The sequence below is a fragment of the Mauremys reevesii genome, linkage group 2, assembly GCF_016161935.1.
Source record: "Mauremys reevesii isolate NIE-2019 linkage group 2, ASM1616193v1, whole genome shotgun sequence".
NCBI lineage: Eukaryota > Metazoa > Chordata > Testudines > Geoemydidae > Mauremys > Mauremys reevesii.
Window position 1 is genome coordinate 188,571,006 of NC_052624.1, and position 72,089 is coordinate 188,643,094.

Consider the following 72,089-nt stretch of genomic DNA (forward strand, 5'->3'; position numbering starts at 1 on the left):
TGTATATGCATGTTAGCCATGGATAGGTGGGGAGATGTCATTCCAAAGCTTAATTACAAAATGCATTCATGTTTTATTAGCCCCTTATCAGTAATTAATCACCCACTTTGATGTAAAGTTCAGGTTTACAAATGCACAGTGGAAATTGTCCCTCAGATGCGTGCCAGGTTTTTAGGGGTGAGCGGGAATGACAGCAAAGATACAAACGTATTGCCCTCAAACTGCTGAAAGTGACTTCTGGCATGTCAGTGTAGTGCCTGTATAATAGCATGTGTGCGCAATAGGCCAAAAATGGGGGGAGGGGAGAAGGAGGAAGGAAAAAGGAACAGCAATTGCAACAGGGAGGGGGAGGGATTGTACTCAGTGGTGTTCTTCAGGTGCACAGTTTGAATAAAAATGCAAAACAGGATGCTCCCATTCAGTAAATATTATCATTTTTATTCACTCATTAATTAAGTTGCTTAATTGCTGCTGTCAAAAGACTCTTGAGTTTGTGACTGAGGTTGTTGCACTGTTTTGATAGTAGCTGAAGAAGAAAAAGGCAATATCGCTCAGCTTGTTCTTTACCTGATAATAAGGAGGCATCAGTGATGGGAGATCATAATGAATCTGCAGAGTTTACACATGGAAAAAAGATACATTTCCAGAAAAGGAAAAAAATAAAAGGTCAGCTTCATGAACCCATCAGATGTTATTTCATTGGTGTGATTGATGCATCATTTCCTGCATATTATCATTTCAGTCATTACTCTGTGAAAATCATTTTTATGCAAAATATTTCCCCCTCTTTTAATCTAACTTTCCCATGGGGGCCTGGAAATGGAAATGGGCTCAAGCCTTGTCAGTCAACGCAATTATAATTTTTTTTTCCTTGATCTATCTCAGAAGGATTTTTTTAAGCTGTTTTAGGAACACATCTTTTCTAGGGCACCAGACTGACAAATAGCCAACACTTATGGAATACTGCACATGTAATTTGAGGCATTATTGTTTGCAATCTATGATGATCATGTCCTGTGAAGCTTGAGACAGTCTCAGAATCCACACCTACGTTATTCCATACATGACACCAACATAGCATGCTGATTAGGTGCTATGACCAGGATTCAGGAAGACAATTGAGAAAATGACTAACTTAAGCAGGTGAGTGGTCCCATTGGCTTGGGACCACTGAGAGTTATTTATTCATCCTACTTCTTATGTGAACCAAACTATTTCTGAATACTAGAAGCTATGTGATGGTTTATGAGTGGGTGCAAATTATATAAAGATAGACATACCGAATATGTCCATTAAGTCTGATCATTACACATATTTTGATGTGGTGGTTTAATTCAATAAGCAGCACAAAGATGTCCTAGACACAGCTCTTCAAGGGCACAGGTAGAGAACACTGCACATATAAACACAAGGTAAAAAGTAATGAGTAAGACAGGGAGTGAATGGGAATACGATTCTGCATTAATAGTACACAGTGCATGGCCACCAAGTTATTCTTGCCTAAAAACAAAAAGGGAAGCATGCAGCCATATTTGCATAGTGAAGACTGCACTTAAGCCCATGGCTCCTCAGAAATGTCTCCTCTCTGCCCACAACTACTCTTTTTTATCCTGTGCTATTGACATTAAGCGGGTTGGCATTCAGGGAGCTTAAGACTTATTTCTGCTCTATAGGAAGAGCTGTGCCTAATGCTTAACCTTACTTGTCCAGAAGCATAGCTTCAGCTCACATGTCCAGTGGAGCATGACTGTGTCTTGATGTCCCCGCTGTGCACCATGCAAGGACTTACAGGATAGAGACTCCTTTTGGGTGGTTCAAGTCACTCATGCTGATGCCTAGAACACTTTCAGACATACTGTGACTGCCCAGAACACCCTGCTTGTTGAGTCTTTCAATTCTATAAGCATCCCACAAAGCTCTATCAACACATCTCAGTTCTGACCTCAGCACCATCAGCTAATCATCTCCTGGCCCTCTGCTGAGCAGAAACTGCCAATTATGCTAAATTATGCAGTGCATTTTGTACTGTGGACAATGATTCTCCAGGGACTCAGATGAGCCTACCAGACTAACATGCATGTCTCATCACCAGAATCTTAACCTAGATCTCCAGAGTTGAAAGATTAGCGGCCCACAACTCCACCTAGTTTCAATTGCCAAGTTATTACAATGTTTTCTAGCGCCTTGGGGAAAAGGCCATATCATTTTATTACACATAGTCATGTACCTCACTCATTTGTTTCTAAATTTGATACAGAGTAAAAACAAAAAGCAAAATGTATATGAAAAACTCCTGTTTTATAAGTTTTCATATATTCAAATCTGAGGGTTATTTTTCAGCTAAAATAGTCACAAAACAAAATCCATCCCTATTGTTACAATTTACCAGTATAATACTGTTTTCAATATTTTTTAAAATCCACAATGCTAGAGAATCTAAAGCACCCATCTAGTAACTTAAAGATGTATTGCCTGTAATCATGTGCCCTTGCAAAAATAAGTAAAGTCATAAGGGATCCATTTATAAGGGATATAAATCCAAAACAACTACTATCCAAAACAACAAAACTGCCCTGTTATGGGGTTTCTTGAACCATCCTCTGACATATCTGACCACTCTTAGCTACAGGATAACTGACTAGATGAACCACTGGTCTCTCCAGTAGAACAATTCTCAAATTCCTTTGTCTGAACTTGGATCCCAGGATATTGTTCTAGTTTAGAAAAGATCTCTGATTGCCTACCCAGAGGCAAGCTAAGATGCCTACCCAGCCCCTTCTGCCACCACACACACATGCTTCCAGAACTACAACAAACTGAACTATGGTTGAGAAATGATATCAGAAGTCTGACTTTCTCCGGGGGGAGGGAGGGAAGAGAAGTAATGGAGAAGGTAGAGCTGAAAAGATAAGTGCTATCCCATTGTTATTCTTTTTTCCAGTAACTCACAGATTAATGCATACTGATATTTATGTACAGTGCTTGGAATAGAATCCATGAGATCTGCTGTGTTCCTATTAGCTGGAAGTACCTGACAACACACAAAAGATGATGTTGTTGCAACTAATGTTCTATCTTAAACCTGTGGAACTTTTAAAGAGCTGTAAAGAATAGCTGCCTTAGGACAGAAGAGAGACTGCAGTACGATTTCTATCTCTCCTTGGTGAATCTTTCTCTGCCTAATAAAATTTAGGCAACACCAGAGTACCCTTTTTCTTTCCTTAAATCAATGTGGAACTCAATGTGGTTCCAGGAAAATTCAGGAAAACCGCAGAAGCAACACAGAGGAGGGTTTTCTCCTCAGACAGCTTCACAGACATCCCTGCAGATACATTCCAGACTTTGAAGAGGGGATATACAAAATCAAAGCCCTTCTCAGTCCTTTTCTGACCTGGTGACAGGCATTCTCCACATGATTTGGTAAGTGTTATAAAAAGGAAAGAGTTCTTCCCAGACAACAGCAGTGCAGCCAACCCCTAACACATCTAAGATGTTGTCCTTGTGAGTTTATCATGGCCTAGAGCAGGATTTCTCAAACTTCATTACACCGCAACCCCCTTCTGACAAAAAAAATTACTACAAGACTCCAGGAAGGGGACAGAAGCCTGGACGCTGCCTCCCACCATGGAGGGTAATGAAGCTTGAGGGCTTCAGCCCTGGGCAGAGGGGCTTGAACTTTGGCGTCAGCCTTGGGCCCCAACAAGTTTAACAACAGCCCTGGTGACCCCATTAAAATGGGTTGGCGACCCACTTTAGGGTCTTGACCCACAGTTTGAGAACCATTGGCCTAGACTTATCCCCTAGCTCATTCAGCTCTATAACTAAGATTTGGTTTGCCCATTTGGTAACTAAGTCACTCCCTAAATAACTCCCTGACATAGCAGTGGTTGTCTGTGGCTAAGGACAGCACTGTAAATTTTGGGAGAAAGTTTCCCTTGAAGAGCAGCCTTAATGGCACATGGAAGGCTCCCTTGGAGAAAAACACAATGCTTCCCTCCAGGCTTCTGTTTCGCCAGCATTTCTCACAACGACTGTCAGCCTAAACAACCCAGATGAGGAATCCACAACCTTTGGATTTTCATATATTTGTGAAGCATCAATAGATGCCATGTAATTTTCTGCCCTAGCAACAGTCTCCAGCACCATGCTGAGGAGATAGTTTTGTCTTAGAACACAGAAAGGTGATATCTAGGCAAAGAAGCTCCATTCCTCAGCCAAGTTTGTCAGAAGATGACTTTTTCCACAGAGAACTTGGACAAGGCCATTGCTGACTACTCCAAACTAAAAGGAAAATCCCTACCTGTCACTTAGAGCCCTCAGAAAGTCTTCTGCAACTTTTCATAAATTTCAGTCTTCTGTTTGCTTCCCAGACACAGGCAATGAGAGATTATGGGTACTCCAGAGGAAACCCATAGAAGAAAGGGAGCTAGTGACAGCACATCAGACTTATGCCTTCCACCAGCTCCACCACAGCTTCCTTATAATTTGAGCTCACAACCCCTGAGATAGGTAGTCTTCTCTCGCTCTTTCCCTGGAAGAATTATATCTCATCACCTCAGACAAATATGTTAATTAAGGCAGCTATGCCCTAAAACACGTGGGACCACTTTCATCCTCAAAATTACAGGGTTTTACTATTTTTCTGACTAAAAGCTCAGCCACATGGATGCCGACTCTGGGGTGAGTACTGTTGGATGGGCTTTCTATGTGAAGAGAGATTAGCAACCAAGAAGAAATGTCCCTTTAGCTGTTATCACAAAATACCTTTGTCACGGCAGGAGTTTGACTCACACAGTAAAGAATCAAACTGTCCAGTAGTGAAACTTACATATGTAACTACAAATGGCATCAGTAGGGGTTAGATTGTGCGTTTGATCTCAGGCTAGAAATGAAGCTAAAGTGGGTTAAGAGGCCTCTTGGCCTGGCTGAGATCTAGTTCACACTTTAATGTGTGCCTGAGTTGAAGAAGGGATCAGGAGGTGAAACAGAGTTCAACCATAAGTTGACTGATAGCTGTGTGTGTACGGGAGGGGGATGTCTAGACCCAGGAAAAGAGTCACTAGAGGTTCATCTTGCCTGAGAGAAATTCCTCTCAGCAGTAGCTATCCCATTGATGAATTGACCCATGGCCCTGTGGACAGGGCTGGCAGTTTGCACTCACTTGTCTTACACAGCTGTGATACAGCTCCTTAACAGATGTGTACTGCCAGGCCCTGGCTTCTCTCCAGACCAGCAGCCACCCATTGTGGTGCACGGACACTCTAGGGCTTGGGGAATAAATTAAATACAAAAAAGATCAGTGGAAAATCACTTGGAGGTGGACAATATTATTTATCTATCTATCTTGCCTAATCCAGTAGGAAAAACAAGTCCATAATTGCATCACTTGCTTTTGCTTTGTGGAATCCATAGTAAACTTTCCTCATTCCTGCCTTGCTTGTTGCTAAGCAAACAGTACGGTCTGAGCTAGAATTTCATACAGAGAGGCTAATAGCACACTAACTAAGAGTCTGATCCTGTGAGGTGCTGGACATTCCTGAGACACGCTGAGCATCCTCAACTCCCACTGGTTTCTATGGTTGCTGAGGGCACTCAAAACCTCACAGGACTGGGCCCCAAATGTCCTATTCACTGTTGTTTTTAATCTGTTCTTTGGCGGGAAAGGACAAAACAAAACATTTGTGACTATTAAAGTTTTACAGAGCATTAATTTTAGCAGCAATAAGGGTTTGCGCTTTAGGGGCCTTCAGGAAAAAAAACCGCTTTGAAATTTAAAAAGATTAGTTTGTTCCATGTTTAAACCAAAAATAAGAAATTAGAGAGATGCATATGGAATGCCTATTTTTCCCTCTAGTAGAGCCATGATGGATCAAAGCAAGAAAGTAGGCATCTCAGAACTGACACATCCCTAAAAATTTCATGATTGTCGCTATTTGATGTGACATGTCACAAGACTGGATGTCAAGCAGAAAAAAAAATCTGACAAAAACACGCAGTATTTTCAGAAACAGGGTTTGTTTAACTGCAGTTTTGAGAGGCATATCTGCATGATTTCAAAACTCTCCTTGTTCCCAGACATTTTAAAAAAAATCACCTCCCCATCTGCTCTAAACATCTACACCCCATTAATTAAAATCAGCACTTAAAAGTAATACAAAAAAATTGACTAGATTAGAAAAGAGTGTTGCTAAATTGAGATGTTACTATCATACACACTTTAATACAATCACCTTTCCTGTAATTAAAGGACAAACAGTAAAAAGTGGAGACCTAGCAATCATTTTGCAAAAGAAGGAAGTATGTTGGCCAGACTCTGTCATCTCTCTCGCTCTTTCTCCCCATCCCGCAATACTCTGAGTAGGTAACAGCTGCAGATGTCATGCACTGGCAATGGCAGAAAAAGGAATGCAAAAAGGGTTCTGTAGTATGGTAAAAAAGGGGGAGAAAGCCAAAGGGCTGAAGACTGTTAAATAATAAGCAATTAATTTTCTGCTACTACAAAAACGATATGGTTTGACTTTATAGTTTTTCTTCCAGATACCATTCTAGAAGCCCTAAGCTTTCCCATATTCTGAAACTTTTTCAAAACTTTGAATGTTTTGCAAAAAACAAACAAAGAAAAAGACATTTTACAAACTAAAAATACTTGTCCTATTTAAGGGAAATCATTCAACATTCAGGGCAGTTATTTTCTTTCCCTAAGAAAGTAGATTTTTTTATTTGCTCATTCAAGGAAATATAGTTAAGAATAACTTCAAATCTAAAAATAATTGCAGCCTTCATGATTGGATGTGCTTCCCTGGAATAGATCCATAAGCAATTCTCTGCCTTTCTCTCTGACTGCTTATGGAATTGTACCTTTCTGCTTTCAAGGTATGTCCCTTTTTTGCTTCGAAGACCTTATCTTTGTTTTCAGCAACTTTCTCTTTTGCTTCCGGACTCTTTCGTTTCTCTTTCTACACTCAGCAGGTCCTCCTTAACTGTCTAGGCAAGTTCTCTCCTGCTCTGTTTTGCTCCCAGCTAGAGTCACTAGATGTCAGATTTTCCTGTGGACAGATTCTTAACTGTGGCAGATACATAAAATGCATTTTATGAAGGAAAGCATTTAAATTCAAATAGTTAAAAGTCCATATACTGCATCTGGCCATTCCTTGATCTTTTTGGCTTTCCTAAAGCACAAAATTATGAACATTTGGTGCCCTATACTTCTGCCCTTGTGCACACACACAAATCCCATTGACTTCAAAGGGAGCTGTGCATGCACAACAGCAACATGGAAAGTCCCCTGAATCCTTTAATCGTCTAAGAATTGAGTTTGTTTATTACTGTCTCCAAAGAAAATGGTTTTTCTTAAAGAAAGTATCTTCTAAGAATATTGGCAAAGTGCTAAAAACACATGCTTAACTTTATGCAAATGAATAGCCTTATTCCTGTCCCATAGAAGAGAATTTTGTTTTTAAGTCAGTGGCACTACTCACTAATTGTATGTATTTAAATACTTTACTGAATCAGGGCCATCAGACAGAACTTCCTCTTTGAAATGCATTTCCTCCAAAAGGCCTATTAATCCTAGCCCTTCCTTCAGATATGGGCTAACTAATCGGATGACAGAAAACACAATTACAGAGAAAACATTCCAAACAAAAATGGTGGAACCTACCACGCCTACGATCAACTACATTGTTGATTTTGTTGCATTACATCCACCTTCCTTCATCTAGGTCTAGATTGTGGCCTGTCCTGCAATGGTTACCCATCCTGTGGATAGTGGTTTGAGGAGAGCACAGCTTCTGCAGGGTCACAGCAACCCTTCCACAAGGCCCAGGAGTAGATAGAAAGAGATACGTCATGGATGGAGCCTGGGCTGTGGCTCTCTCAGTGCAGCAATGTGCTGACCCATATGCTTGTGGCAAAATGACAGTTGATCCACCAGTGTTTTCATATTTAGGGACTGATCATACTCCCATCTGAGTCAATGGCAAAATTTCCATTGACTTCAATAGGAGTAGAACCATGCTCTTTGGTTATAGTCTATTCTGAGCAGGGCCTTGACCTAGATCCCCAAACAGAACTTACACTCAGCATTACACCCTGCCACCCAGTCCAGAGTCAGGTATACAGGCTCCCCATAAAATGTATAAGAACATAAGAACATAAGAAAGGCCGTACCGGGTCAGACCAAAGGTCCATCTAGCCCAGTATCTGTCTACCGACAGTGGCCAATGCCAGGTGCCCCTGAGGGAGTGAACCTAACAGGCAATGATCAAGTGATCTCTCTCCTGCCATCCATCTCCATCCTCTGACGAACAGAGGCTAGGGACACCATTCTTACCCATCCTGGCTAATAGCCATTTATGGACTTAGCCACCATGAATTTATCCAGTCCCCTTTTAAACATTGTTATAGTCCTAGCCTTCACAACCTCCTCAGGTAAGGAGTTCCACAAGTTGACTGTGCACTGCATGAAGAAGAACTTCCTTTTATTTGTTTTAAACCTGCTGCCTATTAATTTCATTTGGTGACCCCTTGTTCTTGTATTATGGGAATAAGTAAATAACTTTTCCTTATCCACTTTCTCAACATCACTCATGATTTTATATACCTCTATCATGTCCCCCCTTAGTCTTCTCTTTTCCAAACTGAAGAGTCCTAGCCTCTTTAATCTTTCCTCATATGGGACCCTCTCTAAACCCCTAATCATTTTAGTTGCTCTTTTCTGAACCTTTTCTAGTGCTAGAATATCTTTTTTGAGGTGAGGAGACCACATCTGTACACAGTATTCGAGATGTGGGCATACCATGGATTTATATAAGGGCAATAATATATTCTCAGTCTTATTCTCTATCCCCTTTTTAATGATTCCTAACATCCTGTTTGCTTTTTTGACCACCTCTGCACACTGCGTGGACATCTTCAGAGAACTATCCACGATAACGCCAAGATCTTTTTCCTGAGTCGTTGTAGCTAAATTAGCCCCCATCATGTTGTATGTATAGTTGGGGTTATTTTTTCCAATGTGCATTACTTTACATTTATCCACATTAAATTTCATTTGCCATTTTGTTGCCCAATCACTTAGTTTTGTGAGATCTTTTTGAAGTTCTTTGGTCTTTGGTCTTAACTATCTGCTTTGGTCTTAACTATCTTGAGCAGTTTAGTATCATCTGCAAACTTTGCCACCTCACTGTTTACCCCTTTCTCCAGATCATTTATGAATAAATTGAATAGGATTGGTCCTAGGACTGACCCTTGGGGAACACCACTAGTTACCCCTCTCCATTCTGAGAATTTACCATTAATTCCTACCCTTTGTTCCCTGTCCTTTAACCAGTTCTCAATCCATGAAAGGACCTTTCCTTTTATCCCATGACAACTTAATTTACGTAAGAGCCTTTGGTGAGGGACCTTGTCAAAGGCTTTCTGGAAATCTAAGTACAGTATGTCCACCGGATCCCCCTTGTCCACATGTTTGTTGACCCCTTCAAAGAACTCTAATAGATTAGTAAGACACGATTTCCCTTTACAGAAACCATGTTGACTATTGCTCAAGAGTTTATGTTTTTCTATGTGTCTGACAATTTTATTCTTTACTATTGTTTCAACTAATTTGCCCGGTACTGACGTTAGACTTACTGGTCTGTAATTGCCGGGATCACCCCTAGAGCCCTTTTTAAATATTGGCGTTACATTAGCTAACTTCCAGTCATTGGGTACCGATGCCGATTTAAAGGACAGGTTACAAACCTTAGTTAATAGTTCCGCAACTTCACATTTGAGTTCTTTCAGAACTCTTGGGTGAATGCCATCTGGTCCCGGTGACTTGTTAATGTTGAGTTTATCAATTAATTCCAAAACCTCCTCTAGTGACACTTCAATCTGTGACAGTTCCTCAGATTTGTCACCTACAAAAGCCAGCTCAGGTTTGGGAATCTCCCTAACATCCTCAGCCGTGAAGACTGAAACAAAGAATCCATTTAGTTTCTCCGCAATGACTTTATCATCTTTAAGCGCTCCTTTTGTATTTTCATCATCAAGGGGCCCCATTGGTTGTTTAGCAGGCTTCCTGCTTCTGATGTACTTAAAAAACATTTTGTTATTACCTTTGGAGTTTTTGGCTAGCCGTTCTTCAAACTCCTCTTTGGCTTTTCTTATTACACTCTTGCACTTAAGTTGGCAGTGTTTGTGCTCCTTTCTATTTGCCTCACTAGGATTTGACTTCCACTTTTTAAAGGAAGTCTTTTTATCTCTCACTGCTTCTTTTACATGGTTGTTAAGCCACGGTGGCTCTTTTTTAGTTCTTTTACTGTTTTTCTTAATTTGGGGTATACATTGAAGTTGGGCCTCTATTATGGTGTCTTTAAAAAGGGCCCATGCAACTTGCAGGGATTTCACTTTAGTCACTGTACCTTTTAACTTTTGTCTAACTAACCCCCTCATTTTTGTATAGTTCCCCCTTTTGAAATTAAAGGCCACAGTGTTGGGCAGTTGAGATGTTCTTCCCACCACAGGGATGTTGAATGCTATTGTATTATGGTCACTATTTCCAAGTGGTCCTGCTGTAGTTACCTCTTGGACCAGCTCCTGCGCTCCATTCAGGATTAAATCTAGAGTCGCCTCTCCCCTTGTGGGTTCCCGTACCAGCTGCTCCATGAAGCAGTCATTTAAAGTATCGAGAAATTTTATCTCTGCATTTCGTCCTGAAGTGAAATGTTCCCAGTCAATATGGGGATAATTGAAATCCCCCACTATTATTGGGTTCTTAATTTTGATAGCCTCTCTAATTTCCCTTAGCATTTCATCATCACTATTACTGTCCTGGTCAGGTGGTCGATAATAGATCCCTACTGTTATATTTTTACTAGAGCATGAAATTTCTATCCATAGAGACTCTATGGAACCTGTGGATTCACTTAAGATTTTTACTTCATTTGAATCTACACTTTCTTTAACATATAGTGCCACTCCTCCCCCTGCACGGCCTGTTCTGTCCTTCCGATATATTTTGTACCCCGGAATGATTGTGTCCCATTGATTGGTCTCAGTCCACCAGGTTTCTGTGATGCCTATTATATCTATATCCTCCTTTATCACAAGGCACTCCAGTTCACCCATCTTATTATTTAGACTTCTGGCATTTGTGTACAAGCACTTTAAAAACTTGTCCCTGTTTATTAGCCTGCCTTTTTTGATGTGCCAGATTCTTTTTTATGTGACTGTTTATCATCTGATCCGGCCCTTACATTATACTTCTCATTCCTCTGCTCCTGACTATAACCTGGAGATTCTCTGTCATCAGACTCTCCCCTAAGAGAAGTCTGTGTCCGATCCACACGCTCCTCTGCAGCAGTCGGCTTTCCCCCATCTCCTAGTTTAAAAACTGCTCTACAACCTTTTTAATGTTTAGTGCCAGCAGTCTGGTTCCACTTTGGTTTAGGTGGAGCCCATCTCTCCTGTATAGGCTCCTCCCATCCCAGAAGTTTCCCCAGTTCCTAATGAACATGAACCCCTCCTCTCTACACCATCGTCTCATGCACGCATTGAGACTCTGAAGCTCTGCCTGCCTACCTGGCCCTGCGCGTGGAACTGGGAGCATTTCTGAAAATGCCACCATAGAGGTCCTGGATTTCAGTCTCTTCCCTAGCAGCCTAAATTTGGCTTCCAGGACATCTCTCCTACCCTTCCCTATGTCATTGGTACCTACATGTACCACGACCACCGGCTCCTCCCCAGCACTACATATAAGTCTATCTAGATGCCTCGAGAGATCCGCAACCTTCGCACCAGGCAGGCAAGTCACCATACGGTTCTCCCGGTCATCACAGACCCAGCTATCTACATTTCTAATAATCGAATCTCCCATTACTAACACCTGCCTTTTCCTACAAACTGGAGTTCCCTCCCCCAGAGAGGCAACCTCAGTGCGAGAGGCAACCCCAGCACCATCTGGAAGGAGGGTCCCAACTACGGGAAGGTTTCCCTCTGCTCCCATCGACTGCTCTACTTCCCTGGGCCCTTCTTCCTCCTCAACAGCACAGGAGCTGTCTAAGCAGAGGTGGGACAATTCTACAGTGTCCCGGAAAGCCTCATCAACATACCTCTCTGCCTCTCTCAGCTCCTCCAGTTCCGCCACCCTGGCCTCCAAAGTCCGTACATGGTCTCTGAGGGCCAGGAGCTCCTTGCACCGACCGCACACATACGCCACCTGCCCACACGGCAGGTAATCATACATGCGACAGTCAGTGCAATAAACTGGATAGCCCCCACTCTGCTGCTGGGCTTCTGCCTGCATTGTCTCCTAGTTAGTGAAAGGGTGGTTTACGGAAAGTAGTTTTGGAATGTGGTTCGGTTTATAGGTTTTAGGGGGGGGCCACGGGGAAGGGGTTAGGGCTGGCGAGGGGCTCCCACTCCCTTCCCATTCCCCTTCTAAACTCCCTTGCGAAACTCCCTGTTAGCAGCCCCTGGTCGCTTGTGCGCGGCTTTATAAAGCCCTGGCCTGAGTGAATGCCCCGCCCAATGATTAAGGCTCAGCCAATTACCAGAGGCTTCGAGCTTTCAAACCTGCCTCCAACTGCCAGCCAGAGCACACGGTCCCTCAAACAACCAAACAAACAAACAGACTGACAAACACAAGCTCAGCACACAGCAAGTAACCCCCAAACACAAACAAACACACACTACAGACAGTCACTTACCCCTCAGATGCTGTATTAGCTCCTCCTTCACCTGGAGAACCATGGGAAAGGTAGAGATCTAAGAATGGGATCACAAAAGCCAGCATGCTGAGCAGGGAACCACCTAAATTAACCAAGAGGAAATGCGTAGGAGCGGGGCCTAAATCCCACCCTGGAGGGGGAGCTAAGCACCTAACTCTGGGGCAGAAGGAGATGCCTCCCTCTGCTCAGGATTCACATCTGTGAACCCTCTCCTGGAGTTTGGTGACTAAGCCAGGTCTGCCCTTTCTGACAATAAACTACAGAGGAGCAGGCCACACACACACACCCATGGCCCAGTGGTTAGAGCACTCACTCAGGATATGGGAGACCCGAGTCCAAATCTCCACTTTTGTATAAATATGTAAACAGTCATTGGAACAGGAGCTTCAACTTGGGTCTCCAATATCCCAGGTGTGCCCTCTAACCTCAGGGCGGTAGAGTCATTCACATGCTCTCTGGCCCAAGGACTATTTCAGTATTTCATACAAAGAGGGACAGCTTCAACAGGAGAGACAGAGGGAGGCATTATCCAGTGGTTAGGGCACTCACCTGGGGTACAGGAGACCTGGATTCAAAGTCCCTACTTTGAATCAGGCAGAGTGAGGATTTGAATAAGGGCTCCCATGTCCTGTGTGAGTGCTCTAATCACTGGCGTGTAAGCAGCAATGCTGTTTTGTGCAAGGCCTGATCTGGTAGGCAGCTTCTGAGCATGCCTATTGGATCTAACCCTGCAAGCAAGGTAAGTGGGGAAATGCCTAATCTGAGGATCTCACTGGTGCTTAGGCATGAAGTATATGGCGAATGTCAGGACCTATATGGTTTTGCTCATGTGCAGAGGCAGTAATTTAGGCATCTAGAGGACTTTAGCAGGGAAACTTGGGTGCCATAGTAATTTAGGCACCTAGAGGGTAAGGCAAAAGCTGAGCAGTGGTTTGGAGAATCTAAATTGGGCCTAGATGACTAAAGTGGCAGTTAGGTACCTAAATCCCTTTCTGGAGCTAACGCCTTTCCTTCATATCTATTTGCAAAGCACCTTGCATTCTGTTGTCATCTTAGTGCCCCTACAGCAGGTGGCGAATCATGTCTACCCTGAATCACAGTGCAGATTCAGGGCTGGAAGATCAACTACAGACGTGATATTTTCTCTGCATCAACTCCAAGAAAAGTGCAGAGAGCAAAACCAACCACATCACCTTTGTGGACCTAACCAAAGCATTCGACACAATCAGTAGAGCAGGTCTATTTGCAATACTAGAAAAGATAGGATGTCCACCAACCCTGTTAAGTCCTACACATTCATTCCACAACAACATGAGAGCAACTGTCCAGTTTGACGGGTCCTCTTTGGACAGCTTACAGAGGAAAAGTGGAATGAAGCAAGGACGTGTTCTTGCCCCTACACTCTTTGGAATCTTCTCAGTACTTTTGAACTGTGTGTTTAAGGACATGAAACATGGAGTGTATCTCCACATAAGATCAGATGGGAAACTCTTCAACCTGTCCCAACTTAAATCAAAGACCAAAGTCAAAAAGGTACTAATCAGGAAACTTCTATTCATTGATGATGATGCCCTCATAGCCCACAATGAAGATTACAAGAACTCATCGACTGCCTTTTAAGTACCTGTCAGGCATTTGCACTCACCATCAGCATCAAGAAAACGGTTGTATTAGGCGGGGGGGTTCACAAGATCCTTCAATTACCTTAAATGCAAATCAGCTAGAAGTAGTCCAAAAGTTCAGCTATTTAGGTGACTGCCAACCTCTGACTGGATGAAGAACTCAATGTTCACATTGGAAAGGCTGCCACCACCTTTAGCAGGCTAACTAAAAGAGCATGGAACAACTCACAGTTTATCATCAAGACCAAAATGCTGGAGTACGAAGCTTGCCTCCTCAGCACTCTCATGTATGGTGGGGAAACATGGACAATGCAGAGATCCTTCAAAGGGCAAATTTACCAAGAGTGACAGCCCTGCTCAAGCAAAGATGACTGCGCTGGCTAGGCCATCTGAGTAGGTTGGAAGACAGATGCATACCCAAAGACATGCTATACGGGGAGCTATCAGGGGGAACAAGAACAACAGGACATCCCAAGCTTTGCTATAAAGATACATGCAAGCGAGATATGAAGGAATTTGGAATTGATCCTGACCAATGGGAAATCTTGGCAAGTGATCCTAACAAGTGCCGCCATCATCTCCATCAAGGTATCAAAGTCCATGACAGAAGCTGGCTCCTACTACAGCTTGAGGAGAAAAAAAAACAGTAGGAAGCAAGCAGCTCCCAACCACGATACATACATTTGCAATAACTGCCAAAGATCATGCAAATCTCAGATTGGCCTATTCAGTCACATGAGACATTGCAAACCATCTACATCATAGGCTGCAATTCCCACCGTCTCTCACAATAACAGTAATAGACCTGTTATAGGGCTGGGCGTTCCACACGGGCAGGGAGTGCAGACTTTGTAACAGATACTCATACTCAAGTGAGAAGAGGAGATTCTCTGGCTGCAATCTCGGAACCTAGGAGTTTTACCATTGACTTCAATGAAAGAAGGATTCCACTCCAGAATTTGGACGCAGTGAAGAATCCAGACAGAAATAAACAGTGCTTCTCATTTCAATTATTGCAGGATGGTGAAATTCAACCACCACAGAGAAAATGACTAGCACAAAACCTATGCAATGAGTTAACTCCCATGTATTATATTATTAATTATATTACATTATATTATATTATATTATATTAATACATGTACAGTGACTTGTGGTTTGGAAAATAGAATTTCAATTAAAAAAACTATATACAGATGCTTCCAAGAAGTCATCCCCTTCCTCCGTGCTGCTCCTATTCCCATAATATTGTTGCATATTTGTTATTTTTCCATAATATATGGTTTCTATTTCATACATTTTTCTTTAATTTCCATATTCCAAAAAAGTCATTTTACTATTTATGTGGTCAAATCCCTACCAATGTGATTTGATGGCACATAAATAGTAATATGATTTTTATGCTGTTTACTGCTTATGTAGAGGAGTTTTCAGAAACCCTATATTATAGCCTAGTGTTAAATCCTGATAATTTTCAGGGGTCATCACTGTAATATATGGATAGAAGACTGCTACTGTGATGCTATTGTCAGCCAAAAACCTTGCTTTCAAATGTGTGTCCAAACCATGGTATAACATAAATCAAAATATGTGTCAGCACAGTCATATATCCTTTTTGTGACTTTAAATATTTTTATAATCACTGGTGCAGGATGAGACACTGGGGACTCTTTATAACTAGCATTAGAAAAAGCTGAACATCAAAAGAAAATCTGCACATTAGACTCCTGAAGCAGAAAATGAACTTCTCACTACTTTTAACATGCACATAGATTTTGATGTTAAACCTTATACAACTTAATATTTATTTCTACACTGGAAGCTATCCACCAACCCTTTGGACCTAGCATTCTGTAGTCCCTCATTCCCCAACACACACTTACACAAAAAAATATCTGCATTTTTTCGATAAACTGCTCCCAGGAATGACACCCACTGGGGTGTACAAGCTGTACTAAACAGAGATGGGCCCAAGCACACGAATTGGGATCCAGATTTCAAATGGCCCAAAGTTCAGAGGTGTTCATACCCAGAGTTACAGTTTGCAAACCATCTCTCGTTACAAAGGATTGACACATAGTTAAATACCACAGCTAACCATTGGCCTGTGTAGTTCTGAAGGCCAATGCATTCTAGTGGTAGTTTTTAAATTATGCAAAACTTCTTTCTTGCTTTCATATTCCTGCAGCTCCTATAACTTTGGTACCTAAGCACCAATCAATTCTCACTGTATCTTGAAGTGGGTGTAAGTTTTATTTTACATCACTTTCTACCAGGAAACTTTATGTACCTCATAGCATTGCAGTTACACACTTGTTGAAAGGCAGCATAAAGTGTGTGTGGGGGGGGAAATGCAAATACTGCTGCTATAATGACCAAACAGGCTGCATTCAAACCTCTTTCATAAACAAAACCTTCCAGACCAAGGTTCTTGTCTGCTCTGTCTGCACAATGAAGATGCCATGGCACTTTTCATACAAGATGGGATTTGACTCAGTGTCTGTTACCAAAATGTCCCCTCCCCTCACTATAGCAGAGCATGCTGGTCACAGAGGTAACTGTATTTTAATAGAGCTGTATCTATCTATGTCCAATCTTGCAAAGCTTTATAAATGTCAGCAGCCCTTACTCAGACCAGTGACTTTGATATGGCTAATTGCATGAGTTAGCACTTCAAATACAGGATCAGGATCATAAACTGTGAAGTGCTTTGAGATCCTTGGAGAGGAAAGGTTCTACCTAATCATAAAACAGTATTATTACTAATAATTAGAGCTGTCAAGTGATTACAAAAATTAATTGCAATCTATCGTGCAATTAATCGCACTGTTAATAATAGAATACCATTTAAATATTTTTGGATGTTTTCTACATTTTCAAATATATTGATTTCTATTACAACACAGAATACAAAGTGTACCGTGCTCACTTAATATTTATTTTGATTACAAGAATATGCACTGTAAAAAAAGAAAAAAGAAAAAAGAAATAGTATTTTTCAGTTCACCTAATACAAGTACTGTAGTTCAATCTCTTTATCATGAAAATTGAACTTACAAATGTACAATTATGCACAAAAAAAACTGCATTCAAAAATAAAATAAAGTCCACTCAGTCCTACTTCTTGTTCAGCCAATCACTCAGACAAACAAGTTTGTTTACATTTGCAAGAGATAATGCTTCCCACTTCAATTTAACCTGAAAGTGAGAGTACGCATACTCATGGGACTGTTGTAGCCAATGTTGCAAGATATTTACCTGCCAGATGTGTTAAAGATTGATATGTCCTTTCATGCTTCAACCACCATTCCAGGGGACATGTGTCCATGCTGATGACGCGTTAAGCTCAATAACAATCCAAAGCAGTGTGGACCAACACATGTTCGTTCATTTTTGTTATCTTAGATGCTACCAGCAGAAGGTTGATTTTCTTTTTTGGTGGTTCAGTTTCTGTAGTTTCCTCATCGGAGTGTTGCTCTTTTAAGACTTCTGAAAGCATGCCCCACACCTTGTCCCTCTCAGTTTTTGGAAGGCACTTCAGATTCTTAAACCTTGGATGGAGTGCTGGAGCTATCTTTAGAAATCTCACATTGGTACCTTCTTTGTGTTTTGTACCATGCAAATGCCTATTCTCACTTTCTGGTGACATTGTAAATAAGAATTGGGCAGCATTATCTCCTGTAAATGTAAACAAACTTGTTTGTCTGAGCAATTGGCTGAAAAAGAAGTAGGACTGAGTGGACTTGTAGGCTCTGAAGTTTTACATTGTTTTGTTTTTGAGTGCAGTTACGTAACAAAAAAAATCTACATTTCTAAGTTGCATTTTCATGACAAAGAGATTCCACAAGTATTTGTATGAGCTGAATTGAAAAATTCTATTTCTTTTGTTTATCATTTTACAGTGCAAATATTTGTAACAAAATATAATATACACCTTGATTTCAATTACAACACAGAATACAATATATATGAAAATGAAGAAAAACATCCAAAATATTTAATAAATTTCAATTGTTTAATGAATTATACTATTGTTTAACAGTGCGATTAATTTTTAATTTTGATTAATTTTTTGAGTTAACTGCTATTAATCAATAGTACTACTAATAATAAACACATTCATTTTCTACCCACTTCAAAAAAATGTTTCTCTTCTTAGCACATGGTGTTCTTATGTTGGAACCCCACTAGCACTCCTTTGGCTGATTTGATCCCCTTTTTAAAGGTGAACCTTTTGTTTGCTCACAGACAGGCTCCTAAGGGAAACGTGTGGTTAACAAATTGCAAAACCAGGTAATTTGCTGTAATAAACTGCTGGAAAATTCCACGTAAATGTGGTTCTATAAACTAGGACCTTAATTTCTTTGGCCTCTGCAACTTATCAGTACCTTTCAACAAGGCTAATGTCAGGTACTGTACAGTATTCCTGATTTTCAAAAAGCGGTTTCCTAAGGTCCAGATGATGTTATAAGTAGTATAACATGACTCAAAGTAGTTTTGCCAGATGTGATATCCCCTGTTGTAACCTCAAATAGACTGAGAATGAGGAATGCATGCTCCATTAATTTCCATTGGAGTGAAGAATATGTTACTCCTTTGCCATTCCCATCAGTATTTTCTAAAAAATCTTCACATAGTCATGGCTTTATTTTCTTTATTCAGGAAGCCATGTATTACAGCCCTCTATAGTGTTTGCTCTTTAAGGATATTCACTTATTTTCCTTTCGCACTTCTGCAACACACATGCACACACCCGTCTGCACACGCAGACACAAATTATGTCCTTAGGGGAGTAACTAAAATGACCTGTTACTGTGGGTATTTCATTGCTGTTTTTCTCCTTCCAGTGATTAAAACCACAATTTTAGTTAATGTACAGAGCAGGTTTCGTGCATAAATCTCCTCCCCGCCCCCTGGCCCCCCATAATTGCTTTTAAAATGCTGGAACCAATCTTGGATGCTGTCATCCATTTCTTTTGTGTCTTCAGTAAATCAAAATTTACATGACTATTTCCCACCAGATATTTTTGCAAGATAGATCTGTTTTCTGTGTGGTCTTTTTTGGCAGATATTCTGGCAGATTATATATATCGAGAGAGAGAATGCGCGCGAGAGAGAGCGCGCGCAGAATATATGTATGAAAAAAATGACCAGAATAATCTTAAAGCATAGTGACTGCTAAGTAGTCTCCCACATGTTAGCAAAGAGGTAAAACTGTCTCATGACCCATGTCTCAGGATTGGTATACTGGTCATTACAGATTGTTCATCTCACACTATCATTCTGAAGTGTTACAAAATTATTAAAAGCATCAGTAACTTTGTCTTTTCTGAATCAACTGCTCCTCACCTCTAAATGTTGAGAAAAAGAGATAATATCTTTGTAGATCAGAGGTAGGCTAACTATGGCCTGTGGGCCACATCCAGCCTGCGGAATCGCCCTGCCCGGCCCCTGAGCTCCTGGCCCAGCAGGCTAGCCCCCAGCCCCTTCCCCGCTGCAGGGGAATTCGGGGTGGTGGTCATGGGGCGGGGGTGTGAATGGGGGCAGGGGTCCAGGGGGGACAGTCAGGAAGGAGGTGGGATTGGATGGGGTGTCAGGGGGCAGTCAGGGAACAGGGAGAAGGGGTGGTTGGATGGGGCAGGGGCCCCAGGGTGGTAGTCAGGAATGAGAGGAGGGGTTGGATGGGGCGGCAATCAGGGGTGGGGTCCGGAGGCAGTCAGGGGACAGGAGCGGGTTGTGTGGATGGGGCAGGAGTCCTGGAGGGGAGAAGATAGGAGGTGGGGGCCAGGCCATGACCCTCTCCCCTAACCAGCCCTCCATACAATTTATGAAACCTGATGCAGCCCTCAGGCCAAAAAGTTTGTCCGCCCCTGTTTTAGCTAGTCCCAGTGCCAAATTCCTAATCCAAAAACTGCACAATTCGCATACAGAAAATGACTGCTATTCCATTCTTAGGAAAGATTTAATGGCCGAGATGGTGCTGTAACAAGTCTCATGTTCCTACAACTTCCTTATATTTATAAAATCTATTATAGAACATTTGCTAGTATTCTACGTAATATTGGCATGTGTTAGTAAAGACAAATTTTACACACAAAATAAATGAAAAAAGTACATTCCAGGAAGCATTATCCTCATTTTTAAAAATGTTTTTTTGCTTACCAATTCACAAAATTCAGTAATACTACCAATGGATGTTCTAATCACTGGTGCACATATAACAATGTTCTAATTGTATTTACATAGGGTTTTACTGAAGACAATTGTTTTCTTTTAACAACTTTATTTACATTCACCACTCTGTGGCTGAACCTATTTGCTTAACTAGCTGAAATATTTCTAAAACCAATAGAAGATAGAGGATGGCTAGATGGCTTATCTCTAAATCCACCTCCATAGGTGGATTCCCACCACCTTCCACAAAAAATACTATCAGAAAGCTGGAAATTTGGGGCAGATCCTCCAATGGAGCTATCTAGCAGGGGATCCGTCATGATTCATCACTGCTTTAAAAATAATCTTGAGTCACAAATGCAAGTAATATTACAAAACACTTTTCCTCATGCAACAAGCCTCTTTGCAAGCATAATCCATACTAAATCTAAGATGCTAGATCCAATATTAAACCAATAACTTATTATTAAACTAACTTCATGGCACTGAGACGGTGAGAATGGGTAAAACATTCTTGGAAGATATGAATAAGAAAGATAAAATGGGGAGACCCTTAAAATGTTTTTTTTTAAATAATGTAGCTCTGATGCTGATCTCAGTTACACATGTGGAAAGCTAGTGATTTACAAAGTCACTGGAGTTCAACTGGATTTGCACCAGAGTGAGGTCAGAGCCCGAGTGTGGATCATTCTCAGTTCAGTCCTAAGATCCTTCAAGAGGGACAGGCTGTTAGACAATAGTTTTCAGCAGCCAAGTAATATTTCAAGTTGGGTGAGCCCAGATCATTTCACCAATACCAGTCCCATCATTATAAGGCAACAATTTATTGGGCCACAATTTGAGATTTCCTGGCCTGTCCAATTCATTTAAAAATAATAAGCAGCATCACTTCTCAAACCAAAGCTGAAATTAAAAAGGCAGCTTTTGATGAGGATACTTGTAACTCAGACCATGCACAGACAAGAGAGGGGAAGCTCACAAGTCAAACTAAATTGATCTCTCCTTTTGAACCACTCATTGTCCTCCTCTGCTCTCCTGCAACCACAGAGTCTCAGTGGTTTCTCTCTCCTTCTTTCTTTTCTTGTTAATCTGATTGGTCTCTTCTTCTCTGATTTCCTCCTAACTAGGAACTCCATTATGTATGTGGATGGAACCACTGAACCCCAGTTTCCTATCCATCCTTGACTCCCTTAGTATCTTGGTTTGTCACCCCTCAAGCATGTGCCCATGTCTCTCCTCTTCAATCACATCAGCGTCAACACTCCTTTCCTCTTTTCCTATTCCATTCATGATCTCAACTAGTGATATTCAAAATTGCCCTCCTTCATGGGTTTACCAGCCTATCTGATGGTCATTCCTCCCTTACTCCTTGTTCTGGCCTCCTCTCCCTCATTTGCACAACATCACCACTGTTTGCACAAGTGTCTTCTCTGCATGCAAAACAGCCTTCCTGTAGCAATGCACATCATTGACTATCCATCTTATTTTAAAGCTCACTTGATAACAGAGAGGAAAGAAGATCTAAGTGATTAGGGGTGCCGGCTTGGGGCATGAGGGATTGGGGTTCAGTTCCCTGCTCTTCCACCAATCCCTGTGTGGCCTTAGGAAAGTCACTTAACACTTGTCTACATTTGCAGCCTTAGGAAAGTAACTTAGAACTTGTCTACGTTTGCGGCAGCACATAGGGTCCATGGAGCTACACGCTGCCATGAAAGGCTGTGTCTACGCTGTGCTGCGTAGCTACATGTGACAGTGAAAGGCTCCAATGCGGGGAAGGCTGCAGGGAGCTGCCAGAGAGTTTCAGGGCAGTGGGGAAAGACTCAGGGCACTAAAAATAGCAGGGGAAGCACTTCTTGGGTATGGAGAGAGCTGCGTAGGATACATACTCCAAGGTTCAGGCACGTAGGGCACTATACTTGCCTCAGGGTCTGCACTGTTATCTATGCTCATGCTACTTGGATGTGCCGTTTATGTACTATACACACCTCCACAAATGTAGACCTCCCTTTCATCTCTCCTGCCTCCGTTCCCCATCTGTAAAATAGGGATGCTAATAAACCCCACCTCCCGAGATGCTGTGCAGATAAATACATTAAAGATTGTGAGGTGCTGCTCAGATACAATAGTAATAAGAGTTATATTAGTACCTTAGACAGATGTCTTCTTTGTCACTATCTCATAATTCTTAAGTCCATCTTCTATTATTTGCTATTTGACATTGCAGTCATATTAAATGCAGCAGAGATGAGTGAATAGACTGATTTTACCTCTTTCTGCTCATAGAACGATTTCCTCGCATTTATTCACTACTTGTATTTATCTGACAAATACCTATTCAAAAGTTTTTACTCTATGGCTTGATCATGAATATGCAAAATTTGAGCAGAGTTATTTAGTTGATGCTGCTCATGTAAGTGACATATTATTTCTTTCCCCTGATTGGATGAACTCACAAGCACTTCCAGTGCATCTATTTACACGCACAATTTTAAAAAAATCTACTTTAAGCTATTAAAATTCCAGTGCCCTTGCACATTTGACTTAAGTTTTTTTTAAATTATTTCAAAATATATATTTTTATAATAAATAACAGAGGTAGCTAGAGTGCCATCAATCTGGGTACTCTAAAAATACTGCAAAGTGTGAGGGTTTCTGCCTTCTCTTTGAATGATTTCTAATGTGGTAGTATAATCCTTCCTTCTCCATTTATTATCCTATTTATAATCTTCTACTAACCTTTATGTTACCATTTGTTCCTAGTGCTTACTCAAATAGGGAACCTGAACTTAAAACCTTCCCTGGGGCCTGGCAAAGATTTAGGTGGCACTGACTGCAGCTCTGCCCTTCCTCGCATGGCAGACCAAAAAGTATGTGGATTTATTCTTGCCCACAAAGATCCCTTCCCGTTCAAAGGTATTCAAAGTGCCACCGGCACATAAAAGGTATTCCTTTGGCTATATGGGCCCATAAACACTTCACTGAGAGAAGAACCTTGTTTCCTCAATGGACCTATGAGGATAAAATTTAATACTATGGAGGGAAGCAAAATCATATTATAAAAATGTACCCACCTATCACATCATGGTAGAGTATGTGCCCGATTCTAATCTCGTTTTACACCACTGTGAATCTGCAGTAAATCCATTAAAGATATTAGACTTTGGATTTACCCCTGCATAGCTGACCACAGAATTTCATTGTATGCATCAAAGTCTTATTATACTAATACACATGTAAGCCTAAGGCAGAATTGATCTGCTTTTCAGGTCCCAATTAGGTATGCAACTTTTGAACACACAAACATCTAACTTCATGCAAATGTGTAAATCCTAATATGATTAGCACATCTACGTTAGCTCAGTTTATCCACAAGTATTGATGCATGCACATTGGCTAGTGTCTCTTTCATAGTTACACCATACTTCAGGATATAGTCCGGTAGCCAAATGCAAGTTTTTGGCAGCACCTTCCTTTAGGACTTTTTTGTGGATTCTGACCCTCTAATTCAAAGAAACTGCCTGATGACACTTGGTCACTGTTAAACACTTTGAAATGAGTACTTGTTAACATTTAATTTCAATTATTTTTAGTGAAATCTTCACACTAATATTTTGTAACAAAATATAATTAGCTAAGAGATATATGTTATATCTGTATTAGTAATATACCTTGCTAGTACATCCCCTCCTCCCCTCCAAATTAAGACATGATGATATATGTAAGAACAGAGAGAGGAGGAGATTGGCTACTGCATCCAGAAGCCATGAAACTCATGCTGCCTTACTTCTTTGCAGCTGGACATGCCACAGTAAGCGTTGTATCACCTGCGATCCATAGAATCCATGCCAGGTAACATCTTAGAGTGGTTCATAAAGAGTATGCATGTCATGAACCATGTTCCAGGCATATGGAATAGTGTATGGAGTTACATGTATATTTAAACCACCTTCATTAGGTTTGGCCACAGTCATGGAATCATTCTGAAACCAAAGACATTCAAGATTTGGACTCTTAGCCTCCACATATGCAGCTGGCTAGTGAAGATATTTTCAAACCAATGATGTAAAAATACAAGAGATCCACAATGAAGCAATGAAGTCAAGGATTGCTGCAGATACCATGCAGAGAGAAGCCATTAGTAAGAAGCCAGAGCCGTACATTGATTCCTTCAAACCCACTTGGCACCCAGAGGCACAATTAAACATTGTCAGTGGTAGAGAGTCACCACCATCAGTCAATGTAGATGACACATGTACAACTAGAATTTGCCAAATGCAAGAATTTGAACACTGCTTACCCAGGGGTTCTGTGCACAATACAGTAACTCCTCACTTAATGTTGTAGTTATGTTCCTGAAAGATGTGACTTTTAGCAAAACGATGTTAAGCAAAACCAATTTCCCCATAAGAATTAATGTAAGAGGGGGTGGGGGAGGTTAGGTTCCAGGGACATTTTTTTCACCAGACAAAAAACTATATATTATATAGATATACACACAGCATAAGTTTTATACAAACAATTTAATACTGTTCACAACTATGATGATTTTGAAGATTGGTTGAGGTGGTGAAGTTAGAGGCTGGAAGAGGGAGGGATATTCCCAGGGAATGCCTTGCTGCTAAATGATGAACTAGCACTTGGTTGAGCCCTCAACGGTTAACATATTGTTGTTAATGTAGCCTCTCATCAAGGCAGCACGAACAGGAGGGAGGGGAGACAGCATAGCAGACAGAGACAGACACACACCTTGTGTGTGTGAGAGAGAGAGAAATGCACACTGCCCCTTTAAGTAAGCTGACCCCCTCTTAAGTGCATTGTCTTTTTAAGTGGATCAGGAAGTTGAGACAGCAGCTGCTGCCCCAGGCTCTCTCTGTCTCTCTCCATCCATGTTCCCTCCCTGCTCTATATGGAGAAGGGGTAAGCAGGGTGCAGGAGCAGGGGGCAAGGGGAAACCCTGACATTAGTCCCCCTTTTCCCTCCCTGGGAGCAGCTCCAAGGCAGAGGGCAGGGGCAGCACATGGCAGTGGGGAGAGGGACAGCTGAATTGCTGGCAATTGATAGTCTGCTGGGCTGCTGCAGCACAGGGAACTTAGGGGAGCAGGGAGCTGATGGGGGGCTGCCGGTCCACTCTGGTTCCAAGCCCCCACCAGCTAGCCGCAACGAGCTGCTCTTCCTGCAAGCAGTGGACAAAGCAGATGACTGCCAAACGACGTTAGAAGGGAGCATTGCACAACTTTAAATGAGCATGTTCCCTAATTGATCAGCAATGTAACAATGAAACAACGTTAACCAGGATGACTTTAAGTGAGGAGTTATTGTACCAAAGATAGAAGAGACACAGGCAATGACAAATAACATGCACCAAAGTTTGGCCCAGCAAAGATATTTGACATTAAATTTATCTATTGAAGAGTGATAGGCCTACCAGCAAGAGGTTGACATCAAGAATATTTTGTCATGACTGCGCCCTTGTACCAACATGAATGTTCATTGACTGGTGACATGAGGATTGCCCAGGCTAAGTCTACCCTAAAGAGGCAGCTGCAGACACATGTGTCAACTAGACATACTTCACAAGAAGTCACCTGCACAGTCACTGACAGTACCACAGTTCTTTGGATAGTACCCTGGCCAGCAAATGGTATAGTCAAAGTACTGTGACCCATTTCAAAGTCTCTACTGTACACAAGCTAACAGTAGGTGATGTATATCTCATCTTTGACAGGTACCAAGACTTCAGCACAAAGTATCACAAGATCTAGCAGAGCTACAGAAGCAACCACAGTGCATCAGCTGAGTACAATTATACAGCTCCCTCCACAGAAAGTTGTCTTGACGGCAACTTAAAATAAGAAACCATCATTTGTACAGAATTCACTCAAGACAAGTCACTAATGACACACACTAAAGCACAACCTAGTCAGCACAGGCAGAGACAACACCATAGCTGAACTAAACCATGGAGGAGTGGTGATCAACAGAGAAGACATGGTCACCTTGCATAAGAAAGCCGACAACATCCTTGCACAACAAATGGTAATGTCTTCAAAAGGGAAACCAGTGGGGATATCAGTATTATCAGATGACACTGACATATTTGTCTTATTCTTACCCCATTACCTTAAACAGGGCCTAGCATCTTTACTGATTATGGAACCCTGAGTCTAAGAGAGAGTTGTAATAGACACCTATTCTATGGCAAAGCAGCACCAGAACACTGTACAGGATTGTTAACGGCCTTTGCTCTCTCAGGCTGTATCACAGTAGTTTCCTACCTTGGCCTCAAAGGCATTGTGTTGAAGATTCTGCAATCTGGATACTCCCTCTCTTTGCTGGGTGACATCATTGCAGCAATGCCTGATGTCATTGAACTGGAAACCAAATTCATGGCTTCATGTTACAGGCAATCAAATTGTGCCACTGTCTTGGAAGCACAGCAGAAATCATGGGCAGGGAAAATTGGCAAAGGTAGCACATCAACACTAAAGTTCAGCTCCTCATCACCAACAACTAGAGCAATATAGATAACGTAAGACAACCATATCTTCAGGCAGGTTTGTGGAAAAGCACTTTGGATCCAGGCAGAGCTCCACTTGAAGTACTGCAGTATGGATGGATACGCAATGACACTTCCATTTGTTTTCAAAACTGTACCAGGCCATGTTACGCTTCCTCCTCCAGATTAATCAAGTGCTCTTGTGAGAGTGATGCACTTTGTAGATCCATGAGATGTGTATGTAACACTGCCAAACTGCCACATACCATATTCTGTGCATGCCAAGGAGGTATAGTGTGTTGCATTGCAATGACCTGACAAAATTAGCTTTAGCATTTGCAGATAAAAATAGTGAGGACAAGTAGTGACATGTATTACTCTTATTAGGTCACTCAACTGTAGTTTGAATGAGATGGAACACTGGTAATCATTTATAATGATTCCAGAATGAAGTATTTGGTTAAATTATCATTGTCATCATTTTGTTACATATATTTATAATTTGTGGAATATTTTACTCGCTAAAAAGAGTGGTCACTAAACTAAATGAAAATTGAGATTTTCTGCTATAACCACAACCACCATCCTCATATACCCCAATTATTAAAATATGTATTGTTATTGATTTATATCGCAACTGTTAAATACATATATTTAGTGCATTCGAACACATCAGACATGATTTTTTTATGCCCCAAATCACTGCAAACTCTTAGCAATTGTAGTAGTAGTGATGAAATGTCAATGTTTCAAAATGTTCAATAGAGACAGTGTGTCATCAGGCAGATTCTTGGTCTTGAGAAATAGAATCCACAAAAAATCCTTGTATGGACTCTAGAGCAAGGTTAACCAGAGTGGTTGCCAGAGAAATAATACAATGTTCATTATTTCAACAGTGATCTAAAACAGGCTGCAATGTACTTCATTCACATATGATCTGGTACAATGGAGTTACCTGAAACAGGTATTTAGACTGTATAAATGGAACTATGAAAACTTGAAAAAGATTAGTCTGGAGAAAAAAGTTCTTCCTCTCTCTATTGCTTCGAGAATACGTCCAAGTCTATGTAGAGCTTCAGTTAAAGTTTCTGCTGCTCCCGTACTTTAAAATATGTCTGCGATATGATTGCAAATTTGCTCACTGCACTGTGTCAAAACCAGATATATTATGAAGTGACAGGTCTAAAAAATTATTGTTCTCCTTTTGTCCTCTTTCCCATGCTGCAGACTATCTTGATCCCAGCTTTGAGCCTCAATAAACGCACACCCTGAACATATAATATGGATTTCCCCTTGTCCTTCAGCTGCAACTTCCCACCCCTTGTTCCCCCCTCTAGAGCCATAACTAACACGGCACTAATTCTTAAAACAACAGCCTCCTTGCCCTCTGCCCTCACAGCTGCAGATTCCGCCCCTCTACTGTTTCCAGCCCTGCTTTGCTCACATACGTCACAGAGAAGTGAAAGTTGTGCCAGGGCTTCCCCCCACCTCCACATTTTTTTTTTTGTATTTTAGGCCCTGTTTATGCTAGAAAAACAATCCACTGACGATGATGGGTGCTGGGTTAGCTGCAAACATAGATAAGGGCAAACTATATATAGCACTGCTTCGGTAGCCATAGTTCAAATGAAAGGGTGATGCACGTGGTTTGTCCTTGTGTATACTTGCAACTAAATCTATGGCAAACCTATACCAAACCACCATGGTCAGCAACACAGAGTTTATTTTGAGGACCTAAGTCATTGTCTGTATCTAACTGGAACAATTAAATAAATGGCTGAAGTCTATCAGGTGGATGGTACAGCATTTGAGTATGCCCAGAGCAGCAAGAACTAACGTAAGCTTGAACAGTGTCTGACAGGTGTAAACGGAGCAGCGTAAGACAAGGAAGAATTTTTATTGGTGGGGTGAAGACCTAGAAGGACATATACCCAGAATGTGAAGCTCTGGCGAACAGCTCTGCAATTTATCATCCCGCCCTACTTGTAACTGTAACCTAACAGTGTGTCATCTTTACTTTTCATGTTATTTATTTACAAGTGCATTTTTAGTACCAACCCTTTCATTCATTAATCCTAATGTGGCCTTTTTCAATGTCTACTTACCATTTTAAATACTTACTATAATTTACAGGGCTTTCTTGAACACATCCAAGGTATATTATATGGGGTTAGCTTAATGGAAAGTCTTATACACCCAAAGCAGGAAAAAAAACACATTTTAATTTATAGTGGCTTTGAATTTTGATCATAATTTATTCCTAGAGAACTATTCAAAGCCACACCAGTAAGAATTTTCAGTGGCAATAGAGGGGAAAACAAACAATAAATGCTGATCTTATTATTCATTTTTATTTTGAAAGCTTTCCCATATTGCATTCTGGGATTATGCAAATTAGTTATAACTGCTGAATACTTAGCAATGTAATTTTAGCACCTCACTATGAAAGAAATCCTATGCAATGGCATAGGAGCCTTAATAGAGTCGGTTTCAGGTGTGGTCCTAAGATCCATTTCCAAAAAATCCATGAAACAGAACAGTAAAAACTCAAAAATAAGAACCTGTCTAATACAGGAGAAATACATAAGATCCATTTCTGCTGTCATTGGAAGGCTCTCAGGACTGAAAAAGGGCTTGATGGTTTGAATGTTGAGTGTGATCACAAAACTAAGCAAGTTTCATGCGCTTTTGTATTTTGCTGTGAACATTTCACACAACTCTAATATTCATCCTTTCCTCCTTTTTTAAACTTTTGCAAAAGTTAAGTAATTATTGTTTGTAAGGTGCTTTGAGATTTTAATATGAAAGTTTCTGTAGAACAGAAAATAATTATGATTGTTATTTCTTGTTAATTAAAATAACAACATACATTAAAATAATGGCTGGGCTTGCTTTCTTTTTTTCTTTTCTTTCAAACAGCCAACAGTTTGCAACCACAATTTTGTGTCTGCAATTAATTGTGGCTTCAGATTATATCATTTAGAGTCTGACTCCTTGATTGTTCCTGCAGAAATGGAGGCCCTTGTAAACATGCAGCCATGTATCATTAAATGAAGTTAAACAATGTCAAGAACTCAAAGGGATGCATTAAATAGACTAGAAGATAAACATCATTTCCAGTATTCATACTTCATCAAAAGTCATCTCTGTGGGCTTAGCTGTGGCTTCGCCACAAGCCCTGACCAATGGGTAATGTGCAGCATGTTGCCCCTGGAACAGACAAGGAACCACTGCGATTTAGACAGTCATACTCTCGTCTCTGCTTCCCCTTCTACACCCTCTAACTAGTGCAGGTGACATCCCTGGTGTGCTTGCTCAGATGTGCTGGCCAGCACTTTGGGGAAGTGAAAGGGGGTACAGAACCAAGATTCTGTCTATTCCCCTCCCCTCCTCATCCATATGCTCATGAGCAGGGCACCTTTCACACTGTAATCTCCAAACCAGTAGCTTGTGCCTTACTCCTTCGCATGGCTCCATATAGCAGCTCATAACTGAGCTCTTTGAAAAGTGAATTGTCAGTCCTCTCTACCTGAGAGAAAATTGTGAAATCTCAGCGTTAAGACACAGGACTTGTGAGGGAGGTGGAGCAGGAGGCCAGGAGACCTGGGCTTAAGTCTGCCATTAACCTCTGTGCGCCCCATTTTCTCCAATTGTAAAATGAGGCTAGTATTTCTGTGTTGTGAGGTTTCATCAATTAATGTCTGTGAAGCACTTTCAGAGTGTGATATTTAAGGTCAATGCATGAAACCTATCATTAAACACTGGCAAAAAGGGCTTCATAGAGAGAGAGCAGAAGAAGATGGGCAGGACTAAAGTCCAGCTAGACCTGCCCTCTGCACTTGCAGTAGATCTGTGATTTTACAGTCTGTTAGGGACTAGTGGTACACAGGTTATAAGAAAACCAGCTGTGGCATCTAGAAATCATGAGAGTCATGGCAGCAGATAGCTCCATACATCATGACACTGTATACAAACTGTCAGTAAGTAATAATCAGGTATCAACTCACACAGTGTTGGATATACACCAAGGAACCAGATTCTGCCCTCATTTACACCAATGCAAACCCTCTGTTTTAAAGAACTAACATCCCCCCATGTCTACGCAACAAATATCTCAGAATTACTCCAGGTGCTTGCCAGAAGTTCCCTCCTATTTTGTTTCTACCAGAGGTTCTCAAACTGTGGTCCACGAGCTCCATTCATGTGGTCTGCGGATAGTTCCCTCTAAGATGCATGCCTGGATGTCCACACACAGGAGAATGAAGGGCCACCCACCTAATTAGTAGAGCCATGCAGGTGTATCTCCACTAATTAGGTGCCTGGACCCTGGAGAAGATGCACATGTAAGGTGAAGTGGTGGCCTTGTGGGGAAATAAGGGGTAGGTGAGAGCGGGCAGTGGGGTAAGAAGAGGGGATGGGGGGAATTTGGGACATTCAGGGCTACGGTGGCCAGAGAAAGAGGCAACTTTCCCCAGCTCCAGGGCTGCTGCGATGGGGGAGAGAGGGCACATCCATCATGTTAGAAAGGGTAAGACTACGGAAATTAAAATATGAGTTTTGTGCTTTTATTTGTAGAACAAAAAACATTAATTATTATTAAGGGTTTTTTTAAATATAGCGCTTCACAATAGGTAGCTAACGGTACAAGCAACAGTTGGAAAGATCATTAAAGTGATCCTCTGAGACCCTTAGCAATTTTCAAGTGGTCCGTGAAAAAAAACATTTCAGAGCCACCGGTCTTTACCTTCCAGAAGTTCATGATGATACAAAGTGTTTGGATTCAGCTACCTCTACATGCATAAATGACACTTTAGAATGACAAATCTCATTCTGCTATGATATGATTTTTCGAGGAGTCTTGGATATGAAATCAAATCAGCCTGCAGACACGGATTGCCTCAATGCTGTTTCTTGTTGGCTCTAGAACATAAAATCATCCTGCTGCTATAGAAAATTTTTGGGGACCTCTTGCTAGAAAACTAGGCAGACTTTTCTGGCAATTACTTCACAATAGATTCTACTAAATCATACATCTTCAAAGAGAACCTGGAAGATTTCTGTGATAAATGAACCAAAACCTGGCAACAGTGCACTGGAAATACAAAGAAAGAAGTATTAGACTCCAACTGCAATACTAGCTAGATTGAAGGGAACTGACTAACAAAACCTATGGGGAAAAGAACTGTCTACTTTTTGACTTAGGGTGTGCATAAGAGATTCATAAATTTGTTTTCTTTAACTGGTGTAACACAGTTTATATTGATCTAGTGAAAAACCATCCAAAAATAAAGTTTAAAAATGTTTAGCACAGCTCAGTTGTCAATCCAAAAATTTTACTAGACATGTATTTGTCCTCAAATTCAAAGGTAATATATTTTGATAATAGAAAATGATAGATCATGAAGTCATGCCTTTAGGCATGGATATGACATCTTTCCCCTCAAGAATAGTTTAAGAATGTAAGGATTTGGCCATCCATACTATCAACTTTGTTGGAAAGATAGGTTCTACACACCTTTTCTTGTGGGAATGGAGACGGGAATTCGCCTTTGTGAATAATTTGTGCACATTCCTGTTTGGAATACACATACTTTCATGTCAGTATTCCATATTCATGCACAAGTCCTAAGAATGGTTGTTTGGGACTGGTTATGGTTTTATCAGCCATAATGGGATGCACACACAACCACCCAGGAGATTTACCTACTGCAGCAAGAATAAGAACTCATGAAGTAATAATAATACTATGCATTTAATACCATGTAGGGATGAAATAGGACTTAAGTGACGTATACATCTTGTGTTGGTCAACTGCACATGCATAAATATCACACTCATATCAGAATACGAAGGTCTCGAATACATACACATGTACCAATTTCCTGAATCTAGTTCATATGCTGCTTTGCCTTGACTCAGAAGTGGTACACAGTACAGGGTCTAACACAACTGTTAGCATTAGTATTTACAAATGAGCTACAGCTAGCACTAACTTAACTCATCTCATCCTTTAATACACAATTTAAACACACATAATCATTTCATTAGATCAAATGTGGCTGTGCATTTGCTGGCAGGGCAGGGCAGGGCAGGGCTGAGCTGTAAGGCACATCCAAGCAGAATGCCTCAGTGGAAGAGAGGCGACTAGCACGTTTAACACCTGCTTGAGAGAGGAGCATAGAACATTCCCACTTTACATGCTGTCAGTCACTGGTAGCTGTGTAAAGAGAGACAGTGTGAGCATGCTCCCTGCTAGCTGCACACACCCCCTTGGAGCTACAGAGGTTGCAGGCAGGCAGGTTTGCCCCTTGCTCTATAGCACTCTAGAGAGCATTAGGTCTGTACTGTGCTCTTATGTAGGGAAACATCGCTCTGGGGGTCAGAAACCACATCGGCTGGTGGCCCCCAACCTGTTCAGAGATTAGAAATTATAGCTTGAGATTATATTTCCCTACAGGTTCCATATTTATAAGTGCTTGGTTCAGTCTTCATTTACTATCGTGGTAGGCCTTCCACTACTTCCCTTGAAAGACTAGACTCATAGGCCAGAAGGGACCATCACGATCATCTAGTCTGACCTTCTGCACACAGGCCACAGAACCTATTTCAGTCCAAAAAATCTCATGACTAAGAAATGTTTCCTGATATCTTGCCTAACTGTTTTAAGTACCTCATCATCCCATCATACTCAGTGGAATCACCCTAAACTATTCCATTCCTTCCTTGATGTGTATATCCTTCAGTTACTTACAGACATTTAATATATAGCCCTAATCATCAATTGCCCAAGAAACAATTAATTTAATTTTTCTTTATAAATCAATCCCTCCAGACTCTTAATCATTTGCATTACTTTTTTCTGGATTCCCTCCAGTTCCCTGGCATCTTTCTGAGATTGACGTGCTCAGAACTGTATTTTTGATGCAGTCTGAACAGTGCCATATGTAAAGAGACTATCACTACCACTGGTCAGAGAAACTTCAGCAGAACCACATTCTGATGGAGTGTGCAATTTCAACAAAATGGAAACACTTTGCAAAACCAGATCCTCAGCCCCAAGCACTCTGATTTTCTCAGCGTCAGTGGCACAAAAGACCACAAACCCAAACCAGGTCGCCAGTTCAATGTTCTCTCATATGGGAATCCCCATGTGTTATAGGACCACTCTAGTGGCTCCAATGTAGCCCAACTCCAGCCACCAGGGGGCATAGTCAGTGTCTGGCATGCCCTTGCACACTGACAGTCCCCTGGCTGTGGGACTACAGGCAGCCATTGAAATGCAGAACACTCCGAGGATTGCTCCACTTTAGGCTGGGGCTGGAGCCAGTACAGATTGGCCCCTTGATCAGACAGCCACAAAGGAGAATGAAAAATCATCTTTCCATCTCCCTTCTTCTCAGCTATGTAAAGCACTTCTCCAGCACGGCTGAGGAACTGGCACTGTTGTTTTCCAAAGATTTTACCTCCTGTTGGATAGCTGTATTTCAGATTATTTGGCCCCAGATATATTAGCTTTCATTTTCCCAGATTAAATCACTGGGCTATACTGTGCAATCCTTGCTCATATTGGGGAACACTAACCTATAGGAGCAGTCACGCTGATTTCACTGGGGGTCCTCATTTGTAAGCGCTCACAGCCTGAGCATGTGCTGCACAAGCTACTGCTTTCCTGCTCATATTTCTAACTTCTCATGGTCTCTTTGCATTATTCTGGTGTCTTCATTTATGCTCATGCCATTTCTCAATCTATTGTTCCCTAAGAGTATAAATTGTTTGTTATTATCTCCATTTATAGGCGTTTCTTGGGTGATCACCAGGCACAAATCCAGTCACCTATTTCCCCACTCTTCCAGATCATCATCAAAAACATTCAATAAAAAAGGCCTAACACAGATCATTGTATAGCACCACCATGGGCAGCCCCCAGCAACTCATCACGCTCCATCACATATATCATTGCCCTGGGTTTATGGTCCTTCAGTCAATTTTTAGTTGATTTTTAGTTTAGTGGCAATGCTGACATCCACATCAATTTCAATTAATATTTCAAGTAAGATTTGGTGAGGGCCCTGTGACCTGATGCTTTACTAGAGTCCAGATACATTACAACTCCTCTATTCCTTTTGTCCACTACCATAAATTGATCTAAAAAGCTATTAGGTTTCTCTGGCATGATTTATTCTGAGCAAACCTGTGCTGTTAATTGTGCTTATGATTCCATTTCTCTCTTAATATACATTCCATCACTTTACCGGGGCTTGGAATTGGACCACTGAATGGTTTTGGCCAGAGTTGCTTTTTTTCCCTCCCTCCCTTTTTCCAGTGCAGTATTTCATTTGCTTTTTTCCCCCAACACTCTGATACTTTCCCAGTGCTCTGTAACTTTTCGTAAATAATTGCCAGTGTTTCTGTAACTTCATTAGTTAATTCCCTTAACACTCTGAAATGCATCCACACCTGCGGATCTGTATCTATGTTCAGTTGTTTTAAGTATTCTCCTACCTGCTTTTCATCATTAGCTTTGACAAAGTCATCGTTGCTTCTTAAATTATCCATTCTTCTTTCCCTCATTTTTTCTTACATTTTACAGATTTTATAAAGCAGCTCAGTAGTTTACCCACTTAGAACTATAACTGATTTCATCTTCTTCCTCATTTATTAATGGGTCTACTTTCGCTCTAGTATTTTTTTGCTTAATCAATTTCATAAGTTTTTCTTAACCCCTTTGGCTAGCATTAACTCATTCTTCTTGCTGCACTGAGAAGCCTTAAATTGACTCTGTATTTTGGTTCACTTCTCTCTTTCTCTCTCTCTCTCCCCCTTGCCAATACAGGGCTTTTTTTATCCTTCCAATCAATCAATCACTAGGCAATTTGTAAGCATTCGTTGTCTGGCACTGGTGAGGCTGGTGACTACCTATAACTATTGACACCACTGTGACTGCCAGCTGATGAAACCACATTTGTCTCTACAATTAGCTTGTCCTTCCAAAGCCTGCTGCCTCATTTGTCTATTTGTTTAATCCTAGAGAGTGGACTGTTTTTGTCTGTTTGTACAACATGTAGTACAATGGATATTCAATCTTTCCTTCAGATCTTTAGGCATAACAGCAATTGAAGTAATAAACAATCAAAATAATAATAAATAGTTCTGAATATTTGCAAAGTCCCTCAAGAAACCCTAGGGAATCTCATCTTGTTCCTTGCATTTTTCTTTTGCATTGGTATTGTAGGTCAGTCAAAGGGAGTTGTGTGTCTTCTTCCACACTGATGGGGCCCTATTCTGCCACTACAGCATACAAGCTGCTCCATCTGAAGGTAGTGGGAGTCATATCCCATGGTAAGAGAATGGGGCACATAGATTTTATCCCTCTATTGGAATACTGAAGACTTACTGGTGGGTGTCCCAACATTCCAGTGATCAGAGATACTTACAGTTTGATACTTGCACTTGGTCTATTTTTAATAAATATCACACAAACAATCACATTAAACAAGTATTAAGGTTGCAAAGTTAAGCACTGAAAAGCTAGGAAATGCCAGAATTAAGGTTGCCTGGGTAGCCTAAATTTGACCCCCTCTTGTGTGGATGCATCATGAGACAGTCTTTAAATTACATGATCACATACAATATTTTCCACAGGACCCCTGGCAAAATTATCAGTAACTGAAAACAGGGTCTTATAAAAGGCAAGTTATGGGCAACCTTAATGCTAAGCAGTGCTACCAACCCCACATATAATTTAACAAAGCAAGAAAACAAATTGGTTATACAAAACATCTTGTCTCACTAAAAACCATCTTTCCAAAAATCTAAAATTATAGTAAGATATAGTCTTAACTGGTACGTTATATATTCTCCTGGCTGGCCTCATCAGTTCACAAAAATGCATTAGGGCAAACATTTCCAACATCCTACTTATGAGCTAGATGCCCCATTGTAAAGCCAAGAGCTGCTAACAGCATAAAGAATGAGGTTCCGACATAGCTAACAGTAGAGAAAGATGACGTGGGTTCTAGCCCACGAAAGCTTATGCCCAAATACATTTGTAGGTCTCTAAGGCCTGGTCTACACTAGGCGTTTAAACCGGTTTTAGGAGCGTAAAACCGATTTAATGCCACACCCGTCCACACTGAGAGGCCCTTTATATCGGTATAAAGGGCTCTTTAAACCGGTTTCTGTACTCCTCCCTAACGAGAGGAGTAGCGCTAGTATCGGAATTACCATATCGGATTAGGGTTAGTGTGGCCGCAGATCAACAGTATTGGCCTCCGGGCGGTATCCCACAGTGCACTACTGACCGCTCTGGACAGCAATCTGAACTCGGATGCAGTGGCCAGGTAGACAGGAAAAGCCCCGCGAACTTTTGAATATTTCCTGTTTGCCTAGCGTGGAGCTCAGATCAGCACGTGTGGCGATGCAGTTAAAAATCAAAATAAAGAAAGAGCTCCCGCATGGACTATGCGGATGTGATCGCTGTAAGGGCAGGCAAATCTGTTCTATCAGCGCTCCGTTACAGAAGACGAAATTCAAAATCATTTTTAAAATATCTCCAGACAGATGCCATAGCAGGGGCTCAGCGCACTGCTGCGTGACAAACGTAATGGAAAGCCCAAGAATCAAATGGACGCTCATGGACTGGAGGACTCAAGCTATCCCACAGTTCCTGCAGTCTCCGAAAAGTATTTGCATTCTTGGCTGAGCTCCAAATGCTTCTAGGGTCAAACACAGTGTCCGCGGTGGGTCAGGGCATAGCTCGGCAATTTATGCACCCCCCTCACCCACCCCCAGAAGTGAAAGGGAAAACAATCCTCTCTTGACTCTTTAACATGTCACCCTATCTTTACTCAATGCTGCATATAGACCCGATGCTGCAGCACTCAACACCAACATCCTTGCTCCCCCCCGCCATGGGTGGCTGATGGTGCAATACGACTGGTATCCGTCCTCGTCATCAGCCTATTGGCACATGGGGCAGTGCAAAAGGACTGGTAACCATGCTGACTAGCATCGGTGAGGTCTATCAAGGGTGCCTGGCCCTAATTTTTCATGGTAGATGGTACAGTATGGCTGATAACCATCATCGTCATAGCAACAGGGGGCTGAGCTCTGTCAGCCCCCACCCTTCATGTGTAAAAAAAAGATTCAATTGCCCCTGGACTAGCAGAGGGATGCTGGGCTCCTCTGCTCCACACTCCTTACTGTCCTGTCTGGACTATCATAGCAGCTGGAGGCTGCCTTCCACTCATTTCTCACTAACAAGTCAGTGTGTCTTATTCCTGCATTCTTTATTACTTCATCACACAAGTGGGGGGACAATGCTACAGTAGCCCAGGAAGGCTGGGGGAAGAACGGAATCAACAGGTGGGGTTGTTGCATGCGCACCCCCTGTGAATAGCATACAGCTCATAATTTCTGCAGGATCTGACACAGAGCAGCTGTGCTCTCTGATACAGTGGTTCTCTAGTACACTTGCCCATATTCTAGGCAGGACTGATTCTATTTTTAGATACCAAAAAGGAGGGATTGACTCTGGGAGTCATTCCCAATTTTGGCTTTTGCGCCCCTGGCTAAGAGCAGCCAGGGGCACTTATGACAGCAGCAAATGGTGCAAAATGACTGGTAGCCATGCTAATCTTTTTACCAATTTATGGATTGGTAGATGGTACAGTATGGCTGGTAACCATCTCTGCTGTCATGCAAAAGTAAAAGCATGCTGCTGTGTAGCATGCTGCTCTGTCAGCGGCATCTAGTACACATACGGTGACAGTCGCAAGAGGCAAAACAGGCTCCATGATTGCCATGCTATGGCATCTGCCAGGGCAATCCAGGGAAAAAAGACGCGGAATGCTTGTCTGCCGTTGCTTTCCCAGAGGAAGGAGTGACTGACGACATTTACCCAGAACCACCCGCGACAATGATTTTTGCCCCATCAGGCACTGGGATCTCAACTCGGAAATTCCAAGGGGCAGGGGAGGCTGCGGGAACTATGGGATAGCTACGGAATAGCTACCCACAGTGCAACGCTCCAGAAGTCGATGCTAGCCTCGGACCGTGGACGCACACCACCGATTTAATGTGTTTAGTGTGGCCGCGCGCACTCGATTTTATACAAATTTGGAATAGTCCCGTAGTGTAGACATACCCTAAGATACCACAAGGACTCCTCGTTTTTTTTGCTGATACAGACTAACATGGCTACCACTGAAACCTATAGAGAAAGATATCAGAGGGGTAGCCGTGTTAGTCTGGATCTGTAAAAGTAGCAAAGTGTCCTGTGGCACCTTATAGACTAACAGAAGTTTTGGAGCATGAGCTTTCATGGGTGAATACCCACTTCATCGGATGCATGTGACGAACTGGGTATTCACCCACGTAAGCTCATGCTCCAAAACTTCTGTTAGTTTATGAGGTGCCACAGGACTCTTTGCTGCTTTTATAGAGAAAGAGTTTAGTTTATACTATGCTGAGTGATTACAGAGACCTTCCACCGTCCACGCACAGTATTTTATTTTCAGTTTGGTTACTGCTAACTATTCTGTGTTAGTTGCAAGCCAAGTGTAGAGAGTTTATTTTACATCATCTATATTCCCTTTTCCTTAATGGCACTTAATGAGTTGAAGGTGTTGGAAAGTTGTCCTCAGCCAAGCCAATATCCCATGAGTTATAAATGATATTTCATCCTCATATGCAAATTTTCTGTGCCTAAGTGAATTATTTACAAGGTACAGCTTGTGGGCTCCAAAAATCAGCTGCCAGAGATTTACACCTACACTGAGTCTCTGCCTTCCTACTAGGAGAATATGAAGTTTTCCACTGTCCTTTAAGATCTGAAGATTTAACAGAGACTAGTTCATCCTGAAGCTGGCACTGCCTTTCCTGGGATGGTAGCTGACTAGACTTTGCTGAGGGAGAGAGAATAATGGTGATCTGAGAAACACCAAGAATAACTGCTTCAGTATCTTAAAATAGTTTCTTTTTCTTCCTCTGCACGCAGCTGTAAATCAAATCCATTATGGATCATTTAAATACTATACTTCCAGCTTTGCATGTGTAATACCAAAAGTAGTTCTGCCATTGCTTTTTTTCTTAATAAGAAAAAAATTTGCTGCTGCTATTACCTGGAAAGTAAGGAGGAGGCAGATGAGAAAAATAAGGAAATTGTAGTCTCCTCACTAATACCTCCTTTAAAGTTTGCAAGTACAATTGCGCCGTATTTTAAGACAAATTATTTTAAGTGCATTGAGTGATATTTTGAAATGGCATTTGCACTTACTGTGGCGCTGCATTCATAACACTATCTCACGGAGCAGAGTATGGTACAGAGTGGTTGTTGTTACAAGAGCAATTATAACATGATTCAGCATAGTTAGGAGCTAAGTTACACTAGTGTGAGTGAGTGTAGGCACAGAGGTCAGTGTGATTTCTTCTAAATATCAGAAAGCTGTTTCTCTTTTGTAATCTGTAGTTTTTCCACCAGCTTTCAACCCTATGGTAAAGTTTGTTAGACCAATAGTTTTTACACATGATGGTACTGCTAAAAAAACAACAACAGTGTGCTACAGAATAGTCTCCCAAGAGAACCAGTAGGACCTCAATCACTTAGTACATCTAAAATAGACCAGACAAAAACACTAGTAGGTGTTCAGTTGGGAACAACCCCGTCCTGGGAAGGAGATGGACTAGATGACTTTATAGGTTTTCCCCCCAGTTCTAATTTGTAATTCTGAAGGACTCCAGTCTGTATTGTACTTCTTTCCCTTTCAGTTGAAACCCCACTGAAAAAAGGTAAGTTGCTAATTCTTTCCGTTTCCCCTTTTCTAGTTTATTTGATATTATAATGTTGGAAATTGTGTAATTGTTGAATATTTAAATGCTCTTTAAATGACTGGCTAAGTGCATTATAGAGGAAAGGTGTCTTCTTTTGGCTGAACTATCACGTTTCTGTCACTTTCAGAGGTAAGATATTGGAACTAGACAAACCTATGGTTGACAGAGATCTTGTATAAAGTGCTACAGCTTCATTTGGGCACTGAAAATTCATCATCTTTTTTGTTTTTTTTAGTATGGCATTTTCCAATCTTTACGGCTGCTGTGCTTCTGGGACCTGGCCCAGCAACCCATCCCTATTCAGTAAAGCACTTACACACACGCTCAATTTTAGGCTCATACTTAAAATCTCATTGAACATAAAAGTTAAGCAAGTGCTTGAGGATTTTGCTGAATTTGGGCCACACTCTATATTTGGTACTGTCTGTTAATATCTGGCTGCATCCTCTTCTGTCTCAATGAGCCCCTGGATTTGCTAATTTTCTTCACTCCCAGAACAGGATGTGGAAAATGTTGCTGGGATTATTGTTTTGCAAGGTATGTTGCATTTTTTTCAATCTTTTGTCAGGAACTCAGAATGGCTGTAAAGCACTTTAAGAGATTAATCTCTATGTATAAGATTATTTCTTAGTGAGGTTAGCAGAGCCTTCTCTTAAGAACAGATGAAAAAAAGTTAAATATCATATTGTCTCTAATAGGGTGGGCATTTTTGCTCTGTCTCACTCATCCTGGGAGTAAATACATGTGATTTTTTTCACCTTTAAACCAGAGAACAGTAAAATGGTAATTAATGTGGACCATTTAAAATATACAATTACCTGGTAATAGAAAGAACATAAAAGTAGTATTTTGTAAAATCCATTTCATTACTACCCTGTAGATATAAGTTCTTTATTATACAATGCACAATACTATTCCTTACCATTTTCACATTACAATGACTTGCTTCTTTTTCCCCACAGACCATCAGCACACAGTCACATTACAGTACAATGGGCAACTACATTAGCTGCTCAGACTTTCACTTCTTTATATTCTCAAAGTTATTATGCTCTACACCCTTAGCAACTCCAAAGCCCAAAATACCTTGAGAATCTAAATTTAAAAAAAAAAAACGTGTTTTGGATACATGTGTAAAGTTTTGATGTGATTACATTTACTTTGAAAGACAGGTTGCATTTTTTTATTCTCAGAGATAAACTTTCACAAATAAATTGAGCAAGTTACAAAATATGGATAAACATCAGTACTATTGTCCTGCTAATTTCCATCACATCCTGTGGTCCAACACTTTCTTTTAAATCTGACACGTACATAATTTTTTTATATTTTATTTTTTTTGCATATATCACATTCCAAGATGCACACTTTTTTTTTTTTTACTATAAAGTGGTTACTTCATGCAAAAAGATAAATAGAACTGTATGAAATGTGGATGCTTGTTTGGCATGAGTTTTTCATCTGTTTCACTCCAACATATCAGCGTCATGATGTCTCCCAGCTCTGTGAAACTGCCCTGGTAGTGATCAAGAGACTGAGCTGGAATAAAGAACTTCTTCATTAGGACATCAAAACTGTAGGAATATTTTCAATTGCTGGCATAACTTTTCCTTGCAAGTGCTTTCACTTATTTCAAGACCTCCTAAGGCTCTATAAGGTACACAGCAACACAGTTTCAGACATCTCTGTGATGTTCTGTACATCATATAGTTGCTAACAACCTGTCAAAGTCATCCTGACACCAAACTGAGAAGCTGATGGCTTGGTAACATATTAGCAGAGATGAAAAAAGATGGTCCTCATTACTGTAATAAAACCAGCAGAGACACACTGAGAATCAATTACTGATTTGTGACCTCTTGAACTAACCCTCAGTCAAGTAGGGAACTGCACAGAGCTTCTTACATTATCAAATGATTTAGGATGGAACACTGTCTGAAGACTTGCAACAAGTCAAGGCAAATACGTTTCCTTAAATTGTAGCTTACTTAATTACCTTGTTCCTGAGCACAAAGATCAAATTGAGCAACTTAAGGTGCTAAAGCACTGTGCCAGCTGGACATGAAAAGGAAATAATTAACACACACACAAAGAGCTAAGTGTAAGGATGAGATACCTGCTGACAAAAGCAAGGAGATCCAAAGTTAAGGCAGACACTGTGTCCTTGACTAGATCCACGTACCTAGGAGTTGCAGCACATATTGGTTGGGTACATAATGTCACATGCTGCAGACATTTCAAATAACCAGATGAGATTTTAGGGAATTCCATTTAGGGAAGACAGAATTTCTCCAAGGCTGTGCAGCTGTCTGGACAATTACCTCTTGTCTTGTTGTTGGCAGGTGGTGCCCTTAGTCTACCTCTTGCCTCCACATTGAATGATTATGACTGGAGAAATTTCCATACATAGAGGGTGCAGTACAAACACAGAACAAGAGACAGGCCCTGCCCCAAAGTGGTGATCAGTGAAACAAGATGAGTAAGAATAATACTTGGCATCTAAAAAAAATTGAAATAGTACCTAACAGTAACTAATCAGCCCTCACAACATCTGTCTCATGGGTGGGGAAGCTGAGAATCACTGACTTTTGAAAATCCCAGTAGGTGCCTGTCTGTATCTTTAGGCACCTAAAGACTTTTGAAAATCTGGCCATAAGGCAATATCTAGCATCTTTCATAGTCCAAACATCTCCCAAATGTAGCACAGTCACTGTGTAAGCAAATTCAGCTTCAACGCAATTGCTCACATGCACCCTTACACATTAACTGAGGAACTGAAATTTAATCCAGGACAACAACTTTAAACCCTTAACAGACACTTGCTACCTGTTTTTAATAGGGCCTTCAATGCCTACCTGAACAGAAACAGGCGAGCAGAAAAGGCACCTCATTTGAACATCTCACCTTGAAGGGTGCATTCTTTTGTGTATGGCCCACGACATACTTGTTAGGAGCAGAGAGGCCAGATGTCACTAGCTGAGCAGCTTGATGCAGTGCCACTGCTCTGTGTTGCTGTTCTAGCTGCTGCCATGCCCTTATGGCGGCTGCTATGATTCATTGGATGTAATATCATCCTAACTGCCACTCCAGGGAATCTCACAAAGCATGATTTTCTAACACAGCATGTGCCATTAAAAACCTCGCCAACAGTCTTGCGCTTTATAAAAGGGCATCTTCATTAGCTCTCATTGTTGGGAGCCAGAAAGTTCCAGTCACTGCAGTAGTCACAAGATAATTCATAGTTATCAGAAACATTCCATTTTACTCCTTTATTCCTGCAGAGCAGGAGTCCACTGGTTACTAAAGACAAACTCCGCCTTTTAAATCATAGGAATTAGACAGGAAAAAGGCCTATTAGATTATTTTGTCAATCCCTCTTTGAAGGCAAAACTGGAAAATACACACCCTTTTCCACTAAGGAATTGAGTGCCACAAACACTCTGTCGCTATGTTACAGGCCAGTACACTTTGACTAGTGGTTACCAACATTTGGCCTTTCTCCTGTGACAATGATTTCCTGGACATGACACATTGCTCCTCTCTTGATGAGGATCTAAGGCCTGGTCCAATTTACTTCAACAAGCTTTGGATCAGGGTTTAGGATGGCTGTCTACTCAGGCATGCTCGCTTTGCTCTCCCAAATATAAGGATATATAGGTGCGGGTCTTACTTGCATTGATAGATGGATGGATTACACCAATGCATGATAGATTACTTTCCTTTGCATCTACCTCATCATTTTATAGGTCTCAGATGGAAAACACCTCCCTTTCCCGGAACTAAACCAAAGTGTCCACATCACTTAAGACAAAACACCATTTTGAATTAAAATCCTAGTTAGGGCAACGGTCCCTTTGTCCGAATCAATAAACTTCATCCCTTTTTTTAAAAACCCACTTTCTATCTACCTAAGGATTTTGTACTGCTCACCATCATCAGAGTACCTGAGCACCTTCCATGTTAAACAAGCAATAACAGAATCCCTAATGGACTTCAAGGATTCTCTGGCTCTTTTCCCATTTGGGATTATAAAAACTCAGATTAAGGAGATATTTTTCAGAGGGTTGGAGAGGGAGGTGGTGGTGGTTGTGAATGTCTCCTGGTGATGGTAGCAAATCTTTATCATGGAAGGAAAGCTTTACTGGATTTCCTGAAGATGGTCAGACTGGATTTGTCTATTCTCCTCTGGAAATTTGTTCCCTGGCTGAATCCTCTGAATCCATTTACGCATGGTGGCCTAAACCACAGAGAAGGCAGTGTCTTTGCACTTCAACAGAGCAAAGACTCCACTACCCACACTTGCGGTTGTATACAGTAGCAGTTAATATCAACAAGCAACAACAAATACAATATCACAATCCATCTCAAGTTCTCTTCGGTTCCGGACTGAATTCCAGTGCAATCCCGCACAAAGCTGCAAAGACAGGCTCTGGGCTAGGTTGCAGCTTCTGAATGGTAGCCAAGAATGAGTTCTAATTCTGTGGTAAGTTTATCAAATAGGGAGCAACCCTTTTTATTATGTATTACCTCCCCAGTCATTATGAAATCATTTGGTATTCATTGGGATAACACCACTCATTAATGCATTCATTTGACTTTCATGACTGTCTTATGCACTTCCATAGGAATTCCTTTGTAATTAAGCATTAGTTAATGTTAATAGTAATGGGCATTTAAAGTAAAGTGTTACCAAATAGGGTCATTGGCAGCAGACAATTAATGTATTCAAGTACTGGAGACAAGAAATAGCACCTGTTGCATCAGAAAGCTTCTAAAAGGACACTGAAAGCTAAGTAGTAAATATAGCACTTATTTCAGGGTTCTGTAATTGCAAGAGGACATTTTACAAGCATCTTACCTGAAAAATTTAACCAGCATTTTCCCCACTCTTGCTGCATCACCAGAATGTAGATGTTTCTATTTATGGGTCAAATGAGCAAGTAATATCATTGCTAGTTTTCTCTTTACACCATGGACAGAAAGACAGAGACATTGCATCAAATATGTCATCAGGACATCAAATAAAGACACTCATAATATTGTACAATTGATGGACTATGAATTATTTTATATACCTTAAATGAAAAAAAGAAAGCATTAGAAATGTGAACAAGCTTCAAGTTACACTAATTTTATTGCCTACACCACAGTAGAACCTGGATACACCACAATGAACTGTGAGAGAACGGAATCTGGCAATACCTTGTTTCCTGCCATATTTGTGTTCCTGAAGATGTTTTAGAGTTGAAATTCCCTGACCTTTGTACAACTGCCACAGATCTAGCTTTCTGGTAAAAAGCCACAAATTACCATCAAGTGGAGCTGGGAGAACAATTTCTTACAAAAAGCAAAAGTAGCAAAACTTGATGTTTTGCCAGTTTTTCAAAAGGCCAACAATTTTCACTCTTCAGCCAGGGGAGTTTTGTGAATTATTGTCATCAGCAAGAACTGCCTTTTGCCAAGTATAATAGAAAGTGGTGCTTTTTTCACTGTCATAATGTATCCTGGCCAGAGCTCCTGTAAACAATAACAAGCCGTGATTTCACTCAACAAGAACCCAGTCAAAATGTCTTAACAAAACTGGAATATCATTGGCCACCACCTTGTTAATATAATTCCACCTACTTCAGCAGTCATTAACCCCATTGCACAGCATCCATCTAGAACACTTGCAAAAAATCAAGAGTCTCCAAAATTTGTTGGAAAAATAAGCCAAATTGTGTATGCAGTTGTTCAACTGCTACTTCACTTTTGTTATTGTGTTTCAGTTTATAATTAACTAACAGAATGATTCCTTTTTTTCTTGCTTTTGGGAAGGCAGAAAGAAGAATGGTGAGCAAATTCTGGATGTGAGAGGCGCAAAAGGCTAGCTCTGTGCAAACCTTTCATGATAAAATCTGAAATCATGCAAAATTCAGCTAGTTTTGGCTTAATGCATGAAACAAAAGCCAGCTTAGCTTGAAAGCTTTTTTTTAAAAATAAATAAATAAATAAACCCTCAAACTTCTTGGTATTCCTGGATAGTCCCAAACTTTTCAAGACTTAATTTTGTGATTTTATTTTAGTTTCTTAATGAAAAATGTTAACAGTTCATTTCAAGGTACTTCTTGGTTGGAAGAATTTTGGGATACTCTACCAAAAAAAAAAATCACATTGCAATTCATAGAGCTTAACAATACTTTCCAGCCTCACCTTTGTCTTTTTGCATTTGAATGAAACTCAGCTAGTTCAAAACCATGTGAACAGAAACTAGTTCAAAGATTTGACAAACCTCCTGGCAAGCAAAGCTAGCATGTTTGAATAGACTAGTGAAGAGAGGTTATACAAATTAAAAAACTCTCCAGGATTATCTCTGGTAAAGGAAAAGAGAATGAATGAAACATAGAACAAGGTGAAATATGGAAAAAAGCAATCTCTCTCCCAACCAGAAATGTATCTTACCCACCACTTTCTATCCAGAGAAATGCTACAGACGCATTACAACAGCGGTACAAATTATCTGGCATGGTCCTCAAAAGGCTTTAGGAGATAGTATACAATCTTTCTATACAATTCTGCTGACCTGGTATCAGATAATAGAAAAAGGTCCCTTTGTCATTCTCTGTATTCAAGTGTACAGAGAATAGACTTCTACCTGGGCAATATCTCCCATTATACACTGTTTTGCAATTGGTATAGGCTACAAAGGAATGGAAGAATGTGGTCAGGTATTATGGTGATGGATGCCAGTAAAATAAACTAGATAGATAGAAGTGACAATATAATTTGGTTTATACTATATTATAGGTTTTCTTCTTTGCCTGTTGCCCATTTCTTGCCAGAGGCATTTGTGTGAATGCCTGTGCCTCCCTACTCTCCCTATAACATCAGGCAGGGCTACTTCCAGATGTGTTCTCAAGGCTTGTTATCTGAAGCCCCCCCGCACCCAATGACCCATATTCTCACAGGACTTGGGTATCTATCTTCTGTACTGTAACCTTCTATATCATAAACATACAATTAGCATACAATGTGATGGAGACTGAGAAAATGTCCAGTTGGGCAACAAAAAAATGCATGAGGAAAAATTCCACATTTCCCATATTTGCCATTAAAGATTTTCTTCGCTTCACTATCTTAGCTTATCTATAAAAGCCATACAGGAGAAATCTTTAATTACTCAGAAAGGTCAGGCTTCAAAACTGTATATTTAATCTGGATTTAAATGAGCATTTTCTGCACAGATGTGCTGGTGTGCAAACACCTGCTGCTCACTTTTTCCTGATATTAAGAGCATGCACATTTTCTTTTGCTTGTAATCCTCCCTGTTCAATATGTTAATTTAGGTCCTTTTATTGATGAGCAGTGTTTTAAAGTTTCAAATACTTATCTGGAATGGATTTTTTAAATTAAGCCTCGTGGATGATTGGGAGATTTTTGGTTTTGTTTTGAGGGTTTTTGGGACAGAGAATAGGTCACTTTTTTGAGTATTGTGGTTATTTATGACGCTAATTAGGAACGTAGAACTGGGAGGGATCTCCTGGGTCTGCACGTCCAGTCCCCTACTAGTGCAGGCCACCATGTCACACAATCCTGTTCATAAACTTATCAAACTCCATCTTGAAACTAGTTAGTTTGTTTGCACCCACTATTTCTACTGGATGACTAATTGCTCCTAAATGTGGTGACACTGTTCAGCTGCATCCCATCAGTATCCTGATCTCAGTTACACCCAGGTTAATCAGAAGTATCACCACCAACTTCAGTACAATAATGCCAATGTAACTGCAATCAGCATATGACTCTCTGTATATGCTGTGGCAAAATGGCCGATGTTATTGTGGTTGTTCCCATGCTTTTCCTTGGTCTGGTGGGTCAGGGTGCTACTCCCACCCCTATTCTTGGGGTCCGCTACTGCCCTGGAGAGGGAGAGAAGGGGAGCAGGAGGAGAAAGATCCAGGTTCACCCCCTCCTCCAATCCCAGTCCCTTCAGATTTGCAGGCTCTTACCCTCTTTCCCCTTGGGCCAGCTTTCTCTCAGACCTCTGTGTTGGAGGAGTCCCTCTAGCCTGCTTGGGCAGGGTCCCCCTATCCCTGGTTCTCTAATCGTCTGGTCAACACCAGTACTCCTCTAAACTACAGTCAGCTCTCCTTCCCCTCTCCTGTCTGACTGAAGCATGGGTTATTATTAGGTCTCAGGCAGGGCCTTAATTGGCATCAGGTGCTGTAATTACCCTGTAGTAACCTCTCCTTAGTCTACAGGGAATAAGGCTCTGATCATCCTAGGGTTTATATGCCTCTCATCTATCACTCTTCTGCTGCCCTCAGGTCCTGCTGTATCACAATGCCAATACAGTAGAACCACACAGAAGACTAGTGTACACTACCAAGTTAAGTCAATGTAAATCACATTGTGTCAACCTAGTTGTGCATTTATCTACACTGGACTAAAAGGTGGATAGAAAGCTGGCTAGGTCATCGGGCTCAACGGGTAGTGATCAATGGCTCCATGTCTACTTGGCAGCCGATATCAAGCAGAGTGCCCCAAGGGTCCTGGGGCTGGTTATGTTCAATATGTTCATTAACGATCTGGAGGATGGTGTGGACTGCACCCTCAGCAAGTTTGCAGATGACACTAAACTGGGGGGAGTAGTAGATACGCTGGAGGGTAAGGATAGGATACAGAGGGACCTAGACAAATTAGAGGATTGGGCCAAAATAAATCTGATGAAGTTCAACAAGGACAATTGCAGAGTCCTGCACTTAGGACGGAAGAATCCCATGTACTGCTACAGACTAGGGACCGAGTGGCTAGGCAGCAGTTCTGCAGAAAAGGACCTACGGGTTACAGAGGACGAGAAGCTGGATATGAGTCAACAGTGTGCCCTTCTTGCCAAGAAGGCTAACAGCATTTTGGGCTGTATTAGTAGGAGCATTGCCAGCAGATCAAGGGACGTGAACATTCCCCTCTATTCAGCATTGGTGAGGCCTCATCTGGAGTACTGTGTCCAGTTGTGGGCTACACTACAAGAAGGATGTGGAAAAATTGGAGAGAGTCCAGCGGAGGGCAACAAAAATGATTAGGGGGCTGGAGCACGTGACTTATGAGGAGAAGCTGAGGGAACTGGGATTATTTAGTCTGCAGAAGAGAAGAATGAGGGGGTATTTGATAGTTGCTTTCAACTACCTGAAAGGGGGTTCCAAAGAGGATGGATCTAGACTGTTCTCAGTGGTACCAGATGACAGAACAAGGAATAATGGTCTCAAGTTGCAGTGGTGGAGGTTTAGGTTGGATATTAGGAAAAACTTTTTCACTAAGAGGGTGGTGAAGCACTGGAATAGGTTACCTAGGGAGGTGGTGGAATCTCCTTCCCTAGAGGGTTGTAAGGTCAGGCTTGACAAAGCCCTTACTGGGATGATTACTTGGGGATTGGTCCTGCTTTGAGCAGGGGGTTGGACAAGATGACCTCCTGAGGTCCCTTCCAACCCTGATATTCTATGATTCTATGGTACTTAAATGCATTTCCCACTGCTGGAAGACCTCCATTAGGCCAAATTAGTATCATCATCTCCTCAAGCAGCATTGAGCCATGGTTGATGGTCATTGAGCCGAGGTCAATGCAGCACAAATGTAGACAGTGCGTTATCAATGTCACCCCTAACAGTCCTCCAACAGCTGTCCCACACTGCCTGACACTGACCGCTCCGATCACAGTTGTTAACTCCACTGCCCAAGGGTCATGGAGACCAGAACCCTCACCCCCACTTTAAAACACTGAATTTTTGAAATGTCTTTTCTTGATTGTCCAGCTTGGTGAGCACACCTAGCAGCTCTCCACTGTTGTCTGCAACTGCCCAGCTGACCATGCTGGCTACACGCTCTAGATGTGCTCCAGCCTACAGTAGACAGGAGATATTTGATCTCCTGGGCCTGTGGAGATAAGAGCTACGGACCAGCCCTCTAAACATGGACAGCTACGATTGGATTGCCTGAGGGATGCAGGAGAAGGGATATGACAGGGATCAGCAGCAGTGTCACCCAGAAGTGAAGGAACTGCAGCAAGCGTATCAGAAGGCCAGGATAGCCAACAGCTAATCTGGGGCTGAGCAACATACCTGCTGCTTTTACAAAGAGCTGCACGTCATATCTGGGGGACAGCCCACCACCACCCAGCCCCACCTCCCAGGATACTTCCAAGGAGCCCAAGACTCACTCTCCTGCCCTGAACAGTGAGGATGAGGGACATGTGACCCGGGGTTACCTGCTTTTCATTCCCCTGTAGAGTTAGGCAGGTGGGAGGGGCTGTGGAGAAGTTTGTTTATGTGCATACGGATGTCCCTTGAATCCTCCTGAGAGATCTCTGTGAAACCTTCATGAGGGTACTCTGCAATCCTCTCCTGGAGGTTCCTAGGGATGGCAGCCTTATTTCTTCTTCAGCAGCAGGATACTTTCCTACGTCATTCGGGATAACTTTGGCAGGCACTATTGCAGTAAACAGGCTACCAGCATACAGGCCCAGGTGACCAGCAGCAGCTGCACTCTCTGTGCCTTTGTTACCCAAAGAAGTGAGATACCAGCTAAAATCACCATTGCCACTATTCAGTGCCATTGCCCTATAATCATCATAGTTTCATGCAACTGAGAAATTCCTTCCTCATTTCCTTCATGCCTGGCAGGCCCTACTCCTCATAGCTGTTGCTATGAGTGATGCTATGAAAAAGCATGCCCAAGCAGAAGTGTCAATAGGCATATCTTGTTTAAAACATTAGGGGAGCAAGGAAGGGCATTCTGCATTGTAACTTTCGCTTTCCATTGTGAGTATACTGACAATGGTATCTCTGTGTTTTATCTGTAGCTGCCATTGCAGCCTTGAAGGGTTCCCCCTTCCATGGACTGCCTGAGTCAGATAAGGAGGAGAAAGAGGGGGCTTCGAGATGACATGTTTGCCAAGATCCTGTAAGCCAGTGCTGCATCAGATTATGAACAGAAGGTCTGGAGGATGAATACTGAAGACGCTTTTGAGAAGGAAAGAGGAAGGCCCAGGATTCCCAGCAGGAAAAGGAGAAGGAGCTGCACTAGGACATAGTGGGGCTTTTCCAGCAGCAAACACAGATGTTGGAGAGCTATGGACTTACAGGTTCAACAATGCTGGGCTTGCCTCCCTCTGGAGAACTCTAGTATAGCACCTCCCTACAGTCCTCCTCCTACATTCCACATGGTGTCTGGGGCTGTATCTATACCCCTTCCACTCCACACCAGGGGACATTAAGGACAACCACAGCTTCACCTACACTAACCTGTGAGTGACACGGTTGATGTATGTGTAGTTAAAATGGACACAAATGTTTCTTCTCCAAGCTCAGTTCCATAAATTTATTAAGTTTATAATGTATTTGCTTTCAACTTGCACTGAATTTTGAAGTGTTTTCATTACTCAATAAAACTCTATTGTTTAGAAAATAATTCATCTTTATTAGTTCCCAACATATGTTGTAGAATGCCTTGTGGTAGCGAAAGCACCCACTTACATGTTATTGTACACTGTGACAACTCATAGGATCAGTGACAAAGATAGTGTAATAATCATAAATGTACAGCAAGCACTGAAAAATTAATAGTTGCATTGTCAGTGATACCAACCAGCACATAATTCCTAACAGGCCCCAAACTCCGGGGTCAGTTAGAGCACAGTACACCACACCACACCACAGGACAGTGGCTCACTGTTAAACTGCTCTTTCAAAGCCTCCCCGAGCAGCATAGCTCCACATCTGTCCTTGTGTCTGACAGTTCAAACTCAGCAGACAGCTACTCTACTCCACCCCAGTGGCAACTTTTCCTCCTTTGTTTCACAGATATCATGCAGGACACCGCAGGCAGTTATAACCATTGGGATATTTTTCTTGTGAATAAATAATGCAAGCGCTCTATCAATCTACTAAAAGTACATTCAACTGTCATTCTGCAACTGCTGAGCCAGTAGCTGAATCTTTCCTTGGTGCTCTTGAGATGGCAGGTGTATGGCTTCGTGAGCCAGGACAGTAAGGGGTAGTCTGGGTCTTCCAGTATCACTACTGGTATTTCCAACATTGCCAGCGGTAATCTGCTGATTGGGAAAGTAAGTCCCTGCTTGTTGCTTTCTGAACAGTCCTGTGCTCTTAAAGACACAAGTGTCATGCACTTTCCCTGACCAGCCTACCTTGATGTCAGTGAAGTGTTCTCAGTGATCCACCAGTGCTTGCATTACCATAGAACATGGGTTCCCAAACTTGGTTTGCAGCTTGTTCAGGGTAAGCCCCTGGCAGGCCGCGAGATGCTTTGTTTACCTGAGCGTCTGCAGGTATGACCGCTCGCAGCTCTCAGTGGCCACGGTTCACCGTTTCCCGCCAATGAGAGCTGCAGGAAGCAGCGTGGGCCGGGCCATCATTTCCCGCAGCTCCCATTGGCCAGAAACGGCAACCCATGGCCACTGGGAGCTGTGAGCGGCCTTACCGGCGGACGCTCAGGTAAACAAAGTGTCTCGCGGCCTGCCAGGGGCTTACTCTGAACAAGCCATGAACCAGGTTTGGGAACCCTTGCCATAGAAAAATAGACTTTCCTGTTGAGGTACTATGTGGCAAGGTGGTCTGGTGCCAAAATATGGATATGCATGCTATCACTCCACTGCAGCTCTAGAACCTCATGGATGGCTTAGCAGCAATTTTGTCCTGTACATTGCTGAGAGTCACAGTCCTGCATAGCAGGAGGCTGTTAAAGGCCCTGTGCACTTGTGTGACGACAGCTCCACAGTGGATTTTACAACTCCAAAATGATTTCCCACTGAGGGGGTGCAATCCAGCATTGCAAGTTTCCACAGAGCAATCACTACTCGCATCTCTACTGTCAGCGCAGTGCTGATTTTGGTGTCCCTGCACTGAGGGGACTGGGGTGAGCTCCACACACAGATTCAGGAATGTAGCCTTCTGCATTTGAAAGTTCTGCAGCCAGTGCTCATAGTCCCAAGCCTGCATTATGATGCAATCCCACCAGCTGATTTCTTGGGCAGAGAAGCAGCACTCCACACTTGGCAGCTGCTTTGTGAATGTCACCCACAACTCTGAATTGGTTCTCGCTATGTCCCACAGTTCTTCAGGAAATTATGTTCTCCGCGGCTCTCCTTGAGGCTCTGCAAATACCAGAGGATCATGCATCCTCTGCTTGCAATGTTCATGACAACAGTTGCAGAGCTGTTCAGACTCCAGGCTTGTCAGAGACGATGGACAGCAACAAGTCCCAGGCTGGTTCGTGGGATTTTAAAAATAGGCACTAAAATTATGGGATAGAGGACATGATGGTGTGGAGAAATTGCATGATGGACACTTGACCCACAGTCCCAGTCACTCCTGCACAATTCATTTCTGCCCCACCATACATTGCCCAAACTTCCCAAAATGCTGTGTGCAAACAGTGGTGAGTTGCACATTGGATGTCTACCCAATGTGCACTGCACATCAATACAAGCATTCCTGGTGAGTCTGTGCAGTGCTGAGAGAAGCACCCAAGTATGCACATGCACAAGTGATATACACTTCTACCCCTATATAACGTGACCAGATATAACACAAATTTGGATATAATGCAGTAAAGCATTGCCCTTGAGGGGGGTGAGGCTGTGCACTTGGGTGGATCAAAGCAAGTTTGATATAATTCGGAAAGATTTTTTGGCTCCTGAGGACAGCGTTATATTAAGGTAGAGGTATATTAACTGTGATGGCTTTATACAGATGTACTTGCAGCAGCAAGAGTGTGTGTATGTATATATATATATATAGAGAGAGAGAGAGAGAGAGATACCTATCTCATAGAGCAGGAAGGCACCCTGAAAGGTCATTGAGTCCTTCCTTCACTAGCAGGACCAAGTACTGATTTTTGCCCAGGATCCCTAAATGGCCCTCTTAAGGATTGAACTCACCATCCTTGGTTTAGCAGACCAATGCCCAAACCACTGAGCTATCCCTCCCCACGAGTAATACAGACACCCTGTAAATCTTATTTCACTAATTGGCAAAACTGGGATGACGGAGGTAACTTTCCCCATTTGTCAACTAGGAGTTCATAGCAGATTGCTGAAGTGCAGTCTCCTGATAGTAAGGCATCATTTCTTTTACAAAATACACTATAATACTTGTATACTGTAATGTATTACCATAAATAACCTCCAGCTGCAATAACATTTGTAGACTGGCTTCTAAGGGCAAGAGGGAGAGCTGGAGATCAGACAGCACCATCCCAAAAAATAGCTGGTGTGTATACACGGGCTCTGATTTTCCATATGAGAATATCCCCCAATTTTGAAAAGATGGACCCATCGGTAGCTTCAGGCACCAGTGCTCCAAGCACGTGCCTGGGCGGCAAGCCGTGGTGGGGCCCTGCCTGTCCCTGCGAGGGCGGCAGTCAGGCAGCCTTCGGCAGCTTGCCTGCGGGAGGTCCGCTGGTCCTGCAGATTCAGCGGCAATACGGCAGCGGGTACACCGAAGCCACGGGACCAGCAGACCTCCTGCAAGCAAGCCGCCGAAGGCAGCCTGCTTGCCATGCTTTGGGCAGCAAAAAAGCTAGAGCCGCCCCAGTTCTTCTGAGAAACATACACCTACAAAGTTAAAAAGAAAGTGCGAATAATAGTTTGCCTGCAAATCTTGATGTGAGATGCAGTGAAAACAGTGCTTCTAACAATGACATTTCTACTTTTCTTTATTATGAATCATGAGTAAACATGACATTTCTTCAAAGAGATCTAGACATGTGATCAAAGATTAAAATTGAGCCATTTTAATATTTTAATTATTCTGTTAGTGTCAGGCTACAGACTCTGTTATACCAACACCTAGAGCAGAGCAAATAAATTTGTAACAAAGAATTTGATTAATTTTAGCTTCTATTTTTCTTCTATGAGAACTGTCTGTGTGCAGTTCATTATTTTCTCAGATTTGCTCATTATTCAAAATGATCTACAATGAATAATTTCTGCTAATAATTCTTGTTCTGAAGCTTCTACACAAGCAGTTTGGGTTACTTTTGACTGGACACATGAATCACATGCTATTGTTTCTGCTCCTTGATTGGTTAAGCCTATCTCTTAGACTCAGGTTGCTGGTAATGATACTCACTTTTATGAGTTTAAAATTTGTTTTCTGAAAACATTCCCCAGTAGTTGCTTAAAATATGCTGTCTCCATGGCCATTCCTACAAGTCAACTCATTCACAAGACCATTCACGGAAAAATAAACAGAAAAGGAGCAAAAACGCAGACAAAACAAATTCAAAGTTTTAGTAAAATAATTATTTGCAGACATTTTTTGAGTTATTCACCCCATTATAATGCCACCTTTGGCCAATACATCTTCAAGGATCTACTATAAGATGGGCACGGAACTGGTTGGAAAACCATTCCCAGAGAGTAGCTATCACAGTCAAGTGGTTCATAGTCAAGGTGGACAGGCATATCCAGTTGGGTCCTGCAGGGATCAGTCCTGGGTCCAGTTCTGTTCAGTATTTTCATCAATGATTTAGATAGTGGCACAGAGAGTACACTTACAAAGTTTGCCGACAATACCAAGCTGGAAGTGGTTGCAAGTGCTTTGTAGGATAGGATTAAAATTCAAAATGATCTGGACAAATTGGAAAAATGATCTGAAGTAGATAAGATGAAATTCAATAAGGAAAAATGCAAAGTACTCCACTTAGGAAGAAACAATCAATCGCACACATGCAAAACGGGAAATGACTGCCTAGGAAGGAGTACTGGGGAAAGGGATCTGGGGGCCATGGTGAATCAAAAGATAAATATGAGTCAACAGTATAACACTTTTGTAAAAAACAAAAAACAAACAAACAAACAAAAACGCACAACACACCACACAACATCATTCTGGGATGTATTAGCAGGAGTGCTGTAAGCAAGACATGATAAGTAATTCTTTTGCACAGATGTGGCCTCAGCTGGAGTATTCTGTCCAGTTCTGGGCATCATATTTCACCAAGTCCAGGGGAGAGCAGCAAAAATGCTTAAAGATCTAGAAAACGTGACCTATGAGGGAAGATTGAAAACACTGGGTTTTTTTAATCTGGAGAAGAGAAGACCAAGGTGGGGACATGATAGTTTTCCAATACATAAAAGGTTGTTACAAGAAGGAGGAACTTCTGAGTACAGGACAAGAATCAAGGAGCTTAATTGCAGCAAGGGAGATTCAGGATGGACATTAGGGAAAACTTGCTAACTGTCAGGGTGGTTAAGCACTGGAATAAATTGCCTAGGGAGGTTGTGGAATCTCAGTCATTGGAGAGTTTTAAGAGTAAGTTAGACAAACACTTGTCAGGGATGGTCAGAGCCGGCTTCAGGCACCAGCAAAGGAAGCAGGCGCCTGGGGCGGCCAATAGAAAGCGTGTCCATTGTCGGGGCAGCACGTCAGGATCGGCGGCGGCGGCACTTTCGCAGCAGCTCAATCGGCCTGCTCCGGATTGGCGGGTACGTCTTTACTCATCTAAGCAGTGCCTCGCCCTCAACACTGCTCCTCATACCTGTGCTAGGGGCATGTGCAGTGTACATGCACGATACACCACCCTAAGGAGTGTGCATTATAGTAATCCATCCCAGTGAATACTGGGCTAGGGCTTCAGGAATGCTGGGTGGCTACTCATATAGTGCAACTCGATCAATAAACCCTAGATTTATGTATCTCAGTATCAAGTCGTAGTGTCTTGATTTAAGGAGCTACTAGTCACCAACCATTTTGCCTTCCTCCTCCTTTTTCTGTGTTTTCCTCCAACGGGGAAAGTTCCTGGGGGTTTCTTGAGCCTGTTCCTATGCTGCTGCCCATAAAAGGACAGAGTGGAAAACAGCAAGAGGGAGATTTTCTGAAGTTCAGGACAGCAGCAGAGACAAGAGCAACTTGTCCTTCAATCTCCTGGAGATAGGAAGGCAGAGTCACTTTTATGGGGGTGAAGGCTTTCTCTCAGTGTCTTCCTAAGCCCTGCTGGAGCAAAGTACCACTCAAGCACAACTTATAAATTGTGCAGCATGGAAAAGCAATAGTCATTGCACAGGTCCAAAACACCACAAGAATATGCAGCATGAGACTTCTGAAATTTAGCCACCTCCACTTGTAATCCTCTTTGTGATCTACTCATGCCTATCCCCAGCTGGCCCTACAAACCAAAATGCCTCCTTTCTTGCACTGCACCTGAGACTCACGGGAGTGTTATTCCTCAGATAGGATGCAAGTAAACATAATACATTCATTGTAGGTTTTCACTTTGTGATTTCATTTTTAAAATGATTTAATCAAAACTGATGGTTATTGAGTGATTTCATAACCAATTAACATTGCTGCATAATTCCTTAATTTGCCATAGTAGCAATATTCTACTGTGCATCTCTGTGCCCTAAAATGGAAGTGGGTATGTGCAGCGCTTGCCACTTCATTTGGGTCTTACATGCCACATAGTACACAGGGCTTTGATGATGAGACTATGCTGTTTAAGAGATACTATTATTCCCTGTAAGCCAGGGAGGATGAGTCATGCACACGGACTCAGGATCAGAAAACCTTCCATTCTGCAAATGGTAAGTGATGACGACAGTTAAGCAAGAGAGTCCACTGTGACTCTCCTATTCCAAGATGTGTCATTATAAAGCTGATGGAACACCTGCAAAGAAAATACTGTGTTCCATCTGGTTCGTTAGTTGTCCTCTCTTAGATGAAAGGAACATTCATATACATTTTAAGTTTCACCTTCACATTCTTTTACGTTTTCATCCTCAGAGTGAGGGGGTTCTGTTAAATGAGTGCAATGCAGCTATACCTGTCCATCCATCTCTGCTTTATCCCAGTGAGAGCCAATAGCAGCTGCTTTACCATGCCCTAAAATGGTACCTCCAGGAACAAGAAAAGAATATTTAACTTATTTAAAAGATATGCTTTCATTTGTCTCCCTCCATAAATAATCAGGTTTCTGATACTGAGTACCTCCAAAATTTGCCCACATATTATTACAACCATAAAGCACATATGAGCTAATGTAGACATTACCTACAATATACCATGCTTTGAAACAGAGAGGAAGGTCTCTCAATCGAACTCATTAACACATAGTAAATGCTATATATGTATAACAGCAAAATATATTAAAAGAACATTGAAGTTGCCACATCAAGCACTCAAAAGTTAGTAAATGCCTTGTGCACATGCGTTATGATTAAGGTTATGGTTTAGTCACGGGTATTTTTAGTAAAAGTCATGGACAGGTTACAGGCTGTAAGCAAAAATTCATGGCCCGTGACCTGTCCATGACTTTTACTATATACCCCTGACTAAATCTTGGGGGAGGGGAGAGGCCTGGGGGTACCTCAGGTGCTGGGGAGGGGGTGGGGGTGCATGGCCCGGGACCACCACTGGTGCTGGTGCTGGGGGGTTCGTGGGGCTGGCAGGCTTCTTACCTGGCTTCTCATCTCCCCAGAAGCAGTGATATCCCCCTCCCTCAACTTCTAGGCAGGGTGCTCTGTGCACTGCCTCCGCCCTGAGTGCCGGCTCCGCAGCTCTCATTGGCCAGGAACCATGGCCAATGGGAGCTGCGAGGATGGTGCCCGCAGGCGGAGGTGGAGGCAGGCCAGAGCTGCCTGGCCACACCTCCACCTAAGAGCTGAGGGATGTCGCCACTTCCGGGGAGCTCCCCTGAGGTAAGTGCCACCCAGAGCCCTCACCCCCAACTCCTGCTGCTGCTGAGGAGGAGGGTGCAGTGGCCCGAGACTGCCCCAGTAGCAGCCAGTACAGCTGCTCAGGCAGCCCCCAAGCCAGCTGCACCAGCCACTGCAAAAGTCACAGAGGTCCTGGAAAGTCATGGAATCCGTGACCTCCATGACAAACTTGCAGCCTTAGTTATGATATCTTTAATTACATGATGGCATGTTATTTTTCCACAGAACCTCAGTTTCATTCAGTACACAGGCTGGATGATGCTGACTAAATGGGTAGCTATTTAATATTTCTTTTTATCCCCACTTTTCAATGTCTAGCCCCATGCAATATTTACTGCACTCTATCCAAACTCTGCGCTGAATATAGATTTATTACCATATGCACTTTTCTGTGGTGCTTTCATGATAGTATTCTAGCTCTTTACCAACATTAATGAATTTATCTTCAAAATGCCACTGTGAGCTGAGGTGATATTATTTTCCCTGTTTTTCATGTGGAGAACTAAGAAACAGAGATTAAAGCTAAAGTTGTCAAATGTATTAACTAATGTTGGGTTCTCAGTTTGAGAAGACCAAGGTCTCATTATCCAGAGTATTTAGCATTTTTATACTTTGAATGTTCAGAGCAGAGCTCCTATTAACCTCAATTGCAGTTGCCAGTGCCCAGGCACTCCTGAAAATCAGACCTCAGGTGTCACATATTGGGTACCCCGAACATGAGGAACAATCCATGGCAACCTGTGAAAAGTTTAGCTTAAATAAGAACAGCTATACTGGGTCAGACCTAAGGTCCTAAGTGGCCAATGCCAGGTGCTTCAGAGGAAAAGAACAAAACAGGTAGTAATCAAGTGATCCATCCCGTCGCCCATTCCCATCTTCTGGCAAACACAAGCTAGAGACACTATCCCTGTCCATCCTGGATAATGGCTATTGATGGACCTCTCCTCTACGAATGTATCTAATTCTTTTTTGAACCCTGTTATAGTCTTGGCCTTCACATCATCCTCTGGCAAGGAGTTCCACAGACTGACTGTGTGTTGTGTGAAGAAATACTTTGTTTTGTTTGTTTTAAACCTGCTGCCTATTAATCTCATTTGATAACCCCTAGTTCTTGTGTTATGAGAAGGTGTAAATAACATTTCCTTATTTACTTTCTCCACACAAGTCATGACTTTATAGACCTCAATCATATCCCCCCTTAGTCATCTTTTTTCCGAAGCTGAAAAGTCCCAGTCTTTTTAAACTCTCCTCATATGGAAGCTGTTCCATACCCCTAATAATTTTTGTTGCCCTTTTCTGTACCTTTTCCAATATATCTTTTTTGAGATGGGGCAACCAGATCTGCATGCAGTATTCAAGATGTGAGTATACCATGGATTTATATAGAGGCAATGTGATATTTTCTGTCTCGTTATCTGCTCATTTCCTATGACTCAGCCAGCATCCCAAAGCAACTCTGTGGCAGAGACAGGGATAGAATCCAGTTCTGCGGGGCAACATTCAACCGTATTAACCATGAAACCCTCCTTCTCTTCCTGCGGTTTCCTTCCTCATTCACTACACCCCTTCCAACTGCTGCAACAAACGAGGCAGGTGGTCCTATAGACAGCTTCCTTCACTACACAACCCTGATTCACCCCCAGAGCATGATCCAGCCTGTGATCACATAATTAAAGACCATCTCATAATGCATACTCACAATGGGGTAAATTACGGATAGATACAATTTGCTATTCATCTCTTAACTGGATAGTTCTGGCCTTTATTTATCCACAGACGGATTCTGTCCCCCCATTACTCACATTGTTTAGTACCATACCTTACTCTGCAAATATCCCCATTGACCATGATAGCAATACGTCCTTGATAGTAATGGAGCTGCTCACTTAGTAGGGCACTAATTAGCATGCATGAGTGACAGAATCTGGCCTTCAGATAGTGAGGACTGCCACACCAATCATCACCCATGTATTGTCTGGAATTTTCAATGATTAGTATACAGTTAAGCCATATCATTTTCATCTATCCACCCATGTAAGTTATTTGGCCCAATTAATCATAGTACCTGAGCACCTCATTTCTAGTGGGGTATCTGCTGCATTGGTAAGCTTATTCTTAGACAGCCTTAGGTAAACATTATGGATGAGCATTTCAAAGCTACCTAATTAATTTGGACGCCAAGCTCCTAATAATTTCACTTAGATTGTAAGCTCTTCAGGGCAGGGACCATCTTTTTGTTCTATGTTTTAAAGCACCTAGCGCAATGGGGTCCTGGTCCACGACTAGGGTTCCTAGGTGGTAAGGTAATTAATAAATAATAATAAATTAATTATGGGACTTTGGGGTCCAAATCCCTTAAATGACATTGAAAATCTCAGCCTACCAGTGTTAGGAGCAAGGTGCATGAAGCAATATCTTTTATTGAACCAAGATATTATCCTACCCACCTTGTCTCTCTAATATCTTGGGACCAACAGAGCTACAGTACCGCACACACTGTTGAGGCATTCAGTCTGAAATGGGGACTGTTGGGATTGATGGTATAGGAAGAAAATGATAAGATCTAGTGTTAGCTCACTGGCCTTTTAATACTGGAGACCTATCATCCCTATCTTAGAGTAAAAATGAAAATGACTTGCTAGTTAACACCAGGCCAAAAGTCAAGTGGGGAAGTCTGCCAACACTATGATCAAGCTAGTGCTACTAATCTTTCACTCTTGGGTGGACTAAATTCATCAACCAAATTAGTTTTTTATATTTAAAGTTCTACTGGAAAATATTTAACATTAAACATTCTACAGCTATTGATACAAACAGTAAAACACGTTAAAGAACTGACACAAAGCATATACATATATGCCACAAAACCCATATTATCTAAAAGGTTTTTGTGGAAATAATAAAACAACTAGGTGACTGAGGGTTTGGTTATTCAGGGGAGTGGTACTGGGATAGTGATTCACATTAGAGGGATCTGAACCAGATGGAGTTTCAGAATAAAATTGCTTCTGTTAGTAAAAAGACTGAATGGTACAAATGCAATCTAAAAATAAATATTTTATTTTACTAGCTGCTCTGTATTTGATTGCTTTTGTCTAGAGAGCATGCATTTGACATCCTAAACTCTGAATTTAAATACCTTTGAACTTTGGGGTACTTAAAATTCAGATCAATATCCAGTTTGGATTCTGTGCCTGGACCCTATCTTTATGATCAACTAAAACAAAATCCAGATCCATAGCCCCTGCAAAACAAAATTTGGATGGGGTTGGGGGTGGGGGGTGGTTAAAATCCAGATTTGGATCCAAATGTTTCATCTCAGCCCAATCTTTACTTATGTCCCATTATATCATGTCACATATCACAAGTATACAGCAGGGTGCTATATAACAATGAGACATAACACAATGAAGTTCAGCTTAACACATCACACACAATAAAGCATGGCAGCTACAGTTAAAAGTGAATGTTCTTTTTCATTTGATCATCACTGTCTATTTGGATGTGCTATGAATGATTTTGGAAACGCAGGAAATAACATGCAGGATTACGTAGAAAACCCCACATACCTCCATCCCCGTACTCTCTCTCTTAGTTACAACAAGGGTAATGTTATCAGCACCCAGCAACCTAGATGAGAATTATCAATTGGTGACTGAGAAACCTAATGATTTCATCAATAATATTTTACCAGTTACAAAGGTCATTTGGAGAAGTAATGCCACACGAAACATGCCTCTGAAGTGGGTGATGTGTAGGCGGTTGCTAAGGGTCAACACTTCATTTCTCATTTCCTTAATTGATACTTCCGAATGAGTATTAATTGAGCTGCAATGAGAAGAGTGTGCCATTTGCCAATGCAAGTGACAGGATAGAAGTGCCATTTGCAGAGTGTATATAACCACAGCTAACACCCTCAAAGCGTTAATTCCATTTTATGTCTTTCACATTTAATAGCAAATTTGCCATTTAATCTTTAAGACAGAAGTTACTTATTCTCAATCTACCTCTCACTTGCACTGATATAATCTCATGCCACTCAGACCGGCCTGTGGCATGAAGCACATCACACTTTCAAATCAGGTCCATTTTTTCATTAGCTCATATCCTCCCTGAGATGCCCTCCTTTACAGATGGCTGATCAGCAATCAACACTAGTTTGTTTCAATCAGAAAAGCAGCCGTAACTTCTCATTTAAAGACTGTTTCTGGAGAAGCACATTAGTTGAAGGCATAAAGCTGGCAGTGGGGCAACAATGACTGTAACAACTGATTTTTTTTAAAGAGACATACCCATTAGAGGGGAGGTGTGGATTTATTTTTAAATGAAGACTAAGTTCATACTATAGCACATTGTGAAGAACCCCCAAAGAGGTGTTCAGGTGCCAATAGACTGTAAATCTGAAAAGTGAATAGAAAAAGGTACTGGGAACTCAGGAGAAGGCCTCGGCATATTTCCCATATGCACATGCTGACACTTTCTCCCTCTCTGGCCCTTGTCCAGCAATCCAGCATGCTGCCCTTTGATCCTACTTGACTGAGGTTAAGCATTTACACTTTTTGAAAGGCTGGCTTGTCCACTCTGGGAGATACTGACTTTTATAGCAGGGGACTTCAAAATGATTTTCTCTTTCTACTGATCACTTATATTTTGCTTGAGTAGTTTAAACACACACACAAACACACACACACAGAAACAAAGGTCATATGTCAGGTGCCAGCCAAAGATTTTGGGATACATTTTTAAATGACTTCAACCCAGCTTCCGATTTTATGGGGTTCGATTCGGCATCTAAAATTAATTCCAGCAACTTTAATTGTGGGCACAAATGATAGAAGTTAGCCTTCCAGGCACTGAGCAGCAGGTGCAACCAAGTAGCTATGTCATTAAATCATACCATTTTCAGGCACAAAACAAAACTGCAATTAATTGTGGCAACACAACTGAGTTGGCAAAATAAGAGGCCTTCTCTCAAAAATCAGGTTTTTAGCTCAGGTGAGAGAACACAACTGGTTTTATGTGGCTTTCAAGAAACAATGAAGCTGCTTATCATTGCAGTCACTGTGATTTACGTTCCAAGCTCAGTGCATGTGTCTTTACTCAGCTTTTTGCCCTCAATTTGCATTACTTGGAGTTTCACATCCCTTTTTACATTTCCTTATTCACTTTCATCTCACATCCCACTCCCTCTCCATTTGTATTTTAGCTCCAGACAATTTTACCTCTTTTTTTTTCCTGTCTGTTTACTTCCTCTCTTTTACTGCATTTTTGCTTCCATTTCTCTTCTTCTGCTGCTGTGCCTTCTCTCTCTCTTTCCTTCTAGTATCCAATTACCTCAACCAAATCGCCTCTCCCCTCCCTTTTCCTTCTTCTCCATTCTTTCTGGTCTTCACTTACATTTCTGCTTTTTTTTTCTCCCTATACACCTTCCCGTTTTCTTCTGTCCCCCAAATTGATTTCTAATACTTTGATGCCTAATTACTGATTTAGGCGCCTAGCTGCATGCATGAAAGAATGAAAATTGGGTCCCTGAGCATGTACTTTTCCCTAACTTTTATGCAAATGAACACAAAAATTAACTTTTTCAATATGATGTGCATGCTGTGACGGGTTCGGTTACAGAGACCCTTTTGAGGCCGTCACCTGACATGCTGGAATTACCTCTGAGTCCATTTTCCACTGCCAGCTTGGGACTCTAGAACCCTGCCTTGTTGAGACAGACACACTAGCCTGCTGCAATACAGACCCAGGTCTGGTCCATGCCCCCAGAGCTGCAGACTTTAGCCAAAAATTGGTCAGCAAGTCACCTATCTCCAGAACCCAGACGCGCAGTTCCCAATGAGATCCAAACCCGCACATAAATCCATTTTACTCTGTATAAAGCTTATACAGGGTAAACTCATAAATTGTCCGCCCTGTATAACACTGATAGAGAGATATGCACAGCTGTTTGCTCCCCCAGGTATTAATCATTTACTCTTGGTTAATTAATAAACAAAAGTAATTTTATTAAATATAAAAAGTAGGATTTAAGTGGTTTCAAGTAATAATAGACAGAACAAAGTAAGTTACCAAGCAAAATAAAACAAAATACGCAAGTCTAAGCCTAATACATTTAAGAAAGTGAATACAGGTAAATCTCACCCTCAGAGATGTTCCAATAAGCTTCTTTCACAGACTAGACTCCTTTTTAGTCTGGGCGCAATCCTTTCCCCTGGCACAGACCTTGTTAGTTCCAGCTCAGGTGGTAACTAGGGGATTTCTCATGACGAGCAGCCCCCTTTGTTCTGTTCCACCCCCTTTTATAGCTTTGGCACAAGGTGAAAATCTTTTGTCTCTCTGGGTCCCCACCTTTCCTTCTAAATGGAAAAGCACCAGGTTTCAGTACCAGGTGACATGATCACGTCACTGTAAAACCTCATTCTCCATTCTTTCAGGGCTGGCTTGCACGTACCCAGGAAGGTTTGCGAGTAAACAGAGCCATTCACAACCAATTGCCCTAATGGGAGCCATCAAGATTCCAAGCCACCATTAATGGCTCTCACTTTGCATAGTTACAAGAGGACTTCAGAGTAATACCGTATTTTCCGGTGTATAAGACGACTTTTTATACTAAAAAAAACCCCCAAAAATCGGGGGTCGTCTTATACGCCGGGTATAAACAGCTTCGGATACTGTATGTACCGCGCTGAGCCAATCCCGGCAAGCGGTGTATTCTATTAATGCATACAAAGCCTGCTCGGATTGGCAAAGGTTGTAATAGCCCGCCTCTCTGACTCAGCCAATCCGAGCAGGCTTAATAGATGACACCGCTCCCGTGAACGCTCCGCCCTCCTTCTCCTCCCCTTCCCCGGCTTCCCGCGAATCAAATGTTCGCGGGAAGCCTGAAAAAAGGAGCGGGCAGGTAAGCCGGGCGTGTGGGGGAGGGGGCGGGACGGCTCCTCCTGGCCCTGGCCGAGCGCCCCAGCCCGGTCCCAGCCAAGCACCCCCGGCTCGGGCTGGTCCCGCCTGCGCGGCTCGGACCTGGCCCAGCTCGGGCCCCGCGGCTGCGGCTCGGGCCCAGCCAGGGGAGTCGGGCCCCACGGCTGCAGCTCCGGCTCCGGCTCCGGTGTCGGCCGGGCCCAGGGAGTCGGGCCCCGCGGCTGCGGCGCCGGTCCCGGTGTTGGCCCGGGGAGTCAGGCCCCGCGGCTGCGGCTCTGGCTCCGGCGTCGGCCGGGCCCAGGGAGTCGGGCCCCGCGGCTGAGGCGCCGGTCCCGGTGTCGGCCCGGGGAGCCGGGCCCCGCGGCTGTGGCACCAGTCCCGGTGTTGGCCCGGGGAGCCGGGCCCCGCGGATGCGGCTCCAACCCTGGCCCCCGGCAGGGGTAAGAGGCCAGGGCCAGGGCTGGGACTGGGGCGGGGGAGGAGGGGTTGGATCGGGCAGAGGTTCTGGGGGGGCAGACAGGAGATGTGGAAGGGGGGGTTGGGTAGGCGCCGCGTGGGAGTTCCTGGGGTCTGTTGGGATGGTGGTAGATGGAGTCCGGGCAGTCAGGTGTTGCCTCGGAAGGGGGGGGTAGTCTTATACGGCGAGTATAGGCCAAACCTATGTTTTAACTGGAAAATTAGGGGGTCATCTTATACGCCCAGTCGTCTTATACACCGGAAAATACGGTACTTCATATTTCCAGCTGCAGATACAAGAATGATCATCTTATTTGTATGAATGTAACACACTCAGTAGATAATAAGCTTTGTAATGATACCTTACAAGAGACCTTTTGCAGAAAGCATATTCCAGTTATATTATATTTACACTCATAAGCATATTTCCATAAAATATACAGAGTGCAAGGTCACATATGCATGCACCCATGTGTGAGTGGAGAAGGAAAAGTGTTGTCTCTTGTCTTACATTGTAAGCTAGGGACTGTCTCTGTGTTGTGTTTGTACAGGGCCTAGCAGATTGGTTGGGTGCCCACACATTGTTTGGGACCTGTAGGCGCTACAGAAATACAAACAGAATTTTTAAATAAAATTCTAACAAAAACATTTGGAAATGCAATGTCTCACCCAGTGCAGGATACTTAACTCCAATGTCTGCAAACATTCAATATCGGTCTTGAAAAATCAGGAAAATGTTAAGCTTCTGTTGAATTTGTAGCTAAACCAGATATAAGCTATTTGGAAATATGTACTGAAACTTAATTACTCACACAGTCTAGTACAAAGCTACTCCTCACATTCTGCTCGGTTGTGCCATTTTAAAAGGACAATTGGTGATTACACTCAATGGCTTGTTTGTGACAGGAATGGGTTAATTTTCCTAACCTTTTGGGTTCTTGTTCCACTCTCAGGGTTGTCAAAAGGATGGATAAATGTGAGGATATTTTCTGGTTTTGTTTCAGTGTCTATCAAGAGAGTGGACCACTTTCATAGCATTTGCTGCTTTCATTACTGTCTCAAGGTTGTCACAAGAATTGATAAATTTCAGACTGTTTTTCGTGTCCTCATTACAATCTTCAGGTTGTCATGAGAATGAATTGATTTTGTGCCATTTTCTGTTCTCATTATAGTCTTTGTCAAGAGAATGGCTTCATTTGGGGCCATTTTTGTTCCTGTTACTTACAATCTTTTGTCACAAGAACAGGGATTATTTGATGAGAATGAGAAGACAGCATCTCAAATATTGAGATTCAGGGACACCTTGTTCTCATGACAGAGACCATAACGAGGACAGAAAACGGTACAGGATGTATCCATTCTTTTGATGATTTTAAGGTTGTGATTTTGTGACCCCGATCATATTGGATGACTTCCCCAGGAGGAGGTGCTCATACTTTCACTGTTGCTACTGCCAGTTCAGTCTCTCTGTAGGCAGATTTCTACAACCTCTATGAAGAAGCATTTGTGTTTGTGTATAAGGAAGACTTTGGCTTCAAAGAGAAGGGGAAAATGTAGTGAACAATTTCAGAGTTGGATCATTCTAACTTGTTAGAAATATCCAAGAGGCTCAGATCTTGAGAACTCATGTTTAGGATTTTATTCCCTCCATTGAAATCGGAGGGATTTGGGTGCATAATTTTCATCGGTGTCAAGTGGAGTCACTAACAGGAGACTAGGCACATTTATCTAAATTCATAAGTTTCTTCTTTGACAGCTTGCAGTAGCTGAAGAGGCAAGTGGTTGAATGTAAGGTGCAGGCTGGTGATCTGCATGCGTGTTGTTGGTTTTAAGTTCTGGCAAAGGGATCTGTGCAATAAGACTTTTCTGGGAGCTCTGTATGGGGGCTGTGAGATTCTGAGGCCAAATAAAGGAGTTAAGGTAAACCAGTGAGGCAAATATATGCAAACAAGTGGCCAGAACTGAAATAAGAATTAGTTATTGGTAAATGAAGAGACAGAAGTAAGAGATCAAAGAGTGTCCAACAACCAGGGGCCAGAAAACACCAAGGTAATTGGGAGTTCTTGAAGGAGATCAAAGAGATGGAGCAGGAAACACAAAGAACATGAAGATGATGTTCCTGAAGCAGTTCAAATAGAAGGATAAGGAAGGGTTAAGATGGAGAGAGATTGAGTTCTAGATAAGGCAAATGAGGAAAACTCTAGAGAGGGACTCTGGGTGAAAAAAGAACAACAGGGGTGTGACAGTGAGATCTAAAGGATCATGGGGAGAGTACTAGACAACAAGGTTCCAAAGAGTTGAAAGTGCTAGGCCTTATTGTGTGAGGCAAAGGGTTGACCAAATGTACTGAAAGTAAAGCAAGGATAGGAGGATGATATGCTGCCTCCCAGAAGGGAGAATCTGTGAAGGTATACAGAGAATGAATGAACTCTTAAAAGGAAAGAAGCTGCTCATTGTTATACAAACTGGAACAGACAGCTTGTCTAGAAACAGGACAAAGATGTTTAAGAATGCAGAGCCAAAGTCTCTGCTGTTGTAAATTAGTGCAGCTCCATTGCCTTCCAAGGAAGTTTTTATTTACATTCTTTGCACTTTGTTGACTTAAATGGAGTGGCAACATTTTATAGCAGCAGAGAATTTGTCCCTAAATTCAGAACTCTGTGTCCTTCAAAAACTGAAGAAGAGCAATGACTTGTTGATGTTTTTGGAGCACCTACTGATATTGAGGTCCATAGGAGAGAAAAGAGAGGAGAGCTGGCTTGGGAAATGGTGTTAAAAGGAAGGATTTGGGTTATAAATTTATGGACTGGAGTTCTGTCACTTGAAGAGTTTGGGGAACGAACCTCCTAGATGATCAGCTTGGACAACTGTTTAGGAGAACTTCAGAAAACACCTTTAACAATAAATGCACCTGGACAATGAAACAGATTACCAAGAGAGGAGTTTGAAAGGGATATGCACAAATAGGCTAGGTACAATACAATGGGAATGATATCGGAAGTAGGCCTACCAAGTACTCGGCAACCCAACTGATATTCCCTTGGCCTACTATCTCTAAGCAAAATCCTCAGTGATACTGATCACCAGCACTCTCAGCATTTTGCCTTATGATTCAATAATCCTTTTTTATTCTTTCTACCATAGCATCTAATCGCTATGCCTGTGCCTAATCTCACAGTTTTCTACCATGCATTCGGTAACACCCATCTGCCATTGTCTGATGTATATGGGAATACAAGATTAATCAAACTTGGTAGACCTGGCTGCATATATTACATGAACGTTCAACTTTCATGAGATGAAATGACCTCCAAGTGGCTTACTGCTCTTCATTAATTTCTCTGTATAATTGAACATTTTTAGGCATCTCATTTAACAAACTGTTAAGCTCCTTATTGCACAGAAGAGCCATGTGATGTGCAAGTATTCTAAAACTCTTCTACTCATTCACAGTTCTCTTACTAATATCCTGGGCATTAGCAGCAGTTCACAAAGCCAGCACATTTTCTTTGTGATAATTGTCCCTTTCTAACCTCTTTTGTCCACCTCCTAATTCCGTCTGGTGCTAATAAAGAGTAAAACCATGATTCCTCTGGCCTGGTTGCTCTGAACTGCTACCCATACTCTGTCTGCTCCCTGTAAGGGGATGCACTTATATCAATGATAGATAAATCCCAGCTAGAAATACAGGTCCCTGACAACCTAATCACTGAAATCCTGTCAAGTAACCCCTAATTTTGAAGCAAGTGGTTAATTCCCAGCAAATTGATTTATGCACTGTTTGAGGTTTGGCGAGTTGTGTTGTTCATCTGTTATTACCAGGAACTCAGCTCAGCCTATTCATTTAGACCACTGACACAACACAGTGCATCTCCCAAGAAAATTTCCTTTGTCAGCACATCTAGAATTTGCTAATTAAATCAACGATGACATTATTCACTTTCTGGAGAAAAAGAAACCACTTTCTCTCTCTCTCTCGCTCTCTCTCTCACACACACACACACACACACTTAAATTCTGATTTTTGAAAATACATTAGATTTAAAGCTTTTTGAATGACCTTTCCTACCAGGCTTATTCGGCTTTAATTCACCTGCTTAACACAATAAGCTAGTAGTTAGCTACCCAATTTGAATTTACTTTAAAGCAACACCACCACTGCCACAATAAACTTTAGAGGGGAAAAAATATTATGCTTATAAGCACCTCCGAGTCTCACTTTTTCACTACAGACCCTGAAGTGCAGATTTCATTAAAATGATAGGGTTGGCCAGTAAGTACTTTTATTGTCTGTATTATTGCAGCTGAAGTGAATTCAGAATGCCAGAAGAGACAGGTTGTCCTCCAGACCCTATAATTATGGGTCCATAATATCACAGCATTTCTTTGTACTATTTAAGATGCAGAGAATAAAGCAGGTTCAACCTGAACCTTCTTGAGCATCCAGTAACTTTTCAAAGAATGCTTATTTCCTCAGAGAGGTTAAACAAAATGTGACAAAAAAATATTGAATACTGCTTAATTGGTTTTAAGAGGAACTTGAAAGCCTGTATGTGTCAGTAGAGGAAGTGTTGCTTGTGTTTGGGATATCACTATACAGCCTTTTTTTTCCCCTTGACCATCCCTCTCCAATGGTATGATTTCTTCCTAGCTCCACCCAGCCATGCTCTCATAGGCTATTTCCCCCCAGTGATACAACCCCACATTTCCATGGCTGTCCCTGTGCCCCATGATACAACTCCACACGGTCTCACTCCACCTAGCGAGGGTTTACCACCACCCGTTTGCAATAAAAATCTGGACAGTTACTGCAATGCAATACACTGGTCACACTCCACACGGGTGTGATCTATCCCTCTCCCCGTCTCTCCATTACCAGGCTGGGACACCTGCAAGTAGGCAGCTATAAAACAAGAGCTGAATGAGGAAATGGGTGCTAAAATAAGGCCTATTTCTTGTATCCCCATATGTAGCAATCCCCAAGCTCTAGCAGAACACGGGGAGTGGGAAAAGCACATCATCACTACCAAAACATTTTCAAAGTTCCGCCTTTTCATTGTGTCACTATGGATATCCCATAGAAAAGGGAAGTCTGGATTCTACACTTCAGCTAACATTCCTTTCACACATGCTGGCTACGCCTATGCTGGATCTCATTTAATCACCAC

General features: G+C 42.0%; 1 long non-coding RNA gene across 1 annotated transcript; it reads right to left on the reverse strand.

Annotated features, from left to right (window-relative positions):
* Positions 1–467: 467 nt before the first annotated feature.
* On the reverse strand, positions 468–15,220 carry LOC120399572. The gene is made up of 3 exons (XR_005595234.1): positions 15,141–15,220; positions 1,281–1,393; positions 468–567 (listed from the first exon to the last, which is right to left on the reverse strand). It is a non-coding gene; the product is annotated as an uncharacterized LOC120399572 (long non-coding RNA).
* Between the last annotated feature and the right edge of the window lie 56,869 nt (positions 15,221–72,089).